The sequence below is a fragment of the Syngnathus scovelli genome, chromosome 9 (assembly GCF_024217435.2).
Source record: "Syngnathus scovelli strain Florida chromosome 9, RoL_Ssco_1.2, whole genome shotgun sequence".
In the NCBI taxonomy this organism is placed as follows: Eukaryota; Metazoa; Chordata; class Actinopteri; order Syngnathiformes; family Syngnathidae; genus Syngnathus; species Syngnathus scovelli.
The window spans coordinates 17,371,693-17,443,781 of record NC_090855.1 but is presented as its reverse complement, the minus strand read 5'-3'; the positions used below and the strand labels follow the sequence as shown (position 1 = coordinate 17,443,781).

Below are 72,089 nucleotides of genomic sequence, written 5' to 3'. Positions count from 1 at the left end.
AGACAAACCCGCCTTATGGAAAGAGGTGCGTTTGACCCGGCGTTGATGCTCGCCTTCGAGCCCCACCTCGGAAAACGGAATCCATTTATGTTTTTCTTCATAAGGGGCTTGTGAGAGCCGTGCTTTGTCTGGCCCCTCACCTAGGATCCATTTGCCATGGATGACCCTACCAGGGGCATGAAGCCCCAGACAACATGGCTCCTAGGATGTCTGTGCCTCCTTACCAGCAAATTTCTGGAAGTCCACATGGCGTCTTTGATGGCAGCAAAGGTGAGCCACTGCTTTGTAAAGTCTTCTTGCTTGATTTTCAATGGGCTCACCCCATAGAGTACAAGGTCTGCATACAGCGCTTCCCTTGCCGGGAATTGCAGGTCGCCCACAAGTCTACAGCAGCCCTGCACTACCAGAGCAGGTGCAACACCGACTCCTGGGCGCCACAGCCAGGTCGGGGGCACGTTGAGAGCGCTGACATGCCCCGGGAGTGCATAACGGACCTGACTTGGAGGACATCATGGGCCACCACCCGTAACAGGTCCCGAAGTTTGTTTCGAGAGGGCGCGGTGGTTGACATTGTGTCAAACTGTTGTGGGCTCGCCGAATGCAAGCCCGTGCACTGGACACGCCGCTTCCTGCTCCTGTACGACAGAGATCATAGACCTGTGATTTGTTAAAATTTCACTATTCTCTTGCTCTAATTTAAAGTTCTTCAAAAACTTCTTGACTAAGGAATAAGAAGGTGACAGATTAAAAGACACAGGAATTCTTTGGTCGGTGGGTATTAGCTTTATTTTCCAAAGGTATGAGCCCATCCGGAATCGTGTCATTGCTTGGCTTTTCGGTGCATTTGGTGTAACAAAGCGCGCTTCACAGGTGCAGGGCAACATATCTTCTACCGAGGAAGAGGTTTAACTCCGGGACTCCTTCTCCTCCGTTTTTTTTTCTTTTTCTTCATGGTGTCCCTCTTCAGTCCCTCTGACTTGGATTTCCAGGTGAAGTAAAAAATGGCTTGGTCCAATTCTAAAAGCAACTTACTTGTTGGGATGAAAACAGAACTGATTAGTAAAAGCAAGGGTAAAATCACCACTTTTATGGTTAAAATTCTCTCTTCTACGGTCAGCTCTCTTAATCCCCCAAACCCAAGAACAGATACTGTTAGGGTTTTACAGAGTATCCTTATCATAGGATTATGTTGGAATGCAACAGGTAATAAATACCTTACCTTGTCCTCCTTATCACAAGATCGTAAAACATCCCCTGAGATGTTTAGACTAGAGGACAAGGGGTTTCTATTCAGCCTACCCATACCCCCACTCTGTTTCTCTTAATAAATATGTCCTTGCAGTTGGGGGAGCTTCAGACTTCACTCCTTCAACGTGTGAACTCTCTACCTGCAGGTGTCTAAAAGAACTTGCTTGTCTCCCGTGTGGTTCTTGCAAAATAAGTTGGAGTGAACAAATCTCTAACATTTTGGTGCCGAAACCCGGGATCCCTCATACCCGCTATCTGGCTGACGAAGGAGGACGTGATGCATTGTCGACAAGCCAGTGTCCATTAGGAGGACCTGGAGAAGAAAGTCCTGGGAAGAGAATTCTTCGCTGGGCCAGCATCTTAGGTCTGCCTTCGTCTGACAGAGGTGGATTGACGGGACCCGGCAGTGCAACGAACCAAGGGGACAAGTAAGTTAAAGGCCTGAAGTTGTGTGCACGAGAGATACGGCTTTGGTTTGTCCGAGCTATGAGATACGGCTTTGGTTTGTCCGAGCTATGAGATACGGCTTTGGTTTGTCCGAGCCATGAGATACGGCTTTGGTTTGTCCGAGCCATGAGATACGGCTTTGGTTTGTCCGAGCTATGAGATACGGCTTTGGTTTGTCCGAGCTATGAGATACGACTTTGGTTTGTCCAAGCTATGAGGCCTAAAAAAGCGCTGGAGTTTGTGTGATTGAGTGTGTGACTGGTAGGATAAATTGACTAAATAGCAGTTCTAGCATTGATCCACGGCAATAATACAGGCTAGTAATTTGTTGAAAGGTCAATTTAAACCTGCATTGAGGATCCTCAAAGACATAATTAAATAAATAAGTAATAATAATAATAATAATATTTTTGAGAAAAAGAAATCATATAACCTAAAACTACTAGAATTAAGATGGGAAATAAAAACGGTAAATCTCTACCTCTTGACGGAGATGAGAAGTACATGGCGAGTAGATTTCTTAATTGTATGCAATATATGCCGAAGTGGAAGAAAAAGTATGGAGTAGAAGGGAAGTTGAGAGTTGAAGTGTGGAAGATAGTAGTTGATGTTTTAGAAGAGAGTGTGAATAAAAAGAAAAATGGACTGAAAAAGAAAAGAAAAGAGAGAGAATTGGATTGTGCTAAAATGTGGTTAAAAGCTTCACAAGAGAGAAGAGAACAAATCCAAAAGACAAAAGATAGAAAGATGAAAGGTGATGAGGCTGAGACTATGTTTGTCAGGCCGAAAGACAATGAGGCCACAGTGCCTGCGCGCACTGCCGCGGCCACGGCTCCAGCCGACGCTGAAGGGGCAGCTCGAGCAGAGGAGCAAGAGGGGCCTTCCGCTCGCACACAAAACTTGTATCCAAGTTTAAGAAAAATTCAGCCCCCCCCCCCATATAACAGCAAAAGAAGTCAGGGTCACATTATTAGAAGTCCTGTACAAATAAGAAGTTTGACCACTGCTGCGAGATTTTCTCAAAATTTAGACAATGTTGATGTGTGCCCAATAATACAGGTGCCAAATCCTCTTGTAGGGGAAGACCAACCCCCACATACATATGTTTTCCGGCCATGGACTTTGGAAGAGGCAAGAAAAGCAGTTGAAGGGGTTACCCCTGTTGCTGAAGACCCAGATAAATGGGCAGAGGACATGGCTGGAATTATACATTCCTATAGACTGAATGGACATGAGGCAGGAGAAGCTGCAATGTCCTCCTTGGGAAAAGACTGGGCAAAGGTTAGAGGAAATTATACAGGCAGAAATAATCAAGGGCCTTTTCCCTATCCCGTTGAGGGAAATCAATTGGGAGGGAAGTATGCAGCACAATGGAATGGTGTTGTGCAAAGAGTGCGAACTATATTTCAAAGACGAGCGAATTATGGTCATTTGGCAGCAATAAAACAGAAGCCTGGCGAAGATACTGATGATTTTCATTTGAGATTTGAAAAAGAATTCAGGGTGCATAGTGGCATCCCATTCAATGATACAGCTGAGAGTGCTTATCAACAACAGCTTAAAAATGCGCTCCTCACTAATTTCCGCCCTGAAATAGGCAACTGGGTGAGGAAACATTTGGTGGAAGTGGATGTTGCAAGTGTGACAACAACTATGCAATGGGCTTGACATGCTGAAAAAGTGATCAAAAAAGGCAAAAGTTCTGATGTATTTCATCTAGATAATGATGATGAACTAGATGAAGATACAACAGTCTTCTTCCAAGGGTCCCAGCAAGGCAGAGGAGGAGGTAGAGGGCAACAAGGTCGCAGGCCGCCATATAATTCAAAACCCCCACGGGACACTGACAACTGTTGGAACTGTGGGAAACGAGGACACTTTGCAAGAGTGTGTCGTTCTGCAAAGCAATATCAATCAAAGGGTGCAGGAAGGGGCAGAGGAAAAGCCAAATTTTTAGCATGACAAGCTTCCTCCTCTTTGACCACTTATGCTCATACAGAGAAAGAAAGAATAGATGCCCATATGACAGCAAAACATGTCATTGTCAGATTATTATAATTTTTTTAGATTATTAGAAGTCTTGTCCATCCAAGAAGTATGACAATGCTGTTTGTATGCCCAAATTACAAATGACTAGAGCTCAAATTGTGTTACACTAAAGTTAAAATATGCAAATCACGTGGTAAAGAAATGCAACTTGCTTCTAGAAGATAAATAAATAAAATTAGAATGTGCTGTCCTCGTGTGCATGGGAGGGACCAGCTCATGATCGACCACAGGAAATGGCCAGCCTGTGACGAATCATTGTTGCTGAGACCTACCTTCCGCACGCGAGAGCTGTGCATGTCTGTGCGTATGTGTTAAAGTTAAAGTTAAAGTCCCAGATTGATGAAGAGTGGCTAAACTTTTAGTATAAAGAAATTTGCTAGACTGTTGTCTATTCAATTAACACCGCAGAACAGAAACAATTTTGACAGAAAAAAAAATTAGAGGAAAAGAGAGAGAGAAATCTGTTTGCGAGCAGAAACTAATCCACACTAGTGCATGTTAAGTGTCGAGCACACATGAGAAATTCGAAGAAGAAAAAAAAGAAAGAAAATAAAAAAAAAACGACAGAACATGCTTTCAGGAATTGGAAGAAGCTAAATTGTGAATTTAAGATTTTGCAATGCTACATTTAATAGGAATAATTGATTGGTTGTGTTATAAGATTATGCAAAATTCTAAATGCAAGCTAAATCTGAGAGATTGAGTTCTTCAAATTTAAAAACAAAGAAAAAATTCTGATAAATTTGCCAGTTGTTTATTTTAGTTAAGTTTTTTTTGGACTGGTGGATTGTTCTACCAGGAAACCTGAGTTGAAAATGATATATGAATGTTGTGTGGTGAGCTTGGATGAATTGGGACCAATGTGATAGTATGACTCCTTTTTGGAGACTGTGTGAGATGCATATGATGAGCATTGATGAATGATTGCCTGAATGAAAGGTTGAATGGTTGAAGTCGTTGGCGACTACTATGGAAAATTAGTAGAGCGACTTTGATGAAAGAGTGATTTTGAGCAGGTTGAATGTTAGAAAGAAACACGTAGCTTTTGGATTGATAATTAACTAGAAAAAAAACTGGAGAACCAGTAACACATGTAGAAGATGTGTGAACTGAGAAATTGAGAAGCGTTTTGGAAAGAAAGTCAAATTAAATGATGATGGAATCGTATGTAGTACAGAACGCATTCTCCCAAAAAGTTTGTCAAGGTGTGAGGCATGGGCGTTGCCAAGCCTCAAAAGGAGGGAGTGAGTAGGACAGGTAGTGGAAGATAGTAATAATACAACACTTTATGACAATGAATTTTCGAATACATTTGGTGTTATACTGTGTTAAATTTTTTGTTCTGGTGTAGATAGGTTTGCAACACGAGAGATTTAGAGGTTCAAAAGAAAGACAGTTAAAAGAAAACATTTTTGATTTGGACAATTGCAGGCTAACAGGAACATGAGAACGATAAGAACTACGAGGTGGGATCCAATTTCCTTGGGGAGATTGAGAATTCACAGCACCATACTCTAAGTCACATTTTTGAGCAAGCATGACAATAACATGTGAGAGGTCAAGACATACAGATCAGGGCTTGATGTGGAACGCAGACCTCGATGAGTTGATTTTCAATAATGATACTGAAGACAACATACTGTCCGATTAAATTGGAACTATAGATAAAATGTAGCTCAAAAATAGGATGAGTTGCAGGATTTACGATATAAAAACGAGACCGCTGTTATTAGGAGAATTTGAAGTTTGGTAAATAAATGTTACCAGCAAATTGATGGAAGCAGCTAAATTTGGAGATAGTCTTACAAGTTTGACGTCCCAGCCTGTCATTCTCAGTGTCAGGGCCCCTGAAACCCAATCCGAGTCTTCGCCTGCAGCCGTGAACAACTACAAAATGGTGCCTGGCTCTGAAGCACCTTTGACCTTTGGCGAAGGACAAGAAAAGACTACTGTTGTGCTTGGAGAGGGGCAAGTACACTCCGGAGGACAGACAACATCCTCGGGGACGGAAAAGACAGTGAAAAGCGGAGGAACTCACAATGATGAAAATTGACTCATTTGAACAATGGACTCATTCAAGAGTGATGGATGGGGTCGCTCTGAAGCAACAACAAAAGAACACCAACTTGAGAGGGTGAAGTGCAGCAAAAAGATATGGACTTGGAGTGTCCGACAACCAAATCGCACTCCTTGCTACGGCATTACCAAATTTGGTGAAGCTTGGTTCAAAGTGGAAGGGAGGTTCATTGTGCACTGAGTTTGACAGAACTGAGGAGATTTTATAAATAAATAAATAAAAATTTGAAAAATACGTAGGACTACAGAGAAAAGCGTTATAATCAGAGATTGAACGGATTTGGATAAAACAAATAGGCTAAAACGGTAGGAAACAAGAGCAAGATCTTATATTTTGGCTCATCAAGCTTAAGATGTAGAGGTCGAGTTATATAAATTTTAGAACAGGACATTTGGCAGTCAGGAGGAAGCTAGGTTGCTCAATGTACCTACTCAATACAATAGTAAGGGTTTTTATACCACAGTGGAGGTTGGATGGTCAGAAAGTTAGGTACGTTCAATTTTTGACATTCACACAATCATGCATAGGAGTCACAAGGCAACAGTTAACAAGACAATGACTGCAATAGGGGCCACCTACGACTGCACCGACATGAAAAAGTAGAAGTGAGAGAGCAGAGTATGGGATTATATGCTAAAACGTCTGCTATACAGTTACCGATAGGAGATTCTATCAAAAGAAGCTACATGAGAGATGGATTAGAATCTCTTTGTCTGTCTGTTCCGTTTGTGAGTAATCTCTGTAAAATTGTTGTCGTTCGTCTCAACTTTGTATGCCGTTTTGTGTATGTGTGCGGGCAGATGTGTGTGTGTGTGTGTTTACACCCTGTGTGGGTGCGAGCGTGTGAGGAGAAAGAAGGCATGGGTAAGACAATCTCTTTTAAACCAGGAGGCAATAAATGGGAACGCCCCTGTCATAAATAGTTTTTGGTTAAAGGGAATCATTAGGAAGTGTTCAAACTCTTCCCGCAAACATTCCTATTTGCCAGTTAAATGGGCACTACAATTGACTACGAGAGTTGCAAACAACAGATGAAGAGCAGTCCTTGGCAGATTATATGATCAGGACGCTCAAACTGTGTCAAAGACAAATTTACTGCCGCTTGATCTTTCCTCCTCACAGGTCGACAACCCCATCAATCCAGGAGACTGGGTCTACGTCGAGGTCATCAAAGGAAGGAACTGGGCCAGCCACGACGGGAGGGACCATTCCAAGTCTTGCTGACTACACATGTTGCACCCACGGTTGCAGGACCCACAAATGCATTAACGACGACTGATCTCCAGGAGGAAACTGGATGGGAGCTTTGGACATCACCGCTGTGTGCCAGGATGAGAGAGCCGTTTTCAAGGTGTAAGGGCTCTACTACCAACATGGCTGCACCATCGGACGGGACCTACTTCATTCAGAAGTTCAGAGGCACTGCCTCACCTGCATCCTATGAGTGCACGTGCCTGTTCAGTACGGATCATGGTTTTGTGGTCACAGGAGTTGTCCGATGCTGCCTGCCAACTGGACACGAGTGTGTGCGCCGGTGTGTGTGACAGACCTCACCTACAGACTAGAACATCATCAGCTGACGAAAACACGGGCACATATACAACTTCTTAGACGTGACAGTTGTGATAATGATAATGAGACGTGGATTGCGTAGATGCTGTTCTGTTGAGCATGTATTACGGAAACTTGTTGATTTGACCATCGAAAATGCTTCACAAGTGATGGATACAATGATGTACTGTTTCTGTGTTTTTCTTTTTATTTTTTTATTGATAGCATTCTGGTCGCCTGTGGCAACGGGGCCGTGTAAGAATTTTCCTGCTAATAACATCTGGCCAGCAGGTTTTTCGCTTACACAATAAGTTTGATCTGGGGTGTTGAGGTAAAGCCTCAATTTCACTGGAAAGTGTTGCTATCATTGTTTGTTGTTTTTATTTTTACTATTCTTCTTTCTTCATTATACATATATATATGTTTTCCTTTCTTACTTGTCTTTGTTGTTTGGGGTGACATAATCATATGATAAAACAGGAGGGAGATGTTAGGGTTTTCCAGGTTAACTTTATCGTAGAATTATGTTGGAATGCAACAGGTAATAAATACCTTACCTTGTCCTCCTTATCTCAAGGTCGTAAAACATCCCCTGACATGTTTAGACTAGAGGACAAGGGCTTTAGCCAGCCTACCCATACCCCCACTCTGTTTCTCTTAATAAATATCCACGTGCAGGAAGGAGGGCAGATTTCATTCCTGAAGCGAGTGATCTCTCCACCTGCAGGTGTCTAAAAGAACTTGCCTTGTCTCCTGTGTGGTTCTTGCAAAATAAGTTGGAGTGAGCAAATCTCTAACAACTAGTACCAGAATCAGTCAGACCGGCGACAAAGCACCCGCGACGCAAAGACAAGTCCGATTCCAGGCTGAAGAGGAATGTTTGGCGACAATACGCTGGCAGAAATGGCGGGCTACCTCTTCGGGTTCCGTGTCGGGGGTTCTGTCGGTGTGAAAAGACAAGGACGATCCGTCCGAGTCCACCAACACGTCTTCGTCGTAGCCGTAAAATGTTTCGATGACCTGCGGGCGCGGAAGCAAACATCTCTCTGAACAAACTGAAGCGACACCTCACGATGAATCGACAAGAGGAACGATAGCGAGGAAAAGGCCATTTCATCTTGCGCAACACCAAGCAGCCGCAAACAAACAGACTCACCTTGCAGGACCACACGCTTTGTTCCTCCTCAGAGATTCTCGACGTCGGTATCGTAGCAGCAAATCTCTCTCCTGTCGACACAAATAATCCGCCTTTGAGATTCTTTGGATGCAAAGGAGGGCTTCGCTACCCTGATGGCACGGTTCAAGTTGGCTCTCGCTGTCCTCAGTGTCTCCTTGTCGCCAGACTTGAAGGCAGAGTTCCGCGCTCGTAGCGTTTGACGTACCTCCTCAGTCATCCAGGGTCGTTGGTTGCCCCGGGTGATGATATTCTTAGTGGTGCTGACGTCCTCGGTGCATTTGTTGATGTAGGCTGACACAGTCATGGCGCTCGTAGCGTTTGACGTACCTCCTCAGTCATCCAGGGTCGTTGGTTGCTCCGGGTGATGATATTCTTAGTGGTGCTGACGTCCTCGCTGCATTTGTTGATGTAGGCTGACACAGTCATGGCACACGCATGTCAAATCTACATCGGGAAAACTGGGTGGGAGGGAGGGAGGGAGGCAGGCAGGCAGGGAGGCAGGCAGGGAGGCAGGCAGGCAGGCAGGCAGGCAGGCAGGCAGGCAGGCAGGCAGGCAGGCAGGCAGGCAGGCAGGCAGGCAGGCAGGCAGGCAGGCAGGCAGGCAGGCAGGCAGGCAGGCAGGCAGGCAGGCAGGCAGGCAGGCAGGCAGGGAGGCAGGCAGTGTCTGTCTGTTGAGGTGTTCACCTTGTTCTTCTCCTGCTTAAGTTCTAACTGGACGTCCATCAGTTTGGCTCTCAGCTCGTCATTGGCGGCCTGAAGGGCGCCCGTTCACTCCGCCTTGGCCCGCCCTGCCGGAGCTCGTTTGGACATCTCTTACTCGAGTCTCGCCCGGTTGTCAGTCAGAGATCACAACATTTGTACCTGGAGAGCACAAACGCAGTGCTGTTTTCCACTGGCTTCGGACTCAACTTCAATCGGTACCGTAACTTACAACATCATAAACATAGATCTAGCTTGACTTATTCATTGAATAAATACATTTAGTTCTTCAAAACTGCATCACGCAACATAGCGTGACCGAGACGGCCGTTATCCACCTGCGTGAAGTTATTTGGTGAAATGAATGAGATGTTTAAGACACCATCGTTCTGTCTCTATGTAGATGAAGGGAAATAATCGATTGCTGAAGGTCCAAAGGTGTTGTGATAAACAAATAAACATTTTAGTGATTAGTGACATATTTGTGATAAACATATTAGGCAGGATAATCACATATGTTAACTTGACTGCCCACACTGTATTTATTTATGGTTATTTGTTAAATCGAGTACTGTTAGACATGAAATAGGAAGTGTTTCACATAAATGGACGACGAAAGGGGTACTCACCATTGTAGCTCCTGCTGGTCAATGATACGAGCCTCTTCTTGCAGTGGAAAACATACAGCCAACAAACACCGTGGAACCTAAAGGAATGAAATTAAACATTAATATTTAGCCTCAACCAACATTCACAAACGTAAATCTTTTTAAACACAATGAGTTGTACTTACCGTGTACGCTCTAGACGGTCCACTTGCAAGCAGAAAATAAAGATATTTCTGTTGATAATCGTCGTGTTTGTATCCGTTGTCTCGCTCAAGGCCATTGCGCCCACAGATTTGAATTTTGGCGAGAGTTCAGCCTATTGACGTCATTTCCGCGGTGTAATACCCGCATATCTGAAACGGCAAAGTTAAGAGTAGAGTTAAAGTTTTTAATCAACGCAATAATTTACAACCGTTGACCAGTCGAAATAATTGTCGAAATTTGGCGTCTGTGGCTGGAAGCAGACGCCGAGTTCGACGTTCCTCCCAAACGCCACACTCCCTCGCTTTTCAGGGCTACACAAAAAAAACATATTTTTCAAAACAATGAGTTGTAATTACCTTGTACGCTCTAGACGGTCAAGTTGCAAGCTGAAAACAAAAATATTTGTCTTGTTAGTCGTCGTGTTACTAACCGCTGTGTCTTGTTTGCCAGCATTGCCGCTTTCCTACTTCCTGTTGCAAGTCACGCCCACGGATTATAATTTTGCCGTGAGTTCCGCCTATTGACATCATGTCCGCGTCACATGACTGCGACATAATATTATCTAAAACTGTTTGTGCGGTATTGTGTTGTTTTGTGCGGTATTGTGTTATTCTGTGCGGCGTCGTGTTGTTCTGTGCGGCGTCGTGTTGTTCAGTGCGGCATGGTGTTGTTCAGTGTGGCATGGTGTTGTTCAGTGCGGCATGGTGTTGTACAGTGCGGAATGGTGTTGTTCAGTGCGGCATGGTGTTGTTCAGTGCAGGATGGTGTTGTTCAGTGCGGGATGGTGTTGTTCAGTGCGGCGTGGTGTTGTTTAGTGCGGCATGGTGTTGTTTAGTGCGGGATCATGTTGTTCAGTGCGGCATGGTGTTGTTCAGTGCGGCATGGTGTTGTTCAGTGCGGCATGGTGTTGTTCAGTGCGGCATAATGTTGTTCAGTGCGGCATAATGTTGTTCAGTGCGGCATGGTGTTGTTCAGTGTGGGATGGTTTTGTTCAGTGCAGGATGGTGTTGTTCAGTGCGGCATGGTGTTGTTCAATGCTGCATGGTGTTGTTCAGTGCGGGATGGTGTCGTTTAGTGCGGCATGGTGTTTTTCAGTGCGGCATAATGTTGTTCAGTGCGGCATGGTGTTGTTCAGTGCGGCACGGTGTTGTTCAGTGCGGCATAATGTTGTTCAGTGCGGCATAATGTTGTTCAGTGCGGGATGGTGTTGTTCAGTGCAGGATGGTGTTGTTCAGTGCGGCATGGTGTTGTTCAGTGCGGGATGGTGTCTTTCAGTGCGGCATGGTGTCGTTCAGTGCGGCATGGTGTTGTTCAGTGCGGCATGGTGTCGTTCAGTGCAGCATGGTGTCGTTCAGTGCGGCATGGTGTTGTTCAGTGCGGCATGGTGTTGTTCATTGCGGGATGGTGTTGTTCAGCGCAGCATGGTGTTGTTCAGTGCGGCATGGTGTTGTTCAGTGCGGTATCGTGTTGTTCAGTGCGGTATCATGTTGTTCAGTGCGGTATCGTGTTGTTCAGTGCTGTATCGTTGTGTTGTCCGTATTGTGTTGTGTTGTTAGTAATGTGTTGTGTTGTTCGTATTGTGTTGTGTTGTTCGTATTGTGTTGTGTTGTTCGTATTGTGTTGTGTTGTTCATATTGTGTTGTTCGTATTGTGTTGAGCTGTTCGTATTGTGTTGTGTTGTTCGTATTGTGTTGCCTTTAACACTTAGCCTCTAACACTTAGCCTCTAACACTTAGCCTCTAGCACCTAGAAGGTAAATAAATAGGAAGGAAGGACTCACCGGTGACGTCTTTGCCCACGTCCAAGCGTTGTACTTTGTATTTTCATCCTTCTGACAGTGGAAAACATATAGCCAACAAACACCGTAGAACCTAAACGAATGAAAGAAAACTATCATTTGGCCACAACCAACATTCACAGATACAACACAATGTGACGTGCGGTGGTAGAGGTTAAAGGTTGAGTGAAGGGCCCTCGTTTTAAACAACTTTTTTGAAAAGGATTGGGAATAAGTAAGGCACATTTAATTTATTTAATGGGAAGTAGTAAGAGCTATTGAATTTAATCTATGTATTATATTCTATTGTATTGTATTCTGTTGTATTCTTTTGGATTGTATTCACACTAACCCCACTAAAACTTCAGCCCACAAAAACTCGCCTCTGGCGCCTAGCCTCTGGCACTTAGCCTCTAACACTTAGCCTTTAACATTTAGCCTTTAACACTTAGCCTAGAAGGTGAATAAATAGGGTTAAAGGTTGAGTGAAGGGCCCTCGTTTTAAACTACTTTTTTGAAAAGGAGTGGGAACAAGTAAGATGTATTTAATTTATTTAATGGGAAGTAGTAAGACTTATTAAATTTATTTAATCTACTTTTCTTCCCAGGCAAAATTTGATGTGCTGCAATTCCAAATTTCCAAAGTGAATGAAGGAATGAAATCCTTTAAATTATGATTTTGTATAAATACTAGGCATAAACACACAATCTACGGCACAAAATGGGCAGACTTTACTTGTTTGAAAATGACTGGTTACAAGACAGACTTCTTTAATTTATTCAATGGGAAGAAGACTTATTTAGTTTAATTGATCTATTTTTGTTCCCTGGCAAAATTCGATTTGCTGCAATTCCAAATTTCCAAAGTGAATGAAGGAATGAAGTCGTTTAAATTATGATTTTGTATAAATACTAGGCATAGACACAAAATTCACGGCACAAAATGGGCAGACTTTACTTGTTTGAAGAGGACTGGTTACAAGACAGACTTTTCTGATTTATTTAATGGGAAGAAGACTTATTTAGTTTATTTAATCTATTTTTGTTCCCTGGCAAAATTGCATTTGCTGAAATTGTATGTTGCCAAATCTTGACTTGAGACCTGATAGGAAGTATTAAACGCTTAGTTAAATGAAAGCAATTTAAATTATGACTTTGTATAAATACTAGATATTAACAGAACATCTACTGCGCAAAATGGGCAGAGTTTACTTGTTTGAGGAGTGGCTTATTTAAGACTAAGATTTATTAAATCTGTTTGTTCCCAGGCAAAATTGGATGTGATGCAATTCCACATTTCACCACATGATGGTGCCCAATTTTGACTTCATAGGACATATTAAACACTTAGCTTGTTATTATCTGCAAGGTAATCAGATTTGTTTATTATTCTAATGGCCTTTTCAAAACTATTCTGGATTACTACTTTGGATCTATTCTACATTACTTGGCAACAACATACTCTGTAACAGATTAGGCAGTATAATCACATATGTTAACTTGAGAGTGCCCACACTCAATCTACTTATCGTGATGTGTTAAATCAATTACTGTTAGACATTATTTGTCTGATAATCTACCAAATCTTTGAATTGAAGAATTTGTGATTTAATTAATAGCTTGTTATTATGTTCAGGGTAATCAGACTTGTATATAATTCTAATGGTCTTCTTTTGAAAACTATTCTGAATTACAACTTTGGATCTTATATTACTTTTCAACAATATACTCGGTGACAGATTAGGCAGTATAATCACATATGTTAACTTCAGTGCCCACACTGTATTTATTTATGGTTATTTGTTAAATCAAGTACCGTTAGACATGAAATAGGAAGTGTTTAAGATAAATGTTATGGTTACTCACAATTGTAGCTCGCTCCTGGTCAATGATACGAGCCTCTTCTTGCAGTGGAAAACTTGCAGCCAACAAACACCGTGGAACCTAAAGGAATGAAATTAAACATTAACACTTCGCCTCGACCAATATTCACACGTACAACGCAACGCGGCTACACTTCTGCTAGGGTTAGCGCCTCAGCTACACGTTGCTATTACCGTGAACGCTAGCTACATCGACAACTTTAGTCAAACTACACAAACGTAAATCTCCTTAAACACAATGAGTGTTACTTACCGTGTACGCTCTAGACGGTCCAGTTGCAAGCAGAAAATAAAGATATTTCTGTTGATAATCGTCGTTGCTCAGTGGCTCACGGCCATCGCGCCAACAGATTTGAATTTTGGCGGAAGTTCCGCCAATTACGTCATATCCGCGGCACATGACTGCGACGTAATACCCGCTTATCTGAAACGGCAGTTAAAAGTAGAGTTACATCAAGTTTTCTTGGAACCTAAACGAATGAAAGAAAACTATCATTTGGCCACAACCAACATTCACAGATACAACACAATGTGACGTGCGGTGTTGAGGTTAAAGGTTGAGTGAAGGGCCCTCGTTTTAAACTATTTTTTTGAAAAGGAGTGGGAACAAGTAAGACGTATTTAATTTATTTAATGGGAAGTAGTAAGACTTATTAAATTTATTTAATCTACTTTTCTTCCCAGGCAAAATTTGATGTGCTGCAATTCCAAATTTCCAAAGTGAATGAAGGAATGAAGTCCTTTAAATTATGATTTTGTATAAATACTAGGCATAAACACAAAATCTACGGCACAAAATGGGCAGACTTTACTTGTTTGAAAAGGACTGGTTACAAGACAGACTTTTTTAATTTATTTAATGGGAAGAAGACTTATTTAGTTTAATTGATGTATTTTTGTTCCCTGGCAAAATTCGATTTGCTGCAATTCCAAATTTCCAAAGTGAATGAAGGAAAGAAGTCGTTTAAATTATGATTTTGTGTAAATACTAGGCATAGACACAAAATCTACGGCACAAAATGGGCAGACTTTACTTGTTTGAAGAGGACTGGTTACAAGACAGACTTTTCTGATTTATTTAATGGGAATAAGACGTATTTAGTTTATTTAATCTATTTTTGTTCCCTGGCAAAATTGGATTTGCTGAAATTGTATTTTGCCAAATCTTGACTTGAGACCTGATAGGAAGTATTAAATGCTTAGTTAAATCGATACAAGTTGGTAATAAGAGCGAGTAATGTTGGTTGGACCGATGAATGAAGGTTGAAAGCAATTTAAATTATGACTTTGTATAAATACTAGATATTAACAGAACATCTACTGCGCAAAATGGGCAGAGTTTACTTGTTAGATAAATTGTATATATATGTTATCATGCGTTCCCTAATGAGTACATATTAATAAAGTTATTGCGCAGAATGCTTGCTGTTTCTTCTTGCAGACATCACCCAGTCCACAACAAGTCAAACGATGCTGTCTGGAGCTTCCTGACCTTCTACAATCCAAGAAAGTTGTTGATGTCTGCACATGTCATTTTGTCTATGCACTCTTTTCACATGACTACTTTGTTTCCCATAACATTTTATCCTTGCACACTTTTCGTTTCTCATGGGATCCTGTCTGCGACTTCTAGTTTCACATAGAATCTCGTTTCTTCTCTCATGAGACAAAGCCCACGCTTTCCCCCCCACCTATCAGGGGCTAGTCTCACAATGTAGGTAGGGCATTCCTGAATAAAAAGAGAGGAGTGTAAACAAGACCTTTAGTGTATTTTGGATTGCTGTAAGTCTGGATGCACTCCTCGCGAGAAAAGACTCAACATTCTGTCTCACTGGTTTGTCTGCTGATCCTTTTGCTGAATCTGAACACAACAGATTTTTGGGGGCTCGTTCCGGGATCTCAATAGGACTATTTCTGGTTCCGGCCGACTTTTCGACGCAGGACAAGTCCTTGGCCAAGGCATATAGATAGAGAAACCCTTTTCACGGGGCTGTCTCGATCAGTCGGTTGGACACCGGAGTGGTTGACGAGATCATCCGAGGAGAAGGCCCAGCAGACTGTGAGTACGAATCTTTATTCTGTTGAAGTAATGAAAGTGCAGTGACAAGAGGTCACTTAAAACCTTGACAATTCTAGACCCTATCAAGTGCAATTAGAAACAGTAAATTCCGCTGGGATGATGGAGTCCCCTGACTGATGAGTCAGTTAAATTCCATGGGAGAGCGGACCCATCTGTTTTCTAAAGAAGTACAGGTAATTTGGAGCAGTTAAATTCCGCTGAGGTGTCGTGGGCCTCCTAGTTAACCTTCCTAATGAAGCTGGTGTGACCCTTACAGGGTATGCCATTGTTACTGCCGACATGGTTTTGGAGGCTGCTAAGCTGCCATCCAATATGTCTGCACAGGCCGCTGAGCTCATTGCTTTGACTGGGTCCTGCAAATTGTTTGTAAACAAATCCGTCACTATCTGGACTGATAGTCAGTATGCTTTTGCTACAGTACACGTGTTTGCTCAGCAGTGGAGCAACCATGGCATGATAACTTCTGCAGGGAAGCCCGTCACCCATTCCACATTACTGACTCAACTTTTGGACGCTGTCCAGCTACCTTTAAAGGTAGCGGTTTGCAAGTGTGCTGCTCACACTGCGTGCTCTGATCCTGTTTCTCTCGGTAATGCTTTTTCTGACAAATCCGCGAAGGCCGCTGCAGAAGGCCTGCTCCATGTCCTCTCGTCTCTCACGGCTCATGATTCGATGTCACACATCCCCCCTGATGTGTTGCTTGACATGCAGTCTCAGAGCCCCTCCCAGGAACGGCTCTCTTGGGAAAAACGGGGTGCAACTAAAAACACTGTTGGTCTTTTTGTGTGACCTTTGGGCAAACCTGTCTTGCCTCATAACTTGTTCAAATGGGCTGCTATTTCGAGTCATGGGGTCACCCATGTCTCGACGGGGGGTATGGTGAAACAAGTTGAAGCTATTTATACAACATACGGCTTTGCAGCTTTTTCAAAACAATTTTGCAGAGCGTGTTTGATCTGTGCTAAACATAACCCACAAGGCAATTTAAGACCTCAGAGAGGGAAATTCCCGACTCCATTGTATCCATTTCAGACAATACATATGGATTATATCCAATTACATAAATGTGAAGGGAAAGAATATTGTTTGGTCATAATAGACGCATTTTCTAAATGGGTAGAAACATTTCCTACCAAACATGCTGATGTACTCGCGGTTAGTTAGTTCTTGCGAAATGTGATCCCTTGGCTGAAAATCTTTTTTGAAGTGGCCATATGGGTGATGGGTTGTTCTCCGGGAACTTATGATAAAACAGGGGGGAATTGTTAGATAAATTGTATATATATGTTATCATGTGTTCCCTAATGAGTACATATTAATAAAGTTATTGCGCAGAATGCTTGCTGTTTCTTCTTGCAGACATCACCCAGTCCACAACAAGTCAAACGATGCTGTCTGGAGCTTCCTGACCTTCTACAATCCAAGAAAGTTGTTGATGTCTGCACATGTCATTTTGTCTATGCACTCTTTTCACATGACTACTTTGTTTCCCATAACATTTTATCCTTGCACACTTTTCGTTTCTCATGGGATCCTGTCTGCGACTTCTAGTTTCACATAGAATCTCGTTTCTTCTCTCATGAGACAAAGCCCACGCTTTCCCCCCCACCTATCAGGGGCTAGTCTCACATTGTAGGTAGGGCATTCCTGAATAAAAAGAGAGGAGTGTAAACAAGACCTTTAGTGTATTTTGGATTGCTGTAAGTCTGGATGCACTCCTCGCGAGAAAAGACTCAACATTCTGTCTCACTGGTTTGTCTGCTGATCCTTTTGCTGAATCTGAACCTAACATTACTCGTTTGAGAAGGAGTGGCTTATTCAAAACTAAGATTTATTTACCGTATTTGCCGGTGTACAGGTCGACTCGGTGTATAAGTCGACCCCCTAAAATTCGACGGAAATTTACGATTTTATGATATATCCTTTGTATAAGTCGAGCTCAATTGTTGCATTATATTAAACTTCAAAATTCAATATGCGAAATTTATTGACGAAATGTGTTCAAATTCCGGGAGGCCGTGCGCATGCGGCTGTTTATAAGCACCGCGCAGGAGATCGCGGCCGGCGAGCTCGCGCACGCCGCCCGGCACCAACGGGAGGTCGGAAATAGCTCCAAGCCGAGCGGATCGGCACTTTATAAGCACCGCGCAGGAGATCGCGGCCGGCGAGCTCGCGCACGCCGCCCGGCACCAACGGGAGGACGGAAATAGCTCCAAGCCGAGCGGATCGGTACTTTATAAGCACCGCGCAGGAGATCGCGGCCGGCGAGCTCGCGCACGCCGCCCGGCACCAACGGGAGGTCGGAAATAGCTCCAAGCCGAGCGGATCGGCACTTTATAAGCACCGCGCAGGAGATCGCGGCCGGCGAGCTCGCGCACGCCGCCCGGCACCAACGGGAGGTCGGAAATAGCTCCAAGCCGAGCGGATCGGCACTTTATAAGCACCGCGCAGGAGATCGCGGCCGGCGAGCTCGCGCACGCCGCCCGGCACCAACGGGAGGACGGAAATAGCTCCAAGCCGAGCGGATCGGCACTTTATAAGCACCGCGCAGGAGATCGCGGCCGGCGAGCTCGCGCACGCCGCCCGGCACCAACAGGAGGTCGGAAATAGCTCCAAGCCGAGCGGATCGGCACTTTATAAGCACCGCGCAGGAGATCGCGGCCGGCGAGCTCGCGCACGCCGCCCGGCACCAACGGGAGGTCGGAAATAGCTCCAAGCCGAGCGGATCGGCACTTTATAAGCACCGCGCAGGAGATCGCGGCCGGCGAGCTCGCGCACGCCGCCCGGCACCAACGGGAGGTCGGAAATAGCTCCAAGCCGAGCGGATCGGCACGTTATAAGCACCGCGCAGGAGATCGCGGCGCCTCATTGGACCTCCAGCGGGCCGCACACTCGCGCACGCCGCACGGTTCAAATTTTCTAAGTGCAACGCACAATGAGATGCATGAGAAACGGCCTTGGTTACCATCACATTTGAAGCGATGAATACGAAGTTAAATTTTATGACTCGGTGTATAAGTCGAGGTCGATTTTTTTCGGTCGATTTTGGATCGAAAAAGGTCGACCAATACACCGGCAAATACGGTAATCTGTTTGTTCCCAGGCAAATTTGGATGTGATGCAATTCCAAATTTCACCACATGATGGTGCCCAATTTTGACTTCATAGGACATATTAAACACTTAGCTTGTTATTATGTTCAAGGTAATCAGATGTGTTTATTATTCTAATGGCCTTTTCAAAACTATTCTGGATTACTACTTTGGATCTATTCTACATTACTCGGCAACAACATACTCTGTAACAGATTAGGCAGTATAATCACATATGTTAACTTGAGAGTGCCCACACTCAATCTACTTATCGTGATGTGTTAAATCAATTACTGTTAGACATTATTTGTCTGATAATCTACCAAATCTTTGAATTGAAGAATTTGTGATTTAATTAATAGCTTGTTATTATGTTCAGGGTAATCAGACTTGTATATAATTCTAATGGCCTTCTTTTGAAAACTATTCTGAATTACAACTTTGGATCTTATATTACTTTGCAACAATATACTCGGTGACAGATTAGGCAGTATAATCACATATGTTAACTTCAGTGCCCACACTGTATTTATTTATGGTTATTTGTTAAATCAAGTACTGTTAGACATGAAATAGGAAGTGTTTAAGATAAATGTTATGGTTACTCACAATTGTAGCTCGCTCCTGGTCAATGATACGAGCCTCTTCTTGCAGTGGAAAACTTGCAGCCAACAAACACCGTGGAACCTAAAGGAATGAAATTAAACATTAACACTTCGCCTCGACCAATATTCACACGTACAACGCAACGCGGCTACACTTCTGCTAGGGTTAGCGCCTCAGCTACACGTTGCTATTACCGTGAACGCTAGCTACATCGACAACTTTAGTCAAACTACACAAACGTAAATCTCCTTAAACACAATGAGTGTTACTTACCGTGTACGCTCTAGACGGTCCAGTTGCAAGCAGAAAATAAAGATATTTCTGTTGATAATCGTCGTTGCTCAGTGGCTCACGGCCATCGCGGCAACAGATTTGAATTTTGGCGGAAGTTCCGCCAATTACGTCATATCCGCGGCACATGACTGCGATGTAATACCCGCTTATCTGAAACGGCAGTTAAAAGTAGAGTTACATCAAGTTTTCTTGGAACCTAAACGAATGAAAGAAAACTATCATTTGGCCACAACCAACATTCACAGATACAGCACAATGTGACGTGCGGGGTTGAGGTTAAAGGTTGAGTGAAGGGCCCTCGTTTTAAACTACTTTTTTGAAAAGGAGTGGGAACAAGTAAGACGTATTTAATTTATTTAATGGGAAGTAGTAAGACTTATTAAATTTATTTAATCTACTTTTCTTCCCAGGCAAAATTTGATGTGCTGCAATTCCAAATTTCCAAAGTGAATGAAGGAATGAAGTCCTTTAAATTATGATTTTGTATAAATACTAGGCATAAACACAAAATCTACGGCACAAAATGGGCAGACTTTACTTGTTAGAAAAGGACTGGTTACAAGACATACTTTTTTAATTTATTTAATGGGAAGAAGACTTATTTAGTTGAATTGATCTATTTTTGTTCCCTGGCAAAATTCGATTTGCTGCAATTCCAAATTTCCAAAGTGAATGAAGGAAAGAAGTCGTTTAAATTATGATTTTGTATAAATACTAGGCATAGACACAAAATCTACGGCACAAAATGGGCAGACTTTACTTGTTTGAAGAGGACTGGTTACAAGACAAACTTTTCTGATTTATTTAATGGGAAGAAGACTTATTTAGTTTATTTAATCTATTTTTGTTCCCTGGCAAAATTGGATTTGCTGAAATTGTATTTTGCCAAATCTTGACTTGAGACCTGATAGGAAGTATTAAACGCTTAGTTAAATCAATACAAATTGGTAATAAGAGCGAGTAATGTTGGTTGAACCGATGAATGAAGGTTGAAAGCAATTTAAATTATGACTTTGTATAAATACTAGATATTAACAGAACATCTACTGTGCAAAATGGGCAGAGTTTACTTGTTTGAGAAGGAGTGGCTTATTCAAAACTAAGATTTATTTAATCAGTTTGTTCCCAGGCAAAATTGGATGTGATGCAATTCCAAATTTCACCACATGATGGTGCCCAATTTTGACTTCATAGGACATATAAAACACTTAGCTTGTTACTATGTTCAAGGTAATCAGATTTGTTTATTATTCTAATGGCCTTTTCAAAACTATTCTGGATTACTACTTTGGATCTATTCTACATTACTTGGCAACAACATACTCTGTAACAGATTAGGCAGTATAATCACATATGTTAACTTGAGAGTGCCCACACTCAATCTCCTTATCGTGATGTGTTAAATCAATTACTGTTAGACATTATTTGTCTGATAATCTACCAAATCTTTGAATTGAAGAATTTGTGATTTAATTAATAGCGTGTTATTATGTTCAGGGTAATCAGACTTGTATATAATTCTAATGGCCTTCTTTTGAAAACTATTCTGAATTACAACTTTGGATCTTATATTACTTTGCAACAATATACTCGGTGACGGATTAGGCAGTATAATCACATATGTTAACTTCAGTGCCCACACTATTTATTTATGGTTATTTGTTAAATCAAGTACTGTTAGACATGAAATAGGAAGTGTTTAACATGAATGTTATGGCTACTCACCATTGTAGCTCGCTCCTGGTCAATGATACTTGTAGCTCTCTCCTGGTCAATGATACGAGCCTCTTCTTGCAGTGGAAAACTTACAGCCAACAAACACCGTGGAACCTAAAGGAAGGAAATTAAACATTAACATTTAGCCTCAACCAACATTCACAGATGTAACGCAATGCAAACTACACAAACGTAAATCTTTTTAAACACAATGAGTTGTACTTACCGTGTACGCTCTAGACGGTCCACTTGCAAGCAGAAAATAAAGATATTTCTGTTGATAGTCGTCGTGTTTGTATCCGTTGTCTCGCTCAAGGCCATTGCGCCCACAGATTTGAATTTTGGCGACAGTTCAGCCTATTGACGTCATTTCCGCGGTGTAATACCCGCATATCTGAAACGGCAAAGTTAAGAGTAGAGTTAAATAAAGTTTTTAATCAACGCAATCATTTACAACCATTGACCAGTCGAAATAATCGTCGAAATTCGACGTTCCCCCCAAACGCCACACTCACTCGCTTTTCAGGGCAACAAAAGTACTTCCTTTTAAAAACGATGAGTTGTACTTACCGTGTACGCTCTGGATGGTCCAGTTGCAAGCAGAAAATAAAAACATTTCTCTCGTTAGTCGTATGTTACCATCCGCTGTGTCTTTGTCAACATTGCCATTTTCCTACTTCCTGTTGCGAGCCACGCCCACGGATTTAAATTCTGGCGGAAGAACCCGCCCATTGGCGTCGTTTTCGCGTATAGCAAATCCGATTGGTTGGGAAGGGGGCGCGGTTATGCAGCCGAGGGGGTCCTGTGATCGGTGGGATGTAAAGTAGGCGTCGACGTCACGTCCGTGTCACGTGACCACGACGTGGCAGACGTCATATAGCAACCGCTGTTTTGTTTAGTAGACTTACAGTTGTTATGCATTGACATAATGGCGCACACTCCAAATAGATTTGAATAAATTAAATAATTCTTCTGCCCACTCCCTTTTAAACAAGTTAACTATCCCCGCGGATTTGAATTCCAGCGGAAGTTTCGCCCATCGACGTTTACAGTTGTTATGCATTGGCATAATGGTGTGCACTCAAAATAGATTTAAATAAATTAAATATTTCTTCTGCCCACTCCCTTTTAAACAAGTTAACTCTGCCCACGGATTCTAATTTCGGAGGAAGGTCCGTCCATTGATGTCTTGTCTGCGTCACTTGACCACGACGTAGCGACGTCATATAGTAACCGCTGTTTTGATCAGTAGACTTACTTATTATGCGTTGACATAATGGCGCACTGGTTAGCATGTCCACCTCTTAAGCATGATGTTGCGGGTTCGACGCCTGATCAATGTTAGCCATGGAGTGAGCTGAAGTGCATGGCGCTGAAGATTTGAATGTTTGAAATGCGCTGAGGTCTGACATAACAGGCAGAATGGTTTGCCATCACGTTCAACAAAAAATAGAAACTTTCCCACTCTGATAAAAACGTCCTGTGTTCATCTACATATTGCCGTTTTGCTGTGCATCTTTTCTCTGCCATTTCGAGAGCCCAATTGACACTAATAGTTTACTGGAATGTGTTTGCCCATCCTACTTTGTGGAATTTCACCACATGCGCTTTTGACCAAAATACCAAATTGAACTCAAGTGAAGCCAACACGCACAACCCCCCCCCCCCCCACACACACACACACAAATGTTGATATGAACATAAAAGGGCCGCATGAATCCAAGCAAAGAGCCGCATGCGGTTCAGGAATTGCGGCTTGGTCAAACCTGTACTATACAACTTTATTTGTATAAAATTTTCACAACAGCTGTCACACAAACAAAGCGGGAAAAAACGAAGACGTGCGTGTTCCGCCCACGCTGGATTTATTTGCACCTTTGAAAAGACACCGTATTGCCGCAGATGTGGCAAAGAGTACTTTTGGGCATCTGAGACGGAAGGATGTCCAAAGCATCATGTCACCTGCTCTGGTCGGCATGGTGGTGGGACGTTGAGGTCAACCGCTTTGGGGTTGGCTGAATCTTTGGTCGCAGGATGCCACACACTTGAAGACAGAAGCAGAAAAGCAGAGCTAAATGCAAAATGTACTCACCGGTGACTCCATTTTTCCCCCCCTGAAGAAATGGATGGACGGGTGGCCCCGGCTGGCCGGTGGGACTCTTGTTATTCTGACCCTTTTTAGTGCGCGTTTGGGGCAACAACCGTTTTTTGTGGCGCTCTCTTCTGGTTCAAGAGTGCCCTGCATGTGAATTTGCCTTTCCTGCCTTCTGATTGGATGAGCGCCGGTGTGACGCGGTGCCTCTGTCACCGTGGCGGGGGGTATACGTCGGCATCGGAGCGTCTGCCAACGTCTGAGACCGGCTGGCAGTTTATCGGAGGTGTCGAGTGCGGTGCCGCTGGAGCTCACTCACCAGCTGGTGTTAGGGCCACAGAATGAAGGCCAAGGAGAAGAATAGAAAGAGAAACAGAAACTTCTCCTCCAATTGTTTGATTTGTCTCTTCTGAGCTTCGATGAATTCTTTCAGCTCTTTGTTCCTCTAGGACGGACAAATGGAAAGTGGCCTTCAAAAGCCAGTAAGCGTGCAAGTAAGTGCCGGGCTGGCTTTGGGCCCTTACCTGTTGCGCGCTGTGCAGCAGATCCATTCTCTCTTGGAGGATGCAAGCGTCGCGCTCCCTCAACTCGCACATCAGGGCTCACTTCCATTGGTCCACGGCGCTCCTAAGCTCTTGTCTCTGATCCGCCGTCAGGACGTCATTCACGCCAGCGTGGCTGGCTTTTTCGCCGTCCGTGGCGGGGCAGTCCCGCTGCGGTAGCGCCTCGTACAACATGGCCTCCAGCTCCAGGATCCTCTGGGCTGCAATCCTCGTCCATCAGTGGTCCGGCGGGAGATTTGAGGGCGACTTACATTATGAGCCTGGTCCATAGAACGCTTCCTGAAGTCCAACTCTTCATCCAGGTAGCCCTTCTGCTTACAGAACATATCCTAGCACAGCTCAAGGTCAGAATTGTTGGGGCACATTGCCGGAGTTCCCCTTGGCTGATGTCGCGTGTCTGTCTACCTTCTCACTTTCAATGTCCAACATCTACTGTTGAAGTGCTGACTTGGTCACTTTGATGTATTCTAACCACTGAGGAAAGGCTGCTGTCACATAAGCAGAATGCGAGAGCGTGCGTGGACATGCGCGTTACCTTCTCGGCTAGGGTGAGAAGGGTCCTGGCGTGAATCATGACCACCTGCTCCTCGTTGATGAGATTCTGCAAGAGCCCAAAGGCACAGCGTCAACTGTTAGGGTTTTCCAGGTTATCTTTATCGTAGGATTATGTTGGAATGTAAACTATAATGATTAAATCAATCTTGTCTTGCCCTCACAATGCAGAGTAAGATGAAGTGGTTGCTTCCTCTGCTTGATTGACCAGCTGCAGGGGAAGCAATCAAAGTTGTTCTGTTTCCCACAACAGTGTAAAACACCCCCTGCTCTGATCTTATCAGAGGCCGGGGGTACACCAAACCTGTCCACTCTCACCCCCACTCTGTTCCTCCTAATAAATATGCCCTTGCAGGGAGGAGACTTTTAGATTTCATTCCTGTAGCGAGTGATCTCTCCACCTGCAGGTGTCTAAAAGAACTTGCTTGTCTCCCGTGTGGTTCTTGCAAAATAAGTTGGAGTGAGCAAATCTCTAACATTTTGGTGCCGAAACCCGGGATCCCTCATACCCATCATCTGGCTGACGGAGGACGATGCGCTGTACACCGTCGACGGGCCAGCGTCCATTAGCCGGACCTGGTAAAGAAAGACCTGGGAAGGAAATTCTTCGCTGGGCCAGCATCTTAGGTCTGCCTTCGTCTGACAGAGGTGGATTGACGGGACCCGGCAGTGCAACGAACCAGGGGACAAGTAAGTTAAAGGCCTGAAGTTGTGTGATTGTGTTGTTGTGAAACGCGTATAAAAAAACAAAACAAAAAAAAAACACAGGTGCACGTGAGATTCGGCTTTGGTTTGTCCGAGCTATGAGATACGGCTTTGGTTTGTCCGAGCTATGAGATATGGCTTTGTTTTGTCCGAGCTATAAGATTCGGCTTTGGTTTGTCCGAGCTATAAGATTCGGCTTTGGTTTGTCCGAGCTATGAGATTCGGCTTTGGTTTGTCCGAGCTATGAGATACGGCTTTGGTTTGTCCGAGCCATGAGAAAAATACAAAGCGCTGGAGTTTGTGTAATTGAGAGTGTGACTGGTAGGATAAATTGACTAAATAGCAGTTCTAGCATTGATCCACGGCAATAATACAGGCTAGTAATTTGTTGAAAGGTCAATTTAAACCTGCATTGAGGATCCTCAAAGAAATAAATAAGTAATAATAGTAATAATAATAATAATAATATTTTTTGAGACAAAGAGATTGTAAAACCTAAAATTACTAGAATTAAGATGGGAAATAAAAACGGTAAATCTCTACCTCTTGACGGAGATGAGAAGTACATGGCGAGTAGATTTCTTAATTGTATGCAATATATGCCGAAGTGGAAGAAAAAGTATGGAGTAGAAAGGAAGTTGAGAAATCAAGTGGTAAAGAAATGCAACTTGCTTCTAGAAGATAAATAAATAAAATAAGAATGTGCTGTCCTCGTGTGCATGGGAGGGACCAGCTCATGATCGACCACAGGAAATGGCCAGCCTGTGACGAATCATTGGTGCTGGGAACTACCTTTTGCGTGCGAGAGCTGTGCATGTGTGTGTGTATATGTTAAAATGATGAACATTGGCTAAAGTTTTAGTATAAAAAAAAAAAATGCTAGACTGTGGTCTATCCAATTTGCATCGCAGAACAGAAATTATTTTGAAAGATAAAAATGAGAGGAAAAAGAGAGAAATCTGTTTGCAAGCAGAAACTAATCCACACTAGTGCATGTTAAGTGTGGAGCCCACATGAGAAATTCGAAGAAAAAAAAAATGACAGAACATGCTTTCAGGAATTGGAAGAAGTTAAATTGTGAATTTAAGATTTTGCAATGCTACATTTAATAGGAATAATTGATTGGTTGTGTTATAAGATTATACAAAATTCTAAATGCAAGCTAAATCTGAGAGATTGAGTTCTTCAAATTTAAAAACAAAGAAAAAATTCAGATTAATTTGCCAATTGTTTGTTTTAGTTAAGTTTTTTTTGAATTGGTGGATTGTTCTACCAGGAAACCTGAGTTGAAAATGATATATGAATGTTGTGTGGTGAGCTTGGATGAATTGGGACCAATGTGATAGAAAGACTCCTTTTTGGAGACTGTGTGTGAGATGCAAATGAACATTGATGAATGATAGCCTGAATGAAAAGAAATTACAGGTTGAATGGTTGAAGTCGTTGGCGACTACTATGGAAAATTAGTAGAGCGACTTTGATGAAAGAGTGATTTTGAGCAGGTTGAATGTTAGAAAGAAACACGTAGCTTTTGGATTGATAATTAAGTACAGGAAAAAAAAACTGGAGAACCAGTAACACATGTAGAAGATGTGTGAACTGGGAAATTGAGAAGCGTTTTGGACAGAAAGTCAAATTAAATGATGATGGAATCGTATGTAGTAAAGAACGCATTCTCCCAAAAAGATTGTCAAGGTGTGAGGTATGGGCGTTGCCAAGCCTCAAAAGGAGGGAGTGAGTAGGACAGATAGTGGAAGATAGTAATAATACAACACTTTATGACAATGAATTTTCGAATACATTTGGTGTTATACTGTGGTATTTTTTTTTATTCTGGTGTAGATAGGTTAGCAACACGAGAGATTTAGAGGTTCAAAAGAAAGACAGTCAAAAGAAAACATTTTTGATTTGGACAATTGCAGGCTAACAGGAACATAAGAACGATAAGAACTACGAGAGTTGCAAACAACAGATGAAGAGCAGTCCTTGGCAGATTATATGATCAGGACGCTCAAACTGTGTCAAAGACAAATTTACTGCCGCCTGATCTTTCCTCCTCACAGGTCGACAACCCCATCAATCCAGGAGACTGGGTCTACATCAAGGTCATCAAAAGAAAGAACTGGGCCAGCCCGCGGTGGGAGGGACCGTTCCAAGTTTTGCTTGCTACTCCCACGGCGGTAAAAATTTCTCAACGGCCCAGCTGGATTCACCACAGCCACTGCAAGTTGCAGAGAGTGCTGGACCCCTAATTCGGAGTGGTGGGGAAGGCTGACTACAAAGGGGCCCCATCGTTTAGGGTGAGGCGTCTCAATGTTGGTGAAGAATTCATCGATCCCCACTCCGCTAGGCGAGGGGATGTCCCGGTGTCTCTGCCATCCTAGTAGCAACGGGGCTCCATATGCCAGATGGATCCTCTGCTGCGTTGTGGTTGGAGCGTGCTACATATGGTCTATTGACTCATCTGAACAGACCAAATGACAATGTTGCCCGTGGTAAACGATGGTCACATGATGAGAACTTTGAAGACTGGTCATGGGACCCCAGAAACCCATACGAAACCAACACTTGGTACCGGTATGTCAGGTTCACTGTGAGAGCTCACACACGGGAGGCGTGCTATGTGTGTTCGAAACTCCCCCCTTCCTCCACGCAAGTTCGCTTGGAGGCCAGAGCAATGAATGTCACTGAAGCAAAATGTATGGCATCCATGGGAGGAGTTGGATATTAGCACTGTGCCGTCACAGTCAAAGATGCCGACCCTTACCGCCCTGGACTTGTTGACGGTGCCTGTGATCAGCTGTTCTGGACAAATCTCAATGTGACTGTTAAAGGACGGACAATACCACAAGTGGCCTACACAGAGAGACCAGCTGGAGTGAATTACACATGTTACATCCAAGGTAACAAGACCCACGTCTGCATTAACGACGACTGCTCTCCAGGAGGAAACTGGATGGGAGCTTTGGACATCACCGATGAGTGTCAAGATAAGAGAGCCATTTCAGGTGGTGAGGGCTCTCCAACCAACATGGCTACACCATCGAACGGAACATACTTCATACAGAATGGCTGGTGGCTTTGTGGTCACAAGGTTTATCCGATGCTGCCCGCCAACTGGACAGGAGTGTGTGCACCAGTGTGGGTGACAGACCACACCTACAGGATACGACATCATCTGCTGACAGGAGCACACAACTCTTCTGGACGTCGACGCAGAGCAGTTGCAATCTTTGACCCTCATGACCCTGTCTGGGGTGCGAACGTTCCAGAGGACCATAAAGTGTGGTCTGCCGGAGACAAAGTTGTCCTTGCGCTCTTCCCTCAGATTGGGGTTGGGAAACTATCGCTCTTCATCGAGACACTGAACTATCGTTTTCAATCCTTTGTGAATCTCTCGCTGCAAGTCAACGATGGACAAAATAGAGAGATTCAGGCTATTAGACTGATGGTCTTGCAAAACAGGATGGTTCTTGTTAGAGATTTGCTCACTCCAACTTATTTTGCAAGAACCACACGGAGACAGGCAAGTTCTTTTAGACACCTGCAGGTGGAGAGTTCACTCGCTACAGGAATGAAGTCTAAAAGTCTCCTCCCTGCAAGGGCATATTTATTAGGAAGAACAGAGTGGGGGTGGGAGTGGACAGGTTTGGTGAACCCCCGGCCTCTGATAAAGTCAAAGTCAAAGTCAAAGTCAGCTTTATTGTCAATTTCTCCACATGCCAAAGACACACAAAGAAACCGAAATTTCGTTCCCCCCTATCCCACGGTGACAAGACATGGCTCACAACAGACAAACAAGTAAACAAGTATAACAAAAGCGTGCTGAATAAATAATGAATAAATAACACAACAATAAATAAATAAATAAATAAATAAATAGGAGGAGCAGAAAAAAAAGGAGCAAGTGCGCGTACAGCAGACATTCTCGAAAATAGCGCAACAGTGCCGCACGCTACGCAGAAGGGGGTAGCGAGTTCAGGGCCCTAACAGCCTGGAGAAAGAAGCTGTTGGCGAGTCTGGTGGTGCGGGAGCGCAGGCTCCTGTACCTCTTCCCAGAGGGCAGAAGGTCAAACAAAGAGTGAGCCGGGTGACTCACATCTCTGGCAATCGAGGTTGCCTTGCGGAGCAGGGGGTGTTTTACACTATTGTGGGAAACAGAACAACTTTGATTGCTTCCCCTGCAGCTGGTCAATCAAGCAGAGGAAGCAACCACTTCATCTTACTCTGCATTGTGAGGGCCAGACGTGATTGATTTAATCATTACATTGTGAGGGCCAGACGTGATTGATTTAATCATTACAGTCTACATTCCAACATAATCATAGGATCAAACTAACCTGAAAACCCTAACATCTCCCTCCTGATTTATCATAAGATTATGCCACCCCAAACAACAACGATAAGCAAGAAAAAAAACATATATACGTATAATGAAGAAAGTAGAATGGTAAAAATAAAAACAACAAACAATGATAGCAACACTTTCCAGTGAAGATGAGGCATTACCTCAAACTTATTGTGTAAGCGAAAAACCTGCTGGCCAGATGTTATTAGCAGGAAAATTCTTACACGGCCCCGTTGCCACAGGCGACCAGAATGCTATCAATAAAAAATAAAAAGAAAAACACAGAAACAGTACATCATTGTATCCATCACTTGTGAAGCTTTTCGATGGTCAAATCAACAAGTTTCCGTAATACATGCTCAACAGAACAGCATCTACGCAATCCACGTCTCATTATCATTATCACAACTGTCACGTCCAAGAAGTTGTATATGTGCCCGTGTTTTCGTCAGCTGATGATGTTCTAGTCTGTAGGTGAGGTCAGTCACACACACCGGCGCACACACTCTTGTCCAGTTGGCAGGCAGCATCGGACAACTCCTGTGACCACAAAACCATGATCCGTACTGAACAGGCACGTGCACTCATAGGATGCAGGTGGGGCAGTGCCTCTGAACTTCTGGCTGAAGTAGGTCCCGTCCGATGGTGCAGCCATGTTGGTAGTAGAGCCCTTACACCTTGAAAACGGCTCTCTCATCCTGGCACACAGCGGTGATGTCCAAAGCTCCCATCCAGTTTCCTCCTGGAGAGCAGTCGTCGTTAATGCATTTGTGGGTCCTGCAACCTTGGGTGCAACATGTGTAGTCAGCAAGACTTGGAATGGTCCCTCCCGTCGTGGCTGGCCCAGTTCCTTCCTTTGATGACCTCGATGTAGACCCAGTCTACTGGATTTATGGGGTTGTCGACCTGTGAGGAGGAAAGATCAAGCGGCAGTAAATTTGTCTTTGACACAGTTTGAGCGTCCTGATCATATAATCTGCCAAGGACTGCTCTTCATCTGTTGTTTGCAACTCTCGTAGTCAATTGTAGTGCCCATTTAACTGGCAAATAGGAATGTTTGCGGGAAGAGTTTGAACACTTCCTAATGATTCCCTTTAACCAAAAACTATTTATGACAGGGGCGTTCCCATTTATTGCCTCCTGGTTTAAAAGAGATTGTCTTATCCATGCCTTCTTTGTCCTCACACGCTCGCACCCACACAGGGTGTGAACACACACACACACACACACACACACACACACACACACACGCACCCACGCAGACAAAGAGATTGTAATCCATCTCTCATGTAGCTTCTCTTGATAGAATCTCCTATTGGTAAATGTATAGCAGACGTTTTAGCATATAATCCCATACTCTGCTCTCTCACTTCTACTTTTTCATGTCGGTGCAGTCGTAGGTGGCCCCTATTGCAGTCATTGTCTTGTTAACTGTCGCCTTGTGACTCCTATGCATGACTGTGTGAATGTCAAAAATTGAACGTACCTAACTTTCTGACCATCCAACCTCCACTGTGGTATAAAAAACCTTACTATTGTATTGAGTAGGTACATTGAGCAACCTAGCTTCCTCCTGACTGCCAAATGTCCTGTTCTAAAATTTATATAACTCGACCTCTACGTCTTAAGCTTGATGAGCCAAAATATAAGATCTTGCTCTTGTTTCCTACCGTTTTAGTCTATTCGTTTTATCCAAATCCGTTCAATCTCTGATTATAATCTGTAGCCCTACGTATTTTTCAAATTTTTATTTATTTATTTATCAAATCTCCTCAGTTCTGTCAAACTCAGTGCACAATGAACCTCCCTTCCACTTTGAACCAAGCTTCACCAAATTTGGGAACGCCGTAGCAAGGAGTGTGATTTGGTTGTCAGACACTCCAAGTCCATATCTTTTTGCCGCACTTCACCCTATCAAGTTGGTGTTCTTTTGTTGTTGCTTCAGAGTGACCCCATCCATCACTCTTGAATGAGTCCATTGTTCAAATGAGTCAATTTTCATCATTGTGAGTTCCTCCGCTTTCCACTGTCTTTTCTCGTCCCCGAGGATGTTGTATTTCCTCTGGAGTGTACTTGTCCTCCTCCAAGCACAACAGCAGTCTTTTCTTGTCCTTCGCCAAAGGTCAAAGGTGCTTCAGAGCCAGGCACCATTTTGTGGTTGTTCACGGCTGCAGGCGAAGACTCGGATTGGGTTTCAGGGGCCCTGACACTGAGAATGACAGGCTGGTTTGAACACTTGTAAGACTATCTCCAAATGTAGCTGCTTCCATCAATTTGCTGGTAATGTTTGTTTACCAAACTTCAAATTCTTCTAATAACAGAGGTCTCGTTTTTATATCGTAAATCCTGCAACTCATCCTATTTTTTGAGCTACATTTTATCTATCTATAGTTCCAATTTAATCGGACAGTATGTTGTCTTCAGTATCATTATTGAAAATCAACTCATCGAGGTCTGCTTTCCACATCAAGCCCTGATCTGTATGTCTTGACCTATCACATGTTATTGTCATGCTTGCTCAAAAATGTGACTTAGAGTATGGTGCTGTGAATTCTCAATCTCCCCAATGAAATTGGATCTCCCCTCGTAGTTCTTATCTTTCTCATGTTCCTATTAGCCTGCAATTGTCCAAATCAAAAATGTTTTCTTTTAACTGTCTTTCTTTTGAACCTCTAAATCTCTCGTGTTGCTAAACTATCTACACCAGAACAAAAAATTTACCACAATATAACACCAAATGTATTCGAAAATTCATTGTCATAAAGTGTTGTATTATTACTATCTTCCACTATCTGTCCTACTCACTCCCCCCCTTTTGAGGCTTGGCAACGCCCATGCCTCACACCTTGACAAACTTTTTGGGAGAATGCGTTCTTTACTACATACGATTCCATCATCATTTAATTTGACTTTCTTTCCAAAACGCTTCTCAATTTCTCAGTTCACACATCTTCTACATGTGTTACTGGTTCTCCAGTTTTTTTTTGGTTTTTTTTTTTCTAGTTAATTATCAATCCAAAAGCTACGTGTTTCTTTCTAACATTCAACCTGCTCAAAATCGTTCTTTCATCAAAGTCGCTCTACTAATTTTCCATAGTAGTCGCCAACAACTTCAACCATTCAACCTGTAATTTCTTTTCATTCAGGCTATCATTCATCAATGTTCATTTGCATCTCACACGCAGTCTCCAAAAAGGAGTCTTTCTATCACATTGGTCCCAATTCATCCAAGCTCACCACACAACATTCATATATCATTTTCAACTTAGGTTTCCTGGTAGAACAATCCACCAATTCAAAAAAGACTTAACTAAACCAAACAACTGGCAAATTAATCTGAATTTTTTTCTTTGTTTTTAAATTTGAAGAACTCAATCTCTCAGATTTAGCTTGCATTTAGAATTTTGCATAATCTTATAACACAACCAATCAATTATTCCTATTAAATGTAGCATTGCAAAATCTTAAATTCACAATTTAGCTTCTTCCAATTCCTGAAAGCATGTTCTGTCATTTTTTTTTTTCCGAATTTCTCATGTGGGCTCGACACTTTACATGCACTAGTGTGGATTAGTTTCTGCTTGCAAACAGATTTCTTTTTCCTCTCATTTTTATCTTTCAAAATCATTTCTGTTCTGCGGTGCAAATTGGATAGACCACAGTCTAGCAAATTTTTTTTTATACTAAAACTTTAGCCAATGTTCATCATTTTAACATATACGCACACACATGCACAGCTCTCGCATGCAAAAGGTAGTTCCCAGCAACAATGATTCGTCACAGGCTGGCCATTTCCTATGGTCGATCATGAGCTGGTCCCTCCCATGCACACGAGGACAGCACATTCTAATTTTATTTATTTATCTTCTAGAAGCAAGTTGCATTTCTTTACCACTTGATTTGCATATTTTAACTTCAGTGTAACACAATTTGAGCTCTAGTCATTTGTAATTTGGGCATACAAACAGCATTGTCATACTTCTTGGATGGACAGGACTTCTAATAATCTAAAAAAAATTCTAATAATCTGACAATGACATGTTTTGCTGTCATATGGGCATCTATTCTTTCTTTCTCTGTATGAGCATAAGCGGTCAAAGAGGAGGAAGCTTGTCATGCTAAAAATGAGGCTTTTCCTCTTTTCCTTCCTCCACCCTTTGATTGATATTGTTTTGCAAAACGACACTCTCGTGCGAAGTGTCCTCGTCTCCCACAGTTCCAACAGTTGTCAGAATCTCGTGGGGGTTTTGAATTATATGGCGGCCTGCGACCTTGTTGGCCTCTACCTCTCCCTCTAACCTGCTGGGACCCTTGGAAGAAGACTGTTGTATCTTCATCTAGTTCATCATCATCATTATCTAGATGAAATACATCAGAACTTTTGCCTTTTTTGATCACTTTTCCAGCATGTCTGGCCCATTGCATAGTTGTTGTCACACTTGCAACATCCACTTCCACCAAATGTTTCCTCACCAAGTTGCCTATTTCAGGGCGGAAATTAGTGAGGAGCGCATTTTTAAGCTGTTGTTGATAAGCACCCTCAGCTGTATCATTGAATGGGATGCCACTATGCACCCTGAATTCTTTTTCAAATCTCAATTGAATGGCGGCCTCATCACTTTTCAACTTTCTATCTTTTGTCTTTTGGATTTGTTCTCTTCTTTCTTGTGAAGCTTTCAACCACATTTTAGCACAATCCAATTCACTCTCTTTTCTTTTCTTTTTCAGTCCATTTTTCTTTTTATCCACACTCTCTTCTAAAACATCAACTACTATCTTCCACACTTCAACTCTCAACTTCCCTTCTACTCCATACTTTTTCTTCCACTTCGGCATATATTGCATGCAATTAAGAAATCTACTCGCCATGTACTTCTCATCTCCGTCAAGAGGTAGAGATTTACCGTTTTTATTTCCCATCTTAATTTTAGTAGCTTAAGGTTTTACAATTTTTTTTTCTTTGAGGATCCTCAATGCAGGTTTAAATTGACCTTTCAACAAATTACTAGCCTGTTTTATTGCCATGGATCAACGCTAGAACTGCTTCTTAGTCAATTTATCCTACCAGTCACACACTCAATCACACAAACTCCAGCGCTTTTTTAGGCCTATCCAGGGATGGGTGTAAAACCCTCCCAAACAGCTTTGGAAAAACGGACAAAAGAAAAAATCTACGCCCTTCTTCAATTAAGAAAAAGAAGCTCTGTTTTTCTTAGCCCGTTTCTTCCACTGGGACTTGAACCCAAGCTATTCTTTGGCTTGGAAAAACATACAAAGAAAAATCTACGCCCTTCTTTGATTAACAAAAAAGAAGCTCCGTGTTTCTTAGCACGTTCCTTCCACTGGGACTTTAACCCAAGCTGTTAGAGATTTGCTCACTCCAACTTATTTTGCAAGAACCAAACAGAAGACAAGCAAGTTCTTTTAGACACCTGCAGGTGGAGAGTCCATTCGTCGCTGTCTGAACAGCGATTATCGAATGAAGTCTAAAAGTCTCCTCCCTGCAAGGGCATATTTATTAGGAGGAACAGAGTGGGGGTGGGAGTGGACAGGTTTGGTGAACCCCCGGCCTCTGATAAGATCAGAGCAGGGGGTGTTTTACACTATTGTGGGAAACAGACTCTGCATTGTGAGGGCCAGACGTGATTGATTTAATTATTACATTGTGAGGGCCAGACGTGATTGATTTAATCATTACAGTCTACATTCCAACATAATCATAGGATCAAACTAACCTGAAAACCCTAACATCTCCCTCCTGATTTATCATATGATTATGCCACCCCAAACAACAACGATAAGCAAGAGAAAAAAAACATATATACGTATAATGAAGAAAGTAGAATGGTAAAAATAAAAACAACAAACAATGATAGCAACACTTTCCAGTGAAGATGAGGCATTACCTCAACACCCCAGATCAAACTTATTGTGTAAGCGAAAAACCTGCTGGCCAGATGTTATTAGCAGGAAAATTCTTACACGGCCCCGTTGCCACAGGCGGCCAGAATGCTATCAATAAAAAAGAAAAAGAAAAACACAGAAACAGTACATCTGAGGGAAGAGCGCAAGGACAACTTTGTCTCCGACGGACCATACTTTATGGTCATCTGGAACGTTCGCACCCCAGACAGGGTCATGAGGGTCAAAGGTTGCAACTGCTCTGCGTCGAGTCCAGAAGAGTTGTGTGCTCCTGTCAGCTGATGATGTCATATCCTGTAGGTGTGGTCTGTCACCCACACTGGTGCACACACTCCTGTCCAGTTGGCGGGCAGCATCGGATAAACCACCTGAAATGGCTCTCTTATCTTGACACTCATCGGTGATGTCCAGAGCTCCCATCCAGTTTCCTCCTGGAGAGCAGTCGTCGTTAATGCAGACGTGGGTCTTGTTACCTTGGATGTAACATGTGTAATTCACTCCAGCTGGTCTCTCTGTGTAGGCCACTTGTGGTATTGTTCGTCCTTTAACAGTCACATTGAGATTTGCCCAGAAGTGTTCATCATAGGCACCGTGTTTCGCTTCAGTGACATTCATTGCTCTGGCCTCCAAGCGAACTTGCGTGGAGGAAGGTGGGAGTTTCGAACACACATAGCACGCCTCCTGTGTGTGAGCTCTCACAGTGAACCTGAGGGTTGTCCACCTGTGAGGGGGAGAGATCAGGCGGCAGTAAATTTGCATTGGACACATCTTTCAGTTTGAGCGTCCTGATTAGATAATCTGCCCAGGACTGCTCTTCATCTGTTGCTTGCAACTCTCGTAGTCAATTGTAGTGCCCATTTAACTGGCAAATAGGAGTTTTTTTTTTTTTTTTTTGTTTTTTTTTTTTTTGTTTTTTTTTTTTTTGAAACAAGCTCTACAAAAAAAAAATGTTTGTTTTGTTTTGAAAATGTTTTGAATATGAATCAAATCCATATGTTGTATAAAGCTGACTGACCTGCCCCAGTATCCCTCCTCTTGAGCCATGTGACGCGCACCATGGCTCAATATTGCAGCCCATTTGCATCGGTTCTTTGGTAGGGTAGGTCATTTATAGATGCCATTCTCTAATCTTGCCCCTGTTTTGACAACTAGCTTAGCAAGTAAATGGATGGCCTCCCCGAATGGGGAGCGACTCAGCTAGCAAATGATTAGACATTTTCACTTTGTTGTAGTTTCTTTATTTACTTTTCAATCGTTTTCTCATTGTTTATCACAAGAATCTTAGAAATCTGAATACAAATCAAAACGTATGTTTTATTTTACTCAATTGTATGATTTAGAGAATCCATATGTAGTAAAGTTTTGTAGTACTACATATGATTTCATCATCATTTAGTTTGACTTTCTTTCCAAAACGCTTCTTAATTTCTCAGTTCACACATCTTCTACATGTGTTACTGGTTCTCCATTTTTTTTCTAGTTAATTATCAATCCAAAAGCTACGTGTTTCTTTCTAACATTCAACCTGCTCAAAATCACTCTTTCATCAAAGTCGCTCTAATTTTCCATAGTAGTCGCCAACGACTTCAACCATTCAACCTTTCATTCAGGCAATCATTCATCAATGCTCATCATATGTATCTCACACAGTCTCCAAAAAGGAGTCTTCCTATCACATCGGTCCCAATTCATCCAAGCTCACCACACAACACTCATATATCACTTTCAACTCAGGTTTCCTGGTAGAACAATCCACCAATTAAAAAAAAAAAAAAAAACTCAACTAAAACAAACAATTGGCAAATTAATCTGAATTTTTCTTTGTTTTTAAATTTGAAGAACTCAATCGCTCAGATTTAGCTTGCAATTAGAATTTTGCATAATCTTATAACACAACCAATCAATTATTCCTATTAAATGTAGCATTGCAAAATCTTAAATTCACAATTTAGCTTCTTCCAATTCCTGAAAGCATGTTCTGTCATTTTTTTTTTCTTCGAATTTCTCATGTGGGCTCGACACTTAACATGCACTAGTGTGGATTATTTTCTGCTTGCAAACAGATTTCTCTCTTTTTCCTCTCATTTTTATCTTTCAAAATCATTTCTGTTCTGCGGTGCAAATTGGATAGACCACAGTCTAGCAATTTTTTTTTATACTAAAACTTTAGCCAATGTTCATCATTTTAACATATACGCACACACATGCACAGCTCTCGCACGCAAAAGGTAGTTCCCAGCACCAATGATTCGTCACAGGCTGGCCATTTCCTGTGGTCGATCATGAGTTGGTCCCTCCCATGCACACGAGGACAGCACATTCTAATTTTATTTATTTATCTTCTAGAAGCAAGTTGCATTTCTTTACCACTTGATTTGCATATTTTAACTTCAGTGTAACACAATTTGAGCTCTAGTCATTTGTAATTTGGGCATACAAACAGCATTGTCATACTTCTTGGATGGACAGGACTTCTAATAATCTAAAAAAAAAAATTCTAATAATCTGACAATGACATGTTTTGCTGTCATATGGGCATCTATTCTTTCTTTCTCTGTATGAGCATAAGCGGTCAAAGAGGAGGAAGCTTGTCATGCTAAAAATTTGGCTTCTCCTCTGCTCTTTCCTCCACCCTTTGATTGATATTGTTTTGCAAAACGACACTCTCGTGTGAAGTGTCCTCGTCTCCCACAGTTCCAACAGTTGTCAGAATCTCGTGGGGGTTTTGAATTATATGGCGGCCTGCGACCTTGTTGGCCTCTACCTCTCCCTCTGCCTAGCTGGGACCCTTGGAAGAAGACTGTTGTATCTTCATCTAGTTCATCATCATCATTATCTAGATGAAATACATCAGAACTTTTGCCTTTTTTGATCACCTTTTCAGCATGTCTGGCCCATTGCATAGTTGTTGTCACACTTGCAACATCCACTTCCACCAAATGTTTCCTCACCCAGTTGCCTATTTCAGGGCGGAAATTAGTGAGGAGCGCATTTTTAAGCTGTTGTTGATAAGCACTCTCAGCTGTATCATTGAATGGGATGCCACTATGCACCCTGAATTCTTTTTCAAATCTCAATTGAATGGCGGCCTCATCACTTTTCAACTTTCTATCTTTTGTCTTTTGGATTTGTTCTCTTCTTTCTTGTGAAGCTTTCAACCACATTTTAGCACAATCCAATTCACTCTCTTTTCTTTTCTTTTTCAGTCCTATCTTCCTAGCCACACTGTCCTCCAAAACTTCAACCACTATCTTCCACACTTCAACTTTCAACTTCCCTTCTACACCATACTTTTTCTTCCACTTTGGCATGTATTGCATACAATTAAGAAATCTACTCGCCATGTACTTCTCATCTCCGTCAAGAGGTAGAGATTTACCGTTTTTAGTTCCCATCTTAATTCTAGTAGTTTTAGGTTTTACAATCTCTGTCTCAAAAATATTATTATTATTATTATTATTACTATTATTACTTATTTATTTCTTTGAGGATCCTCAATGCAGGTTTAAATTGACCTTTCAACAAATTACTAGCCTGTTTTTTTGCCATGGATCAACGCTAGAACTGCTTCTTAGTCAATTTATCCTACCAGTCACACACTCAATCACACTAACTCCAGCGCTTTTTTAGGCCTCATGGCTCGGACAAACCAAAGCCGTATCTCATAGCTCGGATAAACCAAAGCCGAATCTCATAGCTCGGACAAACCAAAGCCGAATCTCATAGCTCGGACAAACCAAAGCCGAATCTCATAGCTCGGACAAACCAAAGCCGTATCTCATAGCTCGGACAAACCAAAGCCGTATCTCATAGCTCGGACAAACCAAAGCCGAATCTCATAGCTCGGACAAACCAAAGCCGTATCTTTAGCGCTTTAACTTACTTGTCCCCTGGTTCGTTGCACCGCCGGATCCCGTCAATCCACCTCTGTCAGACGAAGGCAGACCTAAGATGCTGGCCCAGCGAAGAATTCTCTTCCCAGGACTTTCTTTTCCAGGTCCTCCTAATCGACGCTGGCTTGTCGACAATGCAGCACGTCCTCCTTCGCCGGTCAGATGGTGGGTATGAGGATCCCGGGTTTCGGCACCAAAATGTTAGAGATTTGCTCACTCCAACTTATTTTGCAAGAACCAAACAGAAGACAAGCAAGTTCTTTTAGACACCTGCAGGTGGAGAGTCCATTCGTCGCTGTCTGAACAGCGATTATCGAATGAAGTCTAAAAGTCTCCTCCCTGCAAGGGCATATTTATTAGGAGGAACAGAGTGGGGGTGGGAGTGGACAGGTTTGGTGAACCCCCGGCCTCTGATAAGATCAGAGCAGGGGGTGTTTTACACTATTGTGGGAAACAGACTCTGCATTGTGAGGGCCAGACGTGATTGATTTAATTATTACATTGTGAGGGCCAGACGTGATTGATTTAATCATTACAGTCTACATTCCAACATAATCATAGGATCAAACTAACCTGAAAACCCTAACACAAGCCAGATCCCTCAAATCGGAAAAACAGACAAAGAAGAGTCTACACACTTCTTCGATGAACGAAAAAGAAGCTCTGCCTTTCTTAGCCTGTTTCTTCCACTGGGACTTGAACCCAAGCTATCTCCCGTGCACCTCTATGTGTTACGCGTTTAACAACACAACACAATTTCAAGCCTTTAACTTACTTGTCCCCTGGTTCGTTGCACTGCCGGGTCCCGTCAATCCACCTCTGTCAGACGAAGGCAGACCTAAGATGCTGGCCCAGCGAAGAATTTCCTTCCCAGGTCTTTCTTTACCAGGTCCGGCTAGTGGACGCTGGCCCGTCGACGGTGTACAGCGCGTCGTCCTCCATCAGCCAGATGATGGGTATGAGGGTCCCGGGTTTCGGCACCAAAATGTTAGAGATTTGCTCACTCCAACTTATTTTGCAAGAACCACACGGAGACAGGCAAGTTCTTTTAGACACCTGCAGGTGGAGAGTTCACTCGCTACAGGAATGAAGTCTAAAAGTCTCCTCCCTGCAAGGGCATATTTATTAGGAAGAACAGAGTGGGGGTGGGAGTGGACAGGTTTGGTGAACCCCCGGCCTCTGATAAGATCAGAGCAGGGGGTGTTTTACACTATTGTGGGAAACAGAACAACTTTGATTGCTTCCCCTGCAGCTGGTCAATCAAGCAGAGGAAGCAACCACTTCATCTTACTCTGCATTGTGAGGGCCAGACGTGATTGATTTAATCATTACATTGTGAGGGCCAGACGTGATTGATTTAATCATTACAGTCTACATTCCAACATAATCATAGGATCAAACTAACCTGAAAACCCTAACAGTTCTGGACTTGTTGACGGCAGCACAAGGTGGTGTGTGCCACATCATTGGGACTTCCTGTTGCACATACATACCAGGAGAAAATGACACCCACATAAACGACGCCATGAATTCGCTGAAGAACTTACAGCAGGCCATGTCTAAAGACAAGGTCCCACATCAGTTTGATTTCTTTTCATGGCTATTCTCTGGCAACTGGTGGCAACTGCTGTTGAAATTGCTGTCTCCTGTGCTTGTTGTGCTGGTGGTGTTGTGCTCGTTTACGACCTGCGTTATCCCATGTTTGAAGTCTGCTGTGTCGAAGTTTGTGTCCTCTACTGTAGCCCAAGTTCATATACAACTTCTTAGAGATGACGGATGTGATGACAATAATGAGACGTGGATTGCGTAGATGCTGCTCTGTTGGGCATGTTTTACAGAAACTTGATGATTTAACCATCAAAAATGCTTCGCAAGTGATGGATACAATGATGTACTGTTTCTGTGTTTTTATTTTTAATTTTTATTGATAGCATTCTGGTCGCCTGTGGCACAGGGGCCGTGTAAGAATTTTCCTGCTAATAACATCTGGCCAGCAGGTTTTTCGCTTACACAATAAGTTTGATCTGGGGTATTGAGGTAATGCCTCATCTTCACTGGAAAGTGTTGCTATCATTGTTTGTTGTTTTTATTTTTACTATTCTTCTTTCTTCATTATACATATATATATATATATATATATATATATATATATATATATATATATGTTTTTTCTTACTTGTCTTTGTTGTTTGGGGTGACATAATCATATGATAAAACAGGAGGGAGATGTTAGGGTTTTCCATGTTATCTTTATCGTAGGATTGTGTTGGAATGTAAACTATAATGATTAAATCAATCTTCTCTTGCCCTCACAATGCAGAGTAAGATGAAGTGGTTGCTTCCTCTGCTTGATTGACCAGCTGCAGGGGAAGCAATCAAAGTTGTTCTGTTTCCCACAACAGTGTAAAACACCCCCTGCTCTGATCTTATCAGAGGCCGGGGGTACACCAAACCTGTCCACTCTCACCCCCACTCTGTTCCTCCTAATAAATATGCCCTTGCAGGAAGGAGACTTTTAGATTTCGTTCCTGTAGCGAGTGATCTCTCCACCTGCAGGTGTCTAAAAGAACTTGCTTGTCTCCCGTGTGGTTCTTGCAAAATAAGTTGGAGTGAGCAAATCTCTAACATCAACAAGCTTCTTTCAGCGCAAAGCCTTCCAAAAGTCACATTTGAGCCGCCGAGTCTCGTGGAGTGCGAACATAAGGAGTTCGACATACACTTACGGCGTTATCGCCCAGGATGTCCAGCTTCTTCATCAGATCACTGATGACGATGTCCGGGGGAAAGGCGCAAGGAGCAATGTAAGGTGTTCTGGGACCTCGGGTTAAGGTTAGGGTTGCGAGGGACGCCTTACGGTCCACTTGATGTCCGGGCCCCAACCGTCGATGGGCGACAGCTGCACTGCTATGTCCTTCGGAGGGGTGTGACAGACGACATAGTGCTCCGGATCCACAGGCTTGTAAGTGCCCGGAACAGAGTCTTGCACGGCCACAAAGCTGTACGTGACACCGTGGGCTGCGCGAACTGTGTTATGCAGCATAGTGTGGGGCATCTTAATGTACACTAGACTGTTTGCGGGCGCCGGGTCCACCACCAGTCCCGTTTCGGGTACCGTGATGGTGGGAGAACTGCCCGTTAGCTTCTTGCACAGCTCTGCGTGGGTGTACGGGCGCCCGGTATCTTCATTTCTCACATCGATGTTACGTTCTTTGCACATGGCGACCACTTGTCTCATAGACATCGTTCTCATGCACTCACGCATACTTGGAATACGTTGGACGCTGCTGCTGCCACTGCTGCTGCTGCTGCTGCTGCTGCTGCTGCTGCTGCTGCTGCTGCTGCTGCTGCTGCTGCTGCTGGCCACCGCGGGCCGATGCGAGGCTGATGTAACGGTACTGGTCTGCGGTGAGCCCGAGAGTCTGGCCACTATGGCCGCTTTGTCAACGGCTCTGCCCCTGTCCATGATCACAATATCCGGATCGCTGCACATAAACTGGAGTTGAGTAGTGTTGTATTTTACCAGGACGCGATCCACAGCCTCATCGTGGAGTGGGTGACTCATGGTGCAGTCGTTTTCATTAGGCTGAACTGTCTCTTGGAGCGTGCGTTCGGCCGGGTGAAACAACATCTCACACAACGCGTGCTTAGTCAGGGGCATGCCTCGCTCATTCAGGTAAGGGATGCCCTTTTCCGTGCACATGTTCTGCAATTGCCCAGAGCCTTATTACGGTTGCCCGACTGAACTAGATACCACCATGATCGAGACGCCCACACGTTACGAGAGCACCGTCATCGACGCCCCCAGTTGTCCCATTGAACCGACACGGGTTACAGTTAGGCAGTGTGACATATCCACATTGCGCATAGCGGCCATTGTGTGCATACATAGTGCAGCAGGCTCTGGGCTGCTAAGAGAATGCCAGCAGCTGGATGATATTCGAGTTGGGGAGGCAAAAATAACCAGAGGCTATAACCTTCCGGCCGATTTTGTCATCCACACCGTAGGCCCTGTGCTGAAACACGGCAGTGTCCCAACCACGCAGCAAACCCGGCAACTGATGGGCTGCTACGTGCAGTCTTTGTACGAGGCCATGAACAACCACTTACGCACAATAGCGTTCCCGTCCATCTCTACAGGTGTGTACAACTATCCCATATGGACAGTGTGCGGGCCTTTGTAAGGCAACACCCACACGCGTTCAATTGGATCACATTCTGCCCATACAGTGCGGCCGACCTGCAGGTGTACCAGGAGGTGTACGCGCAGTACTTTCCATAGTTGGCCTACACCAGAGCGCTCGGGTCGATCCTGTTGTTCTTGAGCACGTATGCCATGTGCTCGGGCTTGATGAGAATAGTGCCGCAGGCCTTTGGTATGCTGACTCAGCAGCACTCCCACAATATGCAGGTACACACAAATGTGCTGCTGCTGGATGCGCACTCCAGGCATCTTGTCCTTCATGAGCCTGATGATAGTGCCCGACTTAACGTAGTACATGGGTAGCTGGACCTCTGGCCACCCTGAGATGCCGATCACTTTGAGCAGCTTCTCGGTAACAGTTTTACTGTTGTTATAGTCGAGGCCCATGGTGATACGGGCGCACAGGTCCACAATGTACTGGTTCTTTATGTGGGCGATGACCTCTTGCAGCACACTGTTGGACAGTCTATACTCAGTGCCCATGGCGCTGAGTAGTTGCTCTTTTACTGAGTTGCATGACAGTGTGGCCTCTTTGCGCAGTGGCTGCTCGGTGTCTGCCATTTTATTATATAACGCTCTGTTGCCTGAGCAGCTCTTTACGCACATACGCAGCCTGCAGATGCGCAGCGTACACTTTGCTACACACGGCGCCATAGCCGGCCGTGACAAAGAGCTGATCACATGCATTTATGACGCTCTTCATGTAGTACAGGCGGTCCAACGGGTACACATCCTTGGTGTCGCTCCAGTGGTCATAGTCTAGGATCCTGCCGCCGAGGGGCGCTTCAGGCACCCCATGCTGGTGCCTGAGCACGACGTACTCGACGCGCGCCCCGCACACGACCGCGCGCCCCTGAAGCCTCATGCGCTCAGCGAGTTGGGCCTGGGCAGGCATCTGTTTGACAAGCTCCTCTCTGAGGGCGGCACGGTATGCATCCCCTGTGCCATAACGGCACCTCTGCTGCGCCACCTCCTGCGCCTTCTTGGGGTTCCGTATGCGGTACGAGCCCCGGTCATTGCACTCACCGCCTATGTCCTGTACGCTCTTGGTGAGCACAAAGTCATTGTCGGGCAGCGCCCCGGGCACCATGATGGCCGTCATCATGTCGCTGGCCGTGACGTGGGCCCGGGGGTCTTCTTGGAGGATGGCGGTCATGACGGCTGCATATATGTTACGGGCGCACATGGCACTGTCCCGCCTGGACAGCATGACGCCCTTGCTGCCTGTGCGGGTCGTGCCGTCCCTGGCCGCGGCTACATACACGTACCTCTTCTTTGTGAAGATGATGAACTTTGTATAGATGCACTGCTCGAACTCGAGACGCACGGGCTTATCGAAGAACGACGACACCGTGTCGCTGGCGTCGATGGCCAGGTCCCACAGCTCCTCGAGGGAGGCTGTACGTAGCACGAGTCCGTGTCGCCGTAAACCATGGTGGCCCCCACCACGGTCCTGAGAAGCTCGGCGGCTCTCTTGATGAGCTTGCGCCCACAATACGTGACGGTCATAGCCCCGGCCATGAACGGTAGATATCCCCTCTGTGTGCCCATGGTGCCGTACACGGAGTTTGCGCTGATCTTGTACGCCAGCTGTCTCTTCTCCAACACCATGTACAGGTCCCTGTCCTTGATGTCCTTCATGCGACGGCGTATGGTCGCTCTGCTGTCCAACAGTCCCCTGAGCACCTTGGGCAGCACGCCCTCAAACTCTCGAGTGAACCTGTAGCTGAACGTGTTGCACTTTGTGCTGCCGGGCACCATGGCTGCGTACCGTACTTTGAGCTGTTGTATGCGATCCCTGAGACGGGCGCGCTCTTGCTTAGCTTTGGCCGGCAACGCTGCGAGCGAGCACTGCTGCGCCCCTATCTCCCGACCCAAAGCCTCCTTCTCGGCGTACCGCGGGGCATGCTCGCAGCCCTCGTGCTCCTCCCAGGCATACTCCTCGCCGCCGTGCTCTACTATGGTGGTGTAGCATATGTTTTTGCTGATGATGATGTTTGTACAGGCTAGAGAAGTCTAGGGGTATGACGTTCTTGTACACACCCGGCACGGGCTCGTAGACGTAGGCCCCCGTGTACGAGCCGACCGCTTCGGCTTCGTTGCCGTCGGGTATGACGTATACCTTGTCTGTCACCGAGCGCGGCGTACAGTGCTTGTATATCTGAGAGTACACGCGCACCTGTTGACCCTGGGTGAATAATTGCATGATGGACGTGTTGCACACCGAGGCCATCTCACATAGGGCCAGCCACGTATTGAAGTAGCAGGCGAGCTGGTGGCACAGCAACGTGTCTTTGACACAGTACCTACCAACCGTGGCCATGTTGCCCGTGACATACGCGTTGAAGATGTCTTTGGGCTTGACAGGGTCCTTGCCCGTCTTAAGAAAGTGGTTGGCCACAAAGTTGAGACTATACGAGTCGAGCTTATGATCCATGGTCACTATGGGCAACAGGTCTATGGTGAGCACGCCTTCCCACTGTATGTAGGCTATCCTCGCATGCCCCATACCCACGGTCTTTTCCAGGGCCAGTCTGGTGGGATCCCAGCCCACACGCCTAAATGTGCCCAGGGCCGACAGCCAGCTGTACCTCTTGATCATGTAGGGTATATCGAAGCCCATTATGTTGTAGCCGCACACTGCAACCACCTGGTGATCCTTGAGGTACGCAACAAACGCCTGCAGGAGGTCGGCCTCTGTGTCATACTGGTACACTGTGCTGTCATAGTTGTTACCCCTGAGCGAGAGCAGGTCGGTCTTGAGTACCTGACTACCCTTGCATAGCACCATACCTATCTGCAAGACCACCTCGTCGTCCTTGTCACTGGGGAACACATTGGCAAACTCTGACTTGACCTCTATGTCAAAGTAGCAAATGGTGGGCGGCGGCACGCCCTCTATGTGGGGGGCGGCCTCAATGTCCGACTGCCAGTTTGCCACAAGATACTCGTGGTCGACCATGGTCTTTGTTCTGGCTACGGCGCACCGCTGCTGTACGGCCACCCACCCTACTGAGGGTAGGCCTGCGTGTGCAGTTAACTCTAGGGTCTTACTCACCTTTGTTTCGTGCAACTTAAATGTGTGTGCCTCTACGTGCTCTTGTATGGCACGCAGTGCCATGTATCCAGACACCCGCGCCCCAAAGAAAGTGCCTTTACCCTTACCGCCATGCAGGTTGCAGGCCAGCGGTGTTTCGTACACTTTGAACCCGTGGTCGATAAACAGCTTTTTGACTTCGACAGGCTCGCCCAGACACTCTACGTACACCACCTGCCTGAAATTGGGTATCCTAACGCACGCTACCTTAGATGTACGCGTTAGGCCGTACCCTCTAATCTCATAATTTGAATACAGCCACTGGTAAATGTATACTGTGTCCATTGTGCATGCTTAAGTATCTGATGCACTTTGTGCTGTTTCACAAATACAATTTTTTTATATATAAAATGCCTCAGCCAAATGTCTTCAGGTGCACTGCCAGCCCACGGTCCCTGCGCCGGATAGCCAGCCCCAAGAGACGCATGTCCCCCCGCAGGAGAAAGTCCCCCGCCACACGACGCTCTCCTGCTAGACGCCGCTCCCCCAGTAGACGCCGATCATCCCCCAGACGGCGCTCTTCCACCGGACGCCGTTAAATAACAACATTCTTGAGGCGCACATCCCTCAGCAGTTTGAGGTGGTCGCGGTATAGGGTTACCTCATGGTGCCGTTGAAAGGGGCTCTTCCCGAGCCGTGTGGCACACTCGTGCCTTTCTCGGTTGACGGAGAGCAGCATGGCGACCACACTGACAGCCACTAGCAACCTGACAAACACGGGCGACCCGCTGGCTATGAGTGCGGCAGCTACGATGGTGTAGATAAACACAAATGTCATTTTTTCCTAAAACATACCTTAAAAAATGCCTACCAGTAAACCCCATTCGTACTACACTCTACACAAGCTCAAGGGTGCCGCTAACGTGTGTTAGGGTTTTCCAGGTTATCTTTATCGTAGGATTATGTTGGAATGTAGACTGTAATGATTAAATCAATCTTGTCTTGCCCTCACAATGTAATGATTAAATCAATCACGTCTTGCCCTCACAATGCAGAGTAAGATGAAGTGGTTGCTTCCTCTGCTTGATTGACCAGCTGCAGGGGAAGCAATCAAAGTTGTTCTGTTTCCCACAACAGTGTAAAACACCCCCTGCTCTGATCTTATCAGAGGCCGGGGGTTCACCAAACCTGTCCACTCCCACCCCCACTCTGTTCCTCCTAATAAATATGCCCTTGCAGGGAGGAGACTTTTAGACTTCATTCGATAATCGCTGTTCAGACAGCGATGAATGGACTCTCCACCTGCAGGTGTCTAAAAGAACTTGCTTGTCTTCTGTTTGGTTCTTGCAAAATAAGTTGGAGTGAGCAAATCTCTAACAACGTGGCAGACTACCACGACGGCCAAGACCACTGTCAGGACTGCAGCCACCATAACATGGGCGTTAGCACCGGTGATGGCCCCAAGCCCGACACTCCGACCAACTGGTACGGCAACATATCCACCATGCAGATGTGGGCCATTGCCGCGCTGGTGGCCACTGTAGGGGTGTTTATCTGGTATTTTGCATCCAGCGGGCGTCATGGCCACAGCCCTGCGCCCGCGTACCCTTACCACCGGGGTGGATTTGAGTTTTAGAGTCCTTATATAAAATATATGGCTGAGGCCAATCTCTGGCAGAATGTCGCTGATGTGTGCGGGCGGGCTTACCCCATAATCCGTGGCAACGCGATGCAGCTGAGAGACGGCCACGATAGCGGTCTGTCCTTCCGCAACTATTGGGCCATGAGGGGCGCGCACATCCTTGCGGACATGCCCTTCGAGGCTAATGACTACTTTGAGACCAGCGAGGGCGTGGTAGTGAACATGCTCAGTGTGTTGCGCCACTGCCCTGATCTCAAAGCCATGCTGCGGGAGTACGACTCTGCCGTGGTCGAAAACCCCTCCGACTACCTCGACCTGCCGCAACTCAACGACTTTGTAACTAACGTTATGGATTTTGATTTCTTCAGGGACATCCGCAAGGACCTGGAGGCTTCGGGGGGCGGTGAGGGCATCATAAAAGTAGTGATAGACAACATGTCTAAGCACCACGACTACGTGCAGGCCTTTGCAACAGAACTGATCAGCCACCTCGAGAAGATGTCACCCGAAGAGTTGGCTCAAGTGCTGGCCCGCTTCAAGACCATCGGCAGCAGTGCCGGTATCGACGTAGAATCCATGTTTACGGGCACATGAACATAACAATGTCATCAGCAACAACACAAGTGTTGATGACATTTACCCTGCATGCATGATGTGAAATGACAAACCAGCTTCACATCAGACTGTGAACAGATCCCTGTCCAAGAGCAGGGCTTCACCTGCGGCCAGCACGGCGCTGCGCCACGCTGAACTCTTGGTGCCCGTCACCTCGCCCAGCCTCCTCAGGCACCTGAATTCCTTCCAGTACCTGTAGTGTGTGTCCCTGCTCCGGAGGAGAAAGTAACGACCGTGCACCCTAATTATGGGCTCCACGCCTGGGATGGCCGCGAGGCGTATACGACCATCTCTCTTGAGCCTGCGGACGTACCGGCACCTGTTGAAGTCCTCAGCGTACAGTTCGTAATTAACTCTAAGCATGTGCTCATCCAAGACCCGGTCTATCTTGGCCTTGTCGTCATCGTCAGCATACTTGGCCGTGGCGTCACACGTGCGTACAAACCTCTTGATGCGTGCGGACACCGACCCAGCCGTACTGTTGTCAAACACCAGGTCACACAGCTGTTCCCGGGCATAGTCTAGCCTCGGGGCCATATATTCCTCGAGGGTAGTTTCGTGCATTTTGAGGGCCTGGTCCTCCGACAGCTTCGACACTCTAGCCCAGCCGTGAGGAGGGGGTGGCTGGGCCTCAGGTCCCGAAAGCATGGCAATGGCCACGTCCACCAGGCGTGTGCCCTTGCTCGGGTCTCTATTCAGACCCAGCATACCTACAATCTTGTCGATGTACACAGACTGCTGACTCGTGGCCATGGGCAGTCCATCCAGGGTCTTAGCGTTGGTGTAGTACTTCACCTGTTCCTCCACCTCCTGCAGCTTCTTCCGCTGCTCCAGTGTGAACATTTTCTTTAATCATCATCCCACTCGTTATCATCCCCCATCACCGGTACGGGCATGTGGTTAAACTGCGCCGCGGTCTTGGTCCGTTGAGAAACATATGTGGCCAGGTACCCGCACGTGGACCCCATGAGCCTGGGTGCGTATTGCATGTATGTTCTGACTGTCACGTGGCCGGTGATCTCATCCCATGATGCATGCATGACCTCTGGTTGTCCCTCATTAGACGTTCTGTACATGTCAAGTCCCTTCTGGTGTGCCACGACAAGGAATGACAGGTTCCAGTTGACCAACCTATCTTTGACGTGTTGCATGCTATTTCCCGGTAATACGATGTACTCAAACATAGTGTTTTCAGAGGGTGGCATGGAACCGTACTCGGGCATGGACATGATCGACAAGAGCTGTATGATCTTATCGATGTACCCCACAGTGTGCAGGGCGCCCGCACCCGCTATCTTCATGTCCACCATCTCCTTAAAGTGTTGTACTTGGAAGTAGGACATGCCCACTACAAGCAGCACCATTGAGTGTTGTGTCTCGAGGCTGTTATAGGCCATGTGTATGACGAGCTTGTGGTGGTTATAGTTGAGATACGCAGGGCACAGGCCCACTTGGCCGACGTTGCCACAGTTGACAAAGCCCATTTGAGCCATGTACGGTCTAGCCAGGTCTCTGGGGATCGTGAGCCTGGAGCCATATATATGTCCTGCTGTATAGAGGCAGGCCGCCATATAAGTGCTGAACTCGGAGCTCCCCACGTCCACAACCTTTACACAACCATGCGTCACTTTAACCGTTAGGAACACCGAATTATCGCGGTCGTGCATAAATGCCACCAGGTTGTTTTCGCGGCCCACTACCAACACAGTCCCAATTTCCAATATACTGTACATTTTAATGTAAAATGGAGGCATACTTTAAGCGCACCGATCCCCACCCTCCGAAGGCCGTGTTTGACAGGTTGACCGAGCGCTACGGCCGGGTGTTTACAGCCGCTACCATCGAGAATGCCTACGTGCTCACGGGCTCCGAGAACATCGCCTGTGCATACCTAAATTGTCTCGCAGTGCGCGAGGCCAAGTCTCAGATGGCACTACGGCGTGACACCGACCACAGGATGCCAGACAGCACTTCCGTGGCCAGGTCTATACCGAGTGTCATCACCACGGCCCTGAAGGCCAAGGGGCACATCATTTAGCGGTGTCTCCTGCTCCTGTGTATGTAGGCACAGCGCATCAGCATGTCATCCACCATCCTGTCCATGGTGCCGTTGGTCCTCTCGATGTTGTCCAATATGGCCCTGATGGAGCCTCCGGTAACCCCACGCACAGCCAGGACCGTGGCCCAGTCTACCAATGGCTCAACGCGCTGTTCTCCTGTGCCTACGTCCACCACACGCACAGTACCTTCGGAGGACTGCGGGGGCTGACACTCCATTTGGGCCGCCACCAGCAGTAGTGCATCAGCGGGCCGCTTCCAAGCAGTGCTCTTGTAGACGTGTCTAACCAGTACACGGCTGTTGTGTGAATTGACACGGTGTGTAATATGCGCCGTTATCCTGGCCAGAACTAGGATGCTCTCAGCGCACGGGCACGCCACAAGATTCGCACAGGCCACCCGCAGTCTCTCCAGACTATAGCCAAAGTGCTCGATAACGGTACGCCAGGCCGCACGGACGTCGCCCGCCAATGGCTGTGGGCCTATGGACACTACCGAGCGCATGATGAACAGCATGGCGAGCATGGTGTCGGTGTCACAGACATTGCTTGTGGGCAATATCTCGGTTAGCAAATGGCACAGACTCCTGAGATTCCTGTGATGAGGTCTGCTGTCCTTGGTGGTGGGGATGCTGTTTATTAACGGTTGATAGTCGACCACTCCGCTGCGGGATTGCATCTGGCGCAACACGTAATCCAGGCCCATGAGAAATACGGCCACGTCGTAGCGCCGGTCAGGGCGGTGGGTAGTGGACGATATGCCGATCTCCGTGAAGTAGTCTGCGCCCAGGTACCGCCGGTCGTGGGAGGGCATACGCGACAACCCAAAGTCTATGATCACAGGTTCCAGGCCATGGGTGGGGGTGGACGCCAGCACATCAGGGCCGCTCACGTACACCACAAAGTCATGGGACGTGCGCCTGATAAGGATGTTAGCCACATGTAGATCATTGTGCCCTATGCCGTGCGCATCCATCGCACACATGCATCCTAGCGTCTGGACTATCATGGCGCTTATGTGATCATTGGGTACATCTTTGCATGAGACGTACTTGAACATACTGTGGTACTGCGTGTTTGGTGGGTAAATGTTAGAGATTTGCTCACTCCAACTTATTTTGCAAGAACCACACAGGAGACAAGTAAGTCCTTTTGGACACCTGCAGGTGGAGAGTCCATTCGTCGCTGTGCGTGCAGCGATGATCGAAATGGAGGTCTGAAAAGTCTCCTTCCTGCAAGGGCATATTTATTAGGAGGAACAGAGTGGGGGTGAGAGTGGACAGGTTTGGTGAACCCCCGGCCTCTGGTAAGATCAGAGCAGGGGGTGTTTTACGATGTTGTGGGAAACAGAACAACTTTGATTGCTTCCTCTGCAGCTGGTCACTCAAGCAGAGGAAGCAACCACTTTACTTTACTACGTTGTGAGAGCAAGACAAGATTGGTTAATCATTATAGTCTACATTCCAACATAATCCTACGATAAAGATAACCTGGAAAACCCTAACATCTCCCTCCTGTTTTATCATATGATTGTCACCCCAAACAACAAAGACACGCAAGAAAAAAACATATATATACGTATGTATAATGAAGAAAGAAGAATAGTAAAAATAAAAACAACAAACAATGATAGCAACACTTTCCAGTGAAGATTAGGCATTACCTCAACACCCCAGATCAAACTTATTGTGTAAGCGAAAAACCTGCTGGCCAGATGTTATTAGCAGGAAAATTCTTACACGGCCCCGTTGCCACAGGCGACCAGAATGCTATCAATAAAAAATAAAAAGAAAAACACAGAAACAGTACATCATTGTATCCATCACTTGTGAAGCATTTTTGATGGTCAAATCAACAAGTTTCCGTAATACATGCTCAACAGAACAGCATCTACGCAATCCACGTCTCATTATCATTATCACATCTGTCACGTCTAAGAAGTTGTATATGTGCTCGCGTTTTCGTCAGCTGATGATGTTCTAGTCTGTAGGTGAGGTCTGTCACACACACTGGCGCACACACTCGTGTCCAGTTGGCAGGCAGCATCGGACAACTCTCGTGACCACAAAACCATGATCCGTACTGAACAGGCACGTGCACTCATAGGATGCAGGTGAGGCAGTGCCTCTGAACTTCTGGATGAAGTAGGTCCCGTCCGATGGTGCAGCCATGTTGGCAGTAGAGCCCTTACACCTTGAAAACGGCTCTCTCATCCTGGCACACAGCGGTGATGTCCAAAGCTCCCATCCAGTTTCCTCCTGGAGAGCAGTCGTCGTTAATGCATTTGTGGGTCCTGCAACCTTGGGTGCAACATGTGTAGTCAGCAAGACTTGGAATGGTCCCTCCCGTCGTGGCTGGCCCAGTTCCTTGTAGACCCAGTCTCCTGGATTGATGGGGTTGTCGACCTGTGAGGAGGAAAGATCAAGCGGCAGTAAATTTGTCTTTGACACAGTTTCCTAATGATTCCCTTTAATCAAAAACTATTTATGACAGGGGCGTTCCCATTTATTGCCTCCTGGTTTAAAAGAGATTGTCTTACCCATGCCTTCTTTCTCCTCACACGCTCGCACCCACACAGGGTGTGAACACACACACACACACACACACACACACACACACACACACACACACACACACACACACACACACACACACACACACACACACACACACACACACACACACACACACACACGCACCCACGCAGACAAAGAGATTCTAATCCATCTCTCATGTAGCTTCTCTTGATAGAATCTCCTATTGGTAACTGTATAGCAGACGTTTTAGCATATAATCCCATACTCTGCTCTCTCACTTCTACTTTTCCATGTCGGTGCAGTCGTAGGTGGCCCCTATTGCAGTCATTGTCTTGTTAACTGTTGCCTTGTGACTCCTATGCATGATTGTGTGAATGTCAAAAATTGAACGTACCTAACTTTCTGACCATCCAACCTCCACTGTGGTATAAAAACCCTTACTATTGTATTGAGTAGGTACATTGAGCAACCTAGCTTCCTCCTGACTGCCAAATGTCCTGTTCTAAAATTTATATAACTCGACCTCTACGTCTTAAGCTTGATGAGCCAAAATATAAGATCTTGCTCTTGTTTCCTACCGTTTTAGCCTATTTGTTTTATCCAAATCCGTTCAATCTCTGATTATAATGCTTTTCTCTGTAGCCCTACGTATTTTTCAAATTTTTATTTATTTATTTATCAAATCTCCTCAGTTCTGTCAAACTCAGTGCACAATGAACCTCCCTTCCACTTTGAACCAAGCTTCACCAAATTTGGGAACGCCGTAGCAAGGAGTGCGATTTGGTCGTCGGACACTCCAAGTCCATTTCTTTTTGCCGCACTTCACCCTCTCACGTTGGTGTTCTTTTGTTGTTGCTTCAGAGCGACCCCATCCATTACTCTTGAATGAGTCCATTGTTCAAATGAGTCAATTTTAATCATTGTGAGTTCCTCCGCTTTTCAGTGTCTTTTCCGTCCCCGAGGATGTTGTATTTCCTCCGGAGTGTACTTGTCCTCCTCCAAGCACAACAGCAGTCTTTTCTTGTCCTTCGCCAAAGGTCAAAGGTGCTTCAGAGCCAGGCACCATTTTGTAGTTGTTCACGGCTGCAGGCGAAGACTCAGATTGGGTTTCAGGGGCCCTGACACTGAGAATGACAGGCTGGGACGTCAAACTTGTAAGACTATCTCCAAATGTAGCTGCTTCCATCAATTTGCTGGTAACATTTATTTACCAAACTTCAAATTCTCCTAATAACAGCGGTCTCGTTTTTATATCGTAAATCCTGCAACTCATCCTATTTTTGAGCTACATTTTATCTATAGTTCCAATTTAATCGGACAGTATGTTGTCTTCAGTATCATTATTGAAAATCAACTCATCGAGGTCTGCGTTCCACATCAAGCCCTGATCTGTATGTCTTGACCTCTCACGTGTTATTGTCATGCTTGCTCAAAAATGTGACTTAGAGTATGGTGCTGTGAATTCTCAATCTCCCCAATGAAATTGTATCCCACCTCGTAGTTCTTATCGTTCTCATGTTCCTGTTAGCCTGCAATTGTCCAAATCAAAAATGTTTTCTTTTAACTGTCTTTCTTTTGAACCTCTTAATCTCTCATGTTGCTAACCTATCTACACCAGAACAAAAAATTTACCACAATATAACACCAAATGTATTCGAAAATTCATTGTCATAAAGTGTTGTATTATTACTATCTTCCACTATTTGTCCTACTCACTCCCCCCCTTATGAGGCTTGGCAACGCCCATGCCTCACACCTTGACAAACTTTTTGGGAGAATGCGTTCTTTACGACATACGATTCCATCATCATTTAATTTGACTTTCTTTCCAAAACGCTTCTCAATTTCTCAGTTCACACATCTTCTACATGTGTTACTGGTTCTCCAGTTTTTTTCTCCAGTTAATTATCAATCCAAAAGCTACGTGTTTCTTTCTAACATTCAACCTGCTCAAAATCATTCTTTCATCAAAGTCGCTCTACTAATTTTCCATAGTAGTCGCCAACAACTTCAACCATTCAACCTGTAATTTCTTTTCATTCAGGCTATCATTCATCAATGTTCATTTGCATCTCACATGCAGTCTCCAAAAAGGAGTCTTTCTATCACATAGGTCCCAATTCATCCAAGCTCACCACACAACATTCATATATCATTTTCAACTCAGGTTTCCTGGTAGAATAATCCACCAATTCAAAAAAACTTAACTAAAACAAACAATTGGCAAATTAATCTGAATTTTTTCTTTGTTTTTACATTTGAAGAACTCAATCTCTCAGATTTAGCTTGCATTTAGAATTTTGTATAATCTTATAACACAACCAATCAATTATTCCTATTAAATGTAGCATTGCAAAATCTTAAATTCACAATTTAGCTTCTCCCAATTCCTGAAAGCATGTTCTGTTGTTTTGTTAACTCCGAATTTCTCATGAGGGCTTGACACTAACATGCACTAGTGTGGATTAGTTTCTGCTTGCAAACAGATTTCTCTCTTTTTCCTCTCATTTTTATCTTTCAAAATCATTTCTGTTCTACGGTGCAAATTGGATAGACCACAGTCTAGCAATTTTTTTTTTACTAAAACTTTAGCCAATGTTCATCATTTTAACATATACGCACACACATGCACAGCTCTCGCGTGCGGAAGGTAGGTCTCAGCAACAATGATTCGTCACAGGCTGGCCATTTCCAGTGGTCGATCATGAGCTGGTCCCTCCCATGCACACGAGGACAGCACATTCTAATTTTATTTATTTATCTTCTAGAAGCAAGTTGCATTTCTTTACCACTTGATTTGCATATTTTAACTTCAGTGTAACACAATTTGATCCCTATTCATTTGTAATTGGGCCTACAAACAGCATTGTCATACTTCTTGTATGGACAGGGGCTCTAACAATCTAAAACGATTTGCGATAACCTGACAATGACATGTTTTACTGTCATATGGGAGAGGTTTCAGATCTTTTAAATTTCGATACATGATTTGCATAGGACCGGAAACTCCTCTTGCCCCTCGCTTGAGCCGCGGCTTGAGCTGCGGCCTTGCACCTGCTCACAGGGGCCTTATTGTCTCCTGGTCTGACAAACACTTGTGACCGCATCAGTTTTCATCTTTCTAGCTTTTGTCTCTTGAATTCGTTCTCATCTCTTTGTGAAGATTTCAACCACACTCTAGCACTTCTACCACTTCAGCATGTATTACATACAATTAAGAAATCTACTTGCCATGAACTTCTCGTTTTAAAGAAGAGCAGAGCAAGAGATTTACCGTTCTTATTTCCCATCTTAATTTTAGTAGCTTAAGGTTTTACAATTTTTTTTTTCAATTTTTTTTTCTTTGAGGATCCTCAATGCAGGTTTAAATTGACCTTTCGACAGATTACTAGCCTGTTTTATTGCCGTGGATCAACGCTAGAACTGCTTCTTAGTCAATTTATCCTACCAGTCACACACTCAATCACACAAGTTATCCCTGCCTACGCGAAGTCTTCCTTTTAAAAAAAAGGAGCTGCTTCATCCAGTGAGGGGACTCTACAACACCCCCCACCTTCCCTGGGAACTAAAGACAAAAGTCCTTGTCCCCTGCCCTGCCAACGCGAAGTGCTCCTTTTTTAAAACAAAGGAGCTGCTTCATCCAGTGAGGGGACTCTACAACACCCCTCACCTTCCCTGAGAACTAAAGACAAAAGTCCTTGTCCCCAGCCCTGCCAACGCGAGGTTGTACTCCCTAGAACAGTGGTCGTCAAATAATGATTCACGGAGGTACTGAGATTTTAAAACAGTTTGAGACCCACTGCTCCAAAAGAGACACCTCATCCAGGGGGGGACTCTACAACACCCCCTCCTTCCATAAAACTTATTCCTGTGCACTTCTTCCTTTTTACGCGTTTCACAAGCAACAACACAATCACACAACTTCAGGCCTTTAACTTACTTGTCCCCTGGTTCGTTGCACTGCCGGGTCCCGTCAATCCACCTCTGTCAGACGAAGGCAGACCTAAGATGCTGGCCCAGCGAAGAATTTCCTTCCCAGGTCTTTCTTTACCAGGTCCGCGGCTAGTGGACGCTGGCCCGTCGACGGTGAACAGCGCGTCGTCCTCCGTCAGCCAGATGATGGGTATGAGAGGTCCCGGGTTTCGGCACCAAAATGTTAGAGATTTGCTCACTCCAACTTATTTTGCAAGAACCACACGGGAGACAAGTAAGTCCTTTTGGACACCTGCAGGTGGAGAGTCCATTCGTTGCTGTGCGTGCAGCGATGATCGAAATGGAGGTCTGAAAAGTCTCCTTCCTGCAAGGGCATATTTATTAGGAGGAACAGAGTGGGGGTGAGAGTGGACAGGTTTGGTGAACCCCCGGCCTCTGGTAAGATCAGAGCAGGGGGTGTTTTACGATGTTGTGGGAAACAGAACAACTTTGATTGCTTCCTCTGCAGCTGGTCACTCAAGCAGAGGAAGCAACCACTTTACTTTACTATGTTGTGAGAGCAAGACAAGATTGGTTAATCATTATAGTCTACATTCCAACATAATCCTACGATAAAGATAACCTGGAAAACCCCAACAGTCAATGTAGTCAAACAAGATGCCCTCCTTACCTATCCCCACGCCGAGTTCGGTCACGTCAGGCACGTATGTGCTGCCCGGGCAGCACCAGGGCATCTTGCTGTGAGCCAGTTCGCCCACCCGATGTTCATGCCGGCCCTCGTTGCCCAGGGCACTGCGTACGTACTGCTGGTTCTCGGAATCCCAGTTGACAAGTACCTTGAGTACTTTCTTTACGCCCGCAACATGCACTACGCCCACCACCGAGCTGCTGCCCTGGGATGCTAGTTGGGAGAACATTTTCCTTACGCCGGGTGTCGGAACAGGCAGTAGGGATTATGACAGGTATTCCAGAAGTAGCAGGACCTGTCTCGACACCATGCAAAGTAGTTTTGTATAATGCGTCTGCGATGGTCTGGGTCCCTGGGCCACTGAGAGCTGGGCACCACGTGTGCAAACGGTACTCGGCACACGGGACAGCACCGCTCACTGCCCACCTTCTTCGAGGACCTGGCCCACCTGCACAGGCACGTGTAGCAGAAGGAATGCGCGCACGTAGCCACCACTGAAAAACGATTGTCTGGCTTGCTTGTAATACACTCAAAACAAATGGCGCACTCCATTTTATTAAAACATCATGGACCCCATCAGCCTCAGCTGACACCTCAGCTAAGCCGAGTAATATCGAGAAGCGCGTGTTCAAATTTCTGGATAGCATGGCCAAGGTGGGTCCGCACGGAGACTGTGCGGTGGTCGTGCAGCTCATCGTCGTGCCGTGCCTGGCCTACATGGCCTCAGAGCTCGTACCCTCGGAACAACAGTCGCTGCGCATCGGCGTATTTGTTGTGGCGTTGCTGGCCGAGGCTGCCCTTTCGAAAGTATTATAAAAGACGCAATGTTTTATCTTGTGATGTGCTCGCTGGTGTGGGCCATCGTATGTTACAACTACCGTGCCATCGCGCGCAATCTTCGCATGTGCATGACCATTGCATTTTTCATGATACCCACCAAGGCCCAAATGATGTGGCTCAACTACAACAAGCAAATGGTCGTCTATGCCCTGCACTCTGGTAACCAGATCTACGTCGACGCTGTGGGTCGTTACACCCGCTGCAAGGTGGTACTTAAGCGGGACCCCCGACCCCTGTGCATTGTGCACATTGCCACTGACAGAGACGTCACCCCCGAATATGAGCCAGTCTTTAGGTGGCAACAGGTTATGCCCCCAGGTTACCGGGTCGACTTTGTTAGTAGCACGCCGCAAACGGACAGCGGCTAATGGACTTGTTGAGCGACCTGGGCCTGTAATACTTGTTTTCATTGCGCGCTAGCTCCACCACGGGGTGACAACCACCGTTGCGCACAATATTGTATGCATACTGATTTAACAGGTTCCTGTTGCTGGGAATGTAACACACTGGGCTGCGGTCGCGCGGGTCAAACACAGGAGCGCCCTAGAGGGCGGCCAACATACCCAGAGACGGAGCAGACATTTTTTTAACAACTTTAATTCTTTAAAAACATGGATCAGATCATTGCTAGCAAACAAAAGTCTATGCTTGTTGGTGGTGTGGCCCTGGGCGTTATTGCCCTGGCTGTCGTCAGGGTGTACCGCTCGGGGGCGCCTCCCTGCGCCATGGAGCCCATGCTGTGGTTATCTCTGTCTGGCGCTTCCTTGGTGATCTTGGCCCAACTGGTTTACGGTTACTATGGGCAAAAGAAACCGGGCACAATGTAGATGCGGCTTGCTCCGGTGGGTCCTTCATCTGGCAGTACTCTCCTACTACGTGGGTCACGCAATCGCCAGTACACTCACACGTTCCTACACAACACTTTGTGAGGGGCTGTATGTCGTAGGAGCACGTACAATGCTGGGTCTTTCCTAGAAACGGCATCTGACACTGTACACAGTCTGCCATACACCACACAAGCATAGTCATGAACTGCTTCAGTAGCATACGCAGCAGGCTCTCGTGTGGACAGGACAGCGCCGCGGGCTCATCCGTCGTGACGACGGAAGTCGGGTCCTCGGTGCCGTCTATAACCAGGTGCGTACTAAAGGGACCGTAGGTACAGTTAACGTATACCTCACCAACGGGGTGGTCAATGTACGCGCTGGTAGAGTGTTGATCGTCTCTCTCGTACGTGACATTGGCTGTCCCTGTTACTTTCAGCATGGCCGTGTAATCTCCAGGGCAATTAGAGCCGTCGGCCGAGCATGTGTACTTACATGTGTACTTACATGTTCCCTGGCACCCAGGCGACCTGGCCAACGACAACATCTGATTGTACGTGCACATGGTACGTCTGTGTGTGGTGATGTACATGCTGCCGTTAGTATTGCGGTGACCGCACGCCAGATAGTTGCCTTCCTTGTAAGGGCCCACACCCTCCAGGCCCTCGGACCAATGTCCATCGACTCTTACCATAGGAACCTTGGCGTGCGTGGACTCTTTACACAATATGTGGCAGTCCTCCATCGTGTGGCCACATGTTACAGACCCCACGGGCAATTGGTGCTCTGAGCCATGCATCCATTGGAAGCACATGTATCGGAGAGCGGTGCCCGCGTACCCACGCATGATAAACACATGGTCTAACAGGCAACTGGTCTGCAGTAAAACGTACTCCCTGTGATAGGTGTAGCACTCTGTGTCTTCGGGTGGTGTCTCGGTGCTGGGATCGTCATACTGGTTCAAGTTGTTCTGCAGAACGCCGTGGCTCCAGCGCGTTTCCGACACGGTCCAGTTGTACGTGTAGCCCTCGCGACGTCGACATGACACATATATGGACGTGTTGCCCAACATGTACATGCCCGCGTGTACGACGTATTCCACCGGCCCTGTCTCCGCGGTTGACACCCCAGCAGCACAGGACCCATTGAGCGCCAGGCAGCAGCCCGTACCGTTGACAGCCTCAGATTCTGTGAGCTCCTTGGGTCCCGTGACGTTGTGGGTAGGCTCCAATGTGTTGGTATCGACCCACATGAGGGACAGCCCTTCCGTTGATAACCTGTAATCCATAGTACACGCCATCATCAGGGTATTATTGATCAGAGACAAGGTTACATTAGGGGTGTAGCTGTCGGTAGCCACCGCTACCGACAGCACAACAGCAAGCACTAGCGACCGCATGCTTGTTCTGTAGCTGTAGTATTGTGATGTGTTTACATTCAAAACAACACAACCATAAAATGGGAGCGGCGCAGTCTTTTAATGGGGTTGACACCATCCTGAAGGCCGTGGCCACTGCGGCGTCCGACATAGCAAACACTAGCAACGTGTCCGTGGACGCTTCTCAGATGATCAACATTTCGCACGTTAGGGGGGATGTACTCATCAAGGGCCTAACCATGCAACAGACGGTGACTGTGAATCTAAACACAGTCATGACCGCCCTAACCGACCAACAGACGCAGCAGAGGATTCTGAACGATGTGGCGCAGCAGGCGGCCGCCGTTGTCAGTGGCCTCAACTTCGGGCAGTACGCATCTGCTACCAACGCGGTTAAGCAGTTTGTAGATGTGTCGTCACGCATCCTCAACACCATGACCCAGACATGCAAGGGAGAAGTGAACAGTACACAGACCATATCTGTAAACAACGTGACTGGGAATGTGGTTATTGAAGACTCTGTGCTGAGTATTTTTGTCAATGCCCTGGTCACGTGCCTACAGGACGCCACAGCCACAAGCAGCAGTGTTCAGGACGTGGTCAACAAACTAGAGCAGCTGGCCACCGTCAAAGCCGAGGGATTCGACCTGTGGCAGCTGGCGGCCGCCTTGGCCGCCCTCCTAGTGGGTGTGCCCGTGGCCACGGGAGCCGTGCTGGGACGCTGCGGAGTGATCGGAATAGTCCTGTTGGTGGGAGGCCTGGGGCTAGTGGCCTATGCGTACAGGTTCATGTGCAGGCAGGCGAGCATAGCCGGGCCCGTGGCTTACCCTCATGCGGTAACGCCTGCTAACCTGGGCCAAGCGCAAAAGGTCACAGGTATCACCCTACCCGCCGCCGTGGCTATGCTCAACGAGGGCCAGATGGTGTACCACCAACGCTACACGGCCGACGTAAACGGTGAGCCCGTGCTCATGCCCAAGGCCGAAGCGTACATGATGCCCGCGGGCGGGCCTGCCGCTGTCAGGCCCATGATCCGTTACAAACTGAACTTGGCCACCGACGACAAGGAGGACCCTAAGGCGTCCCACACCACGAGCAGCATGAGGCCCAGTGACGCCTACCTGCACAGCACTAGCGGCACGTACTACGTGCTGGACGAGCAGGACTGGAACAGGCGGGGTAAAGTGCAGGACGTTGACCCCAACAAGCTCCGCGAGGCCACCAAGTTCGGATGGGGCCACGGTGCGGCTATGGCCGGCTACGACGTCTGGTACGGGCGCGGCGGTGGCCGGGGTGGGACTGTTGTTGTTGCTCAGCGCCAGCTTCCAGAAAGACAAGGCAGGAAAAACGGAACCACCGTAATATAAAAATATAATGTCAGCAATCTCGGGCGCAAATGTGACCAGCGGTTTCATCGACATCGCCGCCTACGATGCCATGGAGACTCTGCTCTATGGCGGCGACAACGCCGTCACCTATTTTGCCCGGGAGACTGTGCGTTGCTCGTGGTACAGCAAACTACCTGTTACACTGTCCAAGCAAACCGGTATGGCCAACTTTGGCCAGGAGTTCAGCGTGACAGTGGCCCGCGGTGGGGACTACCTGCTCAACGTGTGGCTGCGCGTTAAGCTACCAGCCCTGACAGTTAGCAAGCAGAACAGCAGGATCCGCTGGACGGACAACCTGATGCACAACTTAGTGGAGGAGGTATCAGTCTCCTTCAATGACCTGGTTGCCCAGACACTGACCAGTGAATTTCTGGACTTTTGGAGCTCGTGCATGATGCCCGGGTCCAAGTCGTCTGGGTACCATAAGATGATTGGCATGAGGAGCGACCTGGTCGGAGGCATCCAAAATAATGCCATACTACCTGGTCATTATCTGAACCTACCCATCCCTCTGTTCTTCACCAGGGACACTGGGCTTGCGCTACCAACCGTGGCACTACCCTACAACGAGGTGCGCATCCACTTCAAGCTGAGGAAGTGGGAGGACCTGCTCATCGCCCAGGATAATAACACCATGGCCATCGGGCCCGTAGTAGCCGCCGACCTGAGCAACGTCACCCCATCCCTGTCCGAAGTGTCCGTAATGGGCACCTACGCCATTCTGACTAGCGAGGAGCGCGAGAGCGTGGCCCGGTCCGGCCGCACCATGCTCATCGAGCAGTGCCAGGTGGCCCCCCGAGTGCCGGTGAACCCCCAGGACAACTCCTTGGTCCACCTGGACCTGAGATTCAGCCACCCAGTCAAGACCCTTTTATCACTATAATCGCAGACAACAGGGTAGTGCTACCAGCCCTGGCCACGAACCCCTTGTCCGAGGTGTCTCTCATCTACGAGAACGCCGCCAGGCTGTACCAAATGGGAGTGGACTACTTTACCTCGGTGAACCCCTACTACTTTGCACCCAGTATGCCCGAGATTGACGGCGTCATGGTCTACTGCTACACCCTTGATATGGGCAGCGTCAATCCCATGGGCTCCACTAACTACGGACGCCTGTCCAACGTCACTCTGGCCTGTAAAGTGTCGGACAACGCCCGCACCACAGCTGTGGGTAACGGACCCAACACCTCCGGCTACAGCGTTGCACAGAAGTTTGAGCTTGTAGTTATCGCAGTCAACCACAACATTATGAAGATTGCCGACGGCGCAGCAGGCTTCCCCATCCTGTAAATGGCCACAACACCGTAGCACGTACGTAAATAGGCACGGGGTCGTGTCCACATCATGGAACGTACACACATTCCATGGTGTGGACACGGCCCCGTGCCACGGGAAGATTTGAAATGCACCGCCCGGTGCGTGTATGTGCATCCCAGTCATCGCCATGGACTGTCCTGTGTGTCTCACCACTATGACTGTTGGGTTTACAACATTTATCTGAAATCAATCTCAGAGGCGGTAGGTCTTTTTGGCTTAGCGTTTTCTTCTGCGCAGAAGGGCGCACCCCAAACACACGCAGCAAGTGTGGCTGAGAATACGCGCTCTGCTCGAATTTAGCCGTGCCTTTTATTGAGAGAGAAACAAAGGGGGAAGTGTACATGGTCGAGTAGGTTTCCAGACAGGAAGAACATTCCATAGTTATATCCCATTACCACAGAACACAGGGGGTACTCTTATGGAGTGGGCAGTATGGACGTCTCATGACCATTAGCTCAACAAAGACGTAGTCTTTAGTGCCTCTGGGAATACATTGCTGTGCCGTACTCATGACCTTTGTCCGCTTCAGCCGTCCCATGACAATCTCATGATCTGCACATGTCTAGCTAACTGTGGGGCTTATTGTATAGCGCGGCTAATGACTGCCATATACCCCCAAGTCATTTTCACGAGGCCAGATTGGTCACATACTGCGGAGAATCTTGCACACAAAAGTAGTTACATAGAATCCAATGATAAAAAGTATATTATTTCCAACATTCCCTCCTGTTTTTAACATTGGAATTCATGGGAAAACAAAACATCAACTAATAACTATCTATGTGTATAAATGAGTATATGCTTACACAATATAGTATAGTACCATCAAAAAGCATGAAAGTTTACATTCCAGAGTTTATCAGAACTACAGCCCTTCATCCGGCTTTGGCTATGTTCGTTATAATGGAATGTATTTTGTTCTGGATCGTCAAGAAAAATAGACAGGTAGGCGATTTACGCAAGGCGGTCCCACTCATCTTGTTCACGCTGGGCCAACATGATATTCTGGACAGCAGACGCTGATGTCAACCTTTTAGTCATGTGACAAATTAAAATAATGCCGCATGTGGTCATTTGATAAAATAATGAAGGACATAATATTGACACAATATCACAGCATACTGCAAAGTTGAAATGCTCTTAGTTTTGCCCCCCTTGCATATGTATGTGTCTGTAGTGAATTGCTCTGGGATCACTGCCCAGGGCCTGCTGTCCATCCAAGATCTTTATGTCCACTTCACTGTCCTCAGAGTCTCTTCCCAGGCCCCGGTCAGCGTTCAGGAGTTCCCTAGTAATCGACATCTCCATAACCAGTCGTCAGCAAACAATTCTTCTCCTTTGTGGTTGTTCGGGGCACGGGGATGATTGGTGGTCGTTGTCTCATCGGAGTGTTCAATAGAACCTCCAAGCGTCCCTGCATCTACTCCTACGATCCAGAGGCCCGCGTGAACCTAAAACAAACAAACAAACAACAACACTCCCCCCAGGAGTTATGAATTATCTTCCTTATTTCTCATCGTGCTGTCAATCTCGCACGATTTCTCCTGTGACTGCTGCCTGTTGAATTCTGGCACGTCCTGTTAAAGCCTCCAAAACAAGTGAATCCAAAAAAGCATTGAATGTCACAATTAAATTTTATATGTATCTACTTACGCACTCAAACGTAACCCCACCCCCCTTTGACACATTCGCCCAATGTGTCATTAGGCATCCAAAAAGGAACCGGCAAATGTCCTACCACATCATCATATGTCTTGCAGCCAGTCCTGTCGAACCTTGCACTCATCCAAGATCGTCATCCCCAAGTTCCTGAAAATTGACTGTGCACCTCACACTCGGCAATACCAACAATGGACACTTCTACTCACAAAACTACACAGGCATCGAGTATCTACTGAATGAAAATAGACACACCATGAATCATGGCGCACAGGGATTCCGTCCTGAAAATCATCAATCATCATAAAAATCAAAAGGGTTAGGATTAACATTTTCACGTGAATTCAACATAAACTTTCCAAGACTGCAATTGACAGCCTGCAAAAGTAATACAAGTTATAAAACAATCAGCAATCTGCTCCTCGGCTGGCGGTTGACGCTGCAATAAGTCAAGTGACACACAGAAACAAAGCAAAGCTCGCACTTGCCACAAGCAAGCTTAAGTTCCACACACACACACACACACACACACACACACACACACACACACACACACACACACACACACACACACACACACACACACACACACACACACACACACACACACACACACACACATATTCGTAACCACACAAGCGCCAATCCATTTGCATCTATCACTCATACAACAACAAACAAATTTAGTATGTGTAAGTGAACAGGCAATCAGCGAATATTAACGGTAAACCCTTCATTTCTGGATGTTCTTCCCAAGTGAATATTTCGTACATTCGTACCGGACCTTTACTGTAAAATTGCCAATTAAATGCCTAAAAATTCAGTCATTTGTACTGCTGAGCATGTTCATGGGTGAGCATGGGGAAAGAAGCAGCCTCAGCAGGTCCTTAAATAATCTTGTCCTAATCCATCGTTCTGATCGAGCACCTGGGTAAAGATACTCCAAAGTCTTCCTCCAACAGTCTACTCCACTACATTATTTTCACTTTGCCATGTTAAGGCATTTGTTTTCCGAGTCCTATCACATTTGTCATCGTGTTCACTGTCACTTGGTGTGAGTCTCATGCAGTGTTATTCTTAACTGTCAAAAGTTTTCATGGCTGTTATTCCTTGATCTTATCAAACTTTTTGTTTTGACACCAGAATTTCCCTATGAGGTGTGATTAACTTCTACTTTATTAATTACCTCCATTGAATAATCTAATCACCTTTTGACTGCATCCTAGTAGATCCTAATGCCCTATTTTTCCTTCTCCGAACTGTTAATGACTAAATGTCTAATTGTTAAGCTGGATGGGCTAAATGTGATTCTACTCTTATTTCTTACAATTGTAGCCTATCTGTTTCATCCAAATTTATCCTCTGACTATGATACTTTTTCTTTCTTCGTAACACTACACAATTTGTTCCTTATTTGTTTATTTTTTAGCAAGACTCCTCAGTTGTGTCAAACTCAGTGCCCAAGCAAGCTTCCATCCACTCTGACCCAAGCTCCACCAAGTTTGATAACGTCTCAGCAGCTTGATGCATCTTTCAGGTCTTGTGTGTCTTTCGCCGCACCTCATTGTCAGGTTGTTATCTTTGGTTGTAGTCTCAGAGTCAACTCATCCCTCACTCTTGGATGAGTCCATTTTCAACTGCGTCCATTCTCATCTTGTGAGTTCCTTCACTCTTTGTACACCGCCGCCGAGGATGTCGTTCTCCTCCAGAAGCGTTGTGCTCCCCCCCCAAGCACAAATTTAGTCCTTTTTTGCTCTTGCAAAGGTCAAAGGTGCCTTAGAGCCATGCACCATTTTTCTTGATGTTCTCAGCTGTCGGTGGAGTCTCGGGATCGAGTTTCAGAGTCACTGATGGATACTGAAAAAGACAGACTGGGATACCAAACTTAAATATCATCTTCCAATTTGACATAAATTCCATAGTGCCTTCTGTTAATCAAACTTCAAATTCTACTATTATCAATAATCTAATCTACCTGAGAAGGACATTATTAGTTTTTCTCCAAAAAATGCATTTTCCAGTTTCAATGTCTCCTTTTTTATTTTATTTTTTCTTGCAGTGCAAATCGAATAGACCCCAGTCTAGTAACTTTCCTTGCACACTATTTTAGCCAATTTCAAAATTTTAACACATAGACACACATAAACACACAGAGAACACAAGGACAACACAAAGGCCCACAACAAAACAGTGCACAAACAACATCAACAAACAATGCTGTGCAAACGTCTTCCTCTATTTGATGTTTTGGTTTTACTATTTTTATTTATTTTTTCTCACATTACTGGCCTTTCAATAAGGTTTGACAACTGTATCATTCGCATACATCAGCGTCATTTATACTTTGGGGAAATTTAACAGCCTTGGTCATGCTTCTTGTTTGGTAGGAGTTCTTATTGACTGACCATAATATATTTTGCTATTATATGTGGGGGGGTTCAGGTCTTTTAAATTAGATGCATGTTTTGCATAGGAGCAGAAGGAGCTTCTGCCTCAGGCTCCTCTTCTTGAGCCACGCCTAACAGTGCGCCTACGCACTATAGCTTCATTGTCTGACAATCATACTTGCGGCCTCAAGTTTGGTAACTTATTTAACGTATACTTCTCATCCCCTGATACATTGTCAGCAACACTTTGACGGCCCCCCATTGTAATCAATTTAGTTCAACATTTAAATCATAGGGATTTCTAAAGATGGAATGTTTCTTTAGTGCAATAACAACTTTCTGTGGTAATTCCTGCTTTGACCAGTTTTCTGGTGAGGAATTCCACAGAAATTTGCCATTTCTTCCCACCATGTTACATGCAGCACAATAGCGAGTGATACGTGCTACCATTCACACACATTCACACCGCGGAATTTTCTTAACACAACGAGGTGTATTTCCGTCTACAAGTTCCATCTGTAGACCGAATTCCTATCACTTGGAATTCACAACAAGGACTCCGCCGTCCTTACCCAGGTACCCTTTTTCTGGGGACTAAAATACCCCAACCACGCAGCCAACAAAGAGGTCTCACCGAGTCTCTGAGAGATTTCTTTTGAAGATTCCGTCAATCATCGCTGCCGAGAGGTGCTGAACCGGATGCCGGCCTGGTGGATGAACGTTGTTCCCCAGGGCTTTCCTTCAGGCGTTCTGTGACCTCTGCCGTGCACGGATTCGGCATCTTCAACACTCTTCGGATCAGCGAGCAGATTTTCAGGAAATCCCGGACGAGCCCCCAAAAATGTTGGGTTTACAACATTTATCTGAAATCAATCTCAGAGGCGGTAGGTCTTTTTGGCTTAGCGTTTTCTTCTGCGCAGAAGGGCGCACCCCAAACACACGCAGCAAGTGTGGCTGAGAATACGCGCTCTGCTCGAATTTAGCCGTGCCTTTTATTGAAAGAGAAACAAAGGGGGAAGTGTACATGGTCGAGTAGGTTTCCAGACAAGAAGAACATTCCATAGTTATATCCCATTACCACAGAACACAGGGGGTACTCTTATGGAGTGGGCAGTATGGACGTCTCATGACCATTAGCTCAACAAAGACGTAGTCTTTAGTGCCTCTGGGAATACATTGCTGTGCCGTACTCATGACCTTTGTCCGCTTCAGCCGTCCCATGACAATCTCATGATCTGCACATGTCTAGCTAACTGTGGGGCTTATTGTATAGCGCGGCTAATGACTGCCATATGCCCCCAAGTCATTTTCACGAGGCCAGATTGGTCACATACTGCGGAGAATCTTGCACACAAAAGTAGTTACATAGAATCCAATGATAAAAAGTATATTATTTCCAACAATGACCCAGCCGTATGTGCTCAACTGCGGGCATAGCGTGTGCAAAGCCTGTGTGGCCATGCTGGACGACAAATGCTGCGTGTGCCGCTGTGCCATTACCAGCAAGTCAGTCAACTACTCCTTGCGGTCTCTGCTGGAGACGGGTTCCCCCGATGTTATGTGCTCCGTGCACACCATCCCCAATTACTATGTGTGTGCCACGTGCGATGGCCTGTCCATATGCATTATGTGCACTCTCACGCACCACTGGGATCATAACGTGACTCACTAAGAAACGATTGCAAGTGCAATGGCCTGTTAAAAAGAATGTCAATTGTTATCCTAGATCTGGACCACACTCTGATAGAGAGTGTGGCCATCCCAGATCTCGGTGTCAAGAGAGTGTCCAGAGATGTTGATAATGTGCCCAGTCACGCAGCCTCGGCCGCACGTCTGGCACACGATATAGCGCGATATGAGTGGCATAAGATCCCAGGCTTTGTGGTGTGCGTTCGTCCACACACCCATACATTCATAGCATGGTTTTTTGCCAGCGGCTACCGCGTGGGTGTGTGGACCGCGGCATGTGGAGCCTACGCTCGAGACGTAGTCAAGGTGCTGGGACTCGACAGAATGCCCCTTTCCTATCTCATGTTTGACATCCACGACGAGACTGGGGGTAAGCCCCCGGTAGACCACTTTGGAGGGATGTCTCGTGTGGTCATAGTTGACGATAACGCCAATGTGAAGGAAACGCAACCTGACATGTGCGTCCACATCGCGCCCTTTTACATTTCAGCCCGCAAGCAGGACACTGCGCTTTTAAAAGCTGTTACCGAGATCCAGGGGTCTGTCCAGAGTGGCCATGGTGTCATCGGGGTGGTTGTGCACCAGCTCCTCAAGATCATAGGGTGCATGCTTGCAACCCAGCTCTTCGGCGCATGCATCCAGGAGCAGAGAAAGCTGTCCTGTACACATAGACATCTTACCCATGGACAACTTGTCCTTGTCATCTGGTGCAGTCACATAACCGTAGGTATAGCCCAACAGTCTGTTAACCGTTTCTCTCAACAGATAGCAATAATAGGGATTATTGGCTGCAATCATGTAGACATATTCTTCAGTAAAGGGATTAGACGGGTTTGGCGTCAGACTCTTATAATGTAACCCCAGGCCGTCATCATATGCGTTTTTCATGCACATCAGAGCATCTGTTACATCTTTGTGGACAGTTTCACACCCGGTGATGCCAGACACTAGCACCCCATTGCAGACCACCAATATGGACAGTATTAACAACAACGGGGTCTTCATCGCTTTTAATATACTCCCGGTTAATACGCCATGAGCACCAAAGTACTACCACACCTTCATGGCTTTTGCTTTGGCGACACACCTGCGGTTGGCCAAGGTGGGATTGTGCCCACGGTAGCGTCGGATGGGCGCATCGCTATAGGTGGTGTGTACCACTTGCTGTGCATATCCGCCGAACGTGGATCAATTACCCTAGTTGTGCAACACATATTCCAGCTGGTTATTGTTGTCGGTTGTAATATTGTCAACATATTCATTGGTTATTGTATTGACTCAGTGTGTACTAGTATATATATATTTCACTCCTGTATGGCGTCTATTTGGCATAATGTAGGCACTGATAATAATGACACACACAACATCCTTTTTATTTAGAGGTACATTGTTTTCCACAGTCGACACATTCAGAACACTATCCAGAGTGTCATCGGGGTGGCTGTGGAATACCGATGTGTAGCTGAAAGGAATACTGGCGGTTTGTCTTGGCCAATGGGTGGCAACAATCATGTACGCAGTGTCATCCTTACCGGACGTACACTATTACACGCAGAGTTGTCACAACGGCCAGAAGGTCCACGACATGTGCTTGCACAGAGCATGGCATGCTGCGTCCTGCTTCTGCTTCTTGGACAGCGTCTTGGCCGGCACAAACGTGTGGCTGTTGTACTCGTGGCCGTTGTGCCGCAACAGCTGGAAAAATACATATGTGGCACCGGCCTGGGAGCATAGCTGCCATACGTCCGCGCGGCACGAGAGCTCAGCGGCCAGGCTGCCGATGTCCGCCTGCACGCCCTCGACCACGGACTGGGGCAGCGTCTCTGAGCGACCCGTCAACATCCGGTAGATAACCGCGGCGCAGTTGTAATACTTGACGTGATTCTGCATCTTGAGGACGGACAGTACCTGCTGTAACGTAACTGCATCATGCGCTATGCGGTATCGTTCGAGGTGGCCCTTTATGCCCGATAACACTGTGTTGGGGATGTGCACCGGGAACCTGCTGTCACCTATGCTGATACAGGTACACATAGCTGTGCAGCTGATCCACAAACCGGACTATGCGTCTTGCATCACCCGGTTGCTTTTGCTGCAGCTGCGGCTGAACATCCTGCCTACTGTACCACACCTCGTCATTAAAGAGAGCCACACGGAATTCCTCTTCATATGTCCATTTATTAGTTTCATAAACACAATGTACAATGCTTTTATACTTTTCGAGATGAGTAGTGTGCCCAGCGGTCGTGAACTCAATTATCACAGCGGCTGTCTCTAGGATAAACATGTACACCTGGGCATCAGATACACGTTT

General features: G+C 45.7%; 3 long non-coding RNA genes across 3 annotated transcripts; all 3 read right to left on the bottom strand.

Annotated features, from left to right (window-relative positions):
* Window positions 1-8,188: 8,188 nt before the first annotated feature.
* Window positions 8,189-8,843, bottom strand: LOC137840636 (uncharacterized). The gene is made up of 3 exons (XR_011087457.1): window positions 8,755-8,843; window positions 8,529-8,599; window positions 8,189-8,392 (listed from the first exon to the last, which is right to left on the bottom strand). It is a non-coding gene; the product is annotated as an uncharacterized lncRNA (long non-coding RNA).
* Window positions 8,844-23,257: 14,414 nt separating this feature from the next.
* LOC125975096 (uncharacterized) lies at window positions 23,258-24,651 on the bottom strand. The gene is made up of 3 exons (XR_007483873.2): window positions 24,125-24,651; window positions 23,920-24,045; window positions 23,258-23,552 (listed from the first exon to the last, which is right to left on the bottom strand). It is a non-coding gene; the product is annotated as an uncharacterized lncRNA (long non-coding RNA).
* A 10,536-nt stretch (window positions 24,652-35,187) lies between these two features.
* Window positions 35,188-40,676, bottom strand: LOC137840625 (uncharacterized). The gene is made up of 2 exons (XR_011087418.1): window positions 36,164-40,676; window positions 35,188-36,058 (listed from the first exon to the last, which is right to left on the bottom strand). It is a non-coding gene; the product is annotated as an uncharacterized lncRNA (long non-coding RNA).
* Window positions 40,677-72,089: the final 31,413 nt, after the last annotated feature.